General features: G+C 36.7%; 1 protein-coding gene, 1 long non-coding RNA gene and 1 other non-coding gene across 3 annotated transcripts; 1 reads left to right on the top strand and 2 right to left on the bottom strand.

Annotated features, from left to right (window-relative positions):
* Positions 1–28,392: 28,392 nt before the first annotated feature.
* Positions 28,393–28,465, bottom strand: Trnav-aac. Its single transcript has one exon. It is a non-coding gene; the product is annotated as a tRNA-Val (tRNA).
* Positions 28,466–42,461: 13,996 nt separating this feature from the next.
* On the top strand, positions 42,462–56,104 carry LOC123871322 (peptidylglycine alpha-hydroxylating monooxygenase). The gene is made up of 9 exons (XM_045915069.1): positions 42,462–42,844; positions 44,073–44,130; positions 44,482–44,569; positions 45,806–45,881; positions 46,048–46,174; positions 49,714–49,762; positions 50,248–50,393; positions 51,304–51,493; positions 54,635–56,104. The coding sequence occupies exons 1-9, from the start codon at positions 42,725–42,727 to the stop codon at positions 54,801–54,803; spliced, it is 1,023 nt and encodes a 340-aa protein (XP_045771025.1). The 5' UTR covers positions 42,462–42,724; the 3' UTR covers positions 54,804–56,104.
* Positions 46,237–58,531, bottom strand: LOC123871330. The gene is made up of 2 exons (XR_006797251.1): positions 57,130–58,531; positions 46,237–46,316 (listed from the first exon to the last, which is right to left on the bottom strand). It is a non-coding gene; the product is annotated as an uncharacterized LOC123871330 (long non-coding RNA).
* Positions 58,532–72,089: the final 13,558 nt, after the last annotated feature.

Below are 72,089 nucleotides of genomic sequence, written 5' to 3'. Positions count from 1 at the left end.
ATCTTACTAACTTAACATTTGAGATCGCAGTCAAGCGAATAAAATAATAATTCTGAAATTGAAAAAGTTTCGACTCGATTTTAGTAGGTAATGGAAGTAGAAATTTTAAAATCCATGTTCCGGTATCGTATCAGCTAGCGGTTACCTATTCATAAAACGCAAAGTTAAAACTCAGGGGAGTCCAGTTAGGAGCGCCTGAGCCGAGGAGATTTATGCATTTTAAATTACACCTGCAGCATTTCAAGTTGCTTCGATTCTGCGATACGATTTCGATACGATAAGATTACTAAAATACACGCCAGATTAGAATGTGTGCGAATTCGTTCGGGGATAGAAAGTATCCTATATCCATTTACAAGATGAGTGATAACTCTGGTCCAAATAGATGAGACCTACCCGCGATTTCTTTGGACCAAAACAAGTAGACGCTTCAGATTTTCAATTTACGTTTTTAATTTTCCTCTTTTACAGTGGGGGTGGAAACTCGAAAGCGATTGACAGACGCACCTATCCCCATTCGTCACACCATGTCAACAATCGTGTGAAACTGCCCCTATTTTACATTTAATTGCATTTCTTTGTCGATCTCCCCGTTAATCTGAATGCACCCTTGTCGCCTCGATCCAACCATTTCATGATGACCTGCCATTTCAGTTTACCCTACATAAATTTTCCCCAGAGAGGTGTCAATGTTTGAAGATACACGGGTCTTGGTTGACTGGTAGCGTCTAGACTTATTTGATATCGGAGGAAACTGTGTATTAAGGCAATATTTGCGGACCCACTTAGCTCGATAACGTGTGCTTAGTTTTTTTCTTGAATTAGATTGCGATCGATCGACGCCAGTAATCAGAGCTATGTAAATTGGATCTTGCTCTAACAACCTTTATTTCTTTTGCCTAAGAAAAGGTTTCTTTTTATTTCTAGACTAGATAGGTAGGTATTACTTTTTAGTGTTCGTAGGTAAAAACTAGTGTCGAAATACAAGCACATCTATTTGACTTCGTCCGCGTGGATTTAGGTTTTTAAAGATCCCGTGGGAACTGTTTGATTTTCCGGAATAAAAAGTTGCCTATGTCAATAACATGGACACAAGCTATAAGGTAATTTTCTTGGGCAATTTGAGCTTCAGCTTTTTAATACCTACTTAAGTAGTTAAGTAGAAGCAATATCTATACATATAATAAAATTGTAGAAAAGTGGTGTCTGTACAATGGAAATATATAAAAAAAAAGTAGCAGGGGTTGTTATTATATCGATGCCGAACCCGAAATTGTAATTAATTTTTTTTTTGTCTGTTTGTCTGTTTGTCTGTTTGTCTGTTTGTCTGTTTGTCTGTGTGTTTGTGCACGCTAATCTCAGAAACGGCTTATTCGATTTAGATACGGTTTTCACTAATATATTGTAGTAAGCTTCACTTAGGATTTAGTGTTTATTTCATGTCAATCGGTTCATAAATAAAAAAGTTATGTCAATTTAAAGAATCACGGCGCCTCGCGCCTGAGCGTCCGTGGCTATATAAAGCGCGAAAAGTCACTATTCCACGCGAACGAAGTTAAAACTAAACTAAATGGTTTCAGACTATCTGTACTTTCTTTATTTAAAAAAATCAGAGTAGGTAACTATATTGTTAATTGGATTCACTTCATTCAAATCAATTGCGATTACACATAAGTTAAGGACTTATTTTACTACGTCCTAAATGAACTACAATCCGTAATTATCTTTAAAAAAGCGTTTATAAAGGCTTGGTCAAACTGTGGCGATCCCACGTACAATGCAGTAACTACGGCATGCAGCAGCGTGAATTCTGAATGTAATGCGCAATTTAAAAACAAGCCTCTTTAGCGACTCGTTTCACGAATTCCGCGCGGGATTCGCCTCAGTTTGACCGAAGCTTTACAGTATATTTATTGTCTTTAATTGGTCGTTCACTGGCCGTTCTCAATAACGATTCATTTTCGCCGAGGTTCATTAATTCTCAGGCACTGTAACGTTCCATGCTATATCCAATGTAAGAGTAATTAAAGATACACAGAAACAATTGGTATACTTTATTTGCAATATTAACGATGCATAAAAGGGAAACATTTTGCAGTGATTTTTATGAGTTTTATTTTGGTCGTATAATTTTAACTAAGATATTATTGCAAGATTTATGTCAATTAATGGGAGACTGTAATTAGGGCTACATAAGGGCTATCTGCGTTAAATGTACTAACATTTGACGCCTGCCAGTGACCTCGAAGCCTCGATGTTTTGATAGAAGTTTCCTAACTGACTTGAACTGTGTATAAGTTTTGATATTCATAGTCCATCCGGTACCCAACGTTCCACAAAAAAAAAATGCTCAATTCTTTTCTAGCCACTCACACATTCTTATGTGACAATTACAACTCACATACTTACCTTCTACGTTTACACTTTAAATATTTGATCCAAATTACGGTGACACAATTCCTCCCTGTGACATAATAGCGGATAATAGGCCTCATTGTCTTTACTTTGAAGTCTAGATAATAGACGGTCTTCGTAGACAAAGACTATTAAGTGGTTCCATAATAGGATAACGTTAATAATTTCAAACGTTTTCTTGTTTTCAACTTAAAGATTGCTATGGTACATCTACACATACAAACATATATAATTAAACGACTGCCTAAAAATAGACGTGTAATGTTTTCAGGGTTCATGTATGTAGGTATTTATGTGAGTAGCTTTATTCCATCATAACTACTAAATGCCTCAAGAGATTTGCATGTATAGGTTATCGTTAGAATATTAGACATATCGAGTGGCACTTGCTTCTATAAAGATTTATAGGTATGTACCTACTTTATCCACGGAGAGAAGTTAGTATAGAGATGATGTAAAAAGTCGTGCAGAAAGAAGTAGCTATACCTATATTATATTCGCATGTATATACAAAGTCAAACAGAGTTTGATGAATATAACTGAAAAGGGGGGAGTGACAGACAAATTTGTGTCTATAGGCAACACCCGGCAAGCTTCAATGAGGGCAATCAACGGTCATTGACCCATGGGGGGTAATCAATATTTCGGCTTTTCATTTCAATTGACAGACCGTAACTTATGCTTCAGGTACGAGTGTGTTTATTGTTATGAATATTTTAGCGATGCGTTTAGTGTGGAATGGTTTTGGATTGGGGATTATTATTTATCAAATTGATTGACCCATGATTACGTAGTGGCTACAACGGATAGCAGACACGTCGTTTATTTTTCGAATTTTACATTACAAGAGAAATTTAAATTTTATTTTTCAATCGTCTGCAGCCTGTACACTGGAAAACTGTAAGACCTCTTCACTTAATTTTTTTTTTCAGATACAAATTAGCCCTTGACTAAAATCTCACCTGGTGGGAAGTGATGATAAGTTGTGTATTTTTATAAACCGATGAAGAATAATATAATAATTAAATAACAAGATTTTTTTTTGTTTTCAGTAAATAAAGAGATCAGTTGACCCTAGTTTTAAGGTTCGATTCAATAAGCTCAAGCACGCAAGCACGAGAAGTATCAGGTTTCGATTTTGTTATCCATACAATGCAGTGGCAATATCAATCTATGGATATTTAATACCTCATCACGGGCTTTATCGAACATTTCATTATTGCTCGAAGGAAAACTTCATAAGGAAATGAAAACAGAGAAAGCTCCTATATCATATTCGCTTAAATATTTGATATCCTTGAAGCAATTTGCAAGGACCCGAGCAGTGAGAGAGAGTAAAATCGAAATAGAAATGAAATATCCGAGCGCTGGCGGTCAAATACTCCAATCACGTGTACATTTCGGACAGGGCTGGGCCCTTTATAGAGGAAATTGCATTCTATACCGTGCCTCTTGAAACGGCCCCGGCTGAGAAAGCCTACTGAAACTACTTACCTGCTTACATTCTGACTTAATTTAGTTTTTTAACCCTCAACCCAAAAAGAGGGGTGTTATAAGTTTGACGTGTGTATCTGTCTGTGGCATCGTAGCGCCTAAACGAATGAACCGATTTTAATTTAGTTTTTTTTTTGTATGAAAGGTGGCTTGATCGAGAGTGTTCTTAGCTTAATCCAAGAAAATCGGTTCAGCCGCTTAAAAGTTATCAGCTCTTTTCTAGTTACTGTAAGCTTCACTTGTCGGGGGTGTTATAAATTTTTAATTTACACTTGTTGCTGTGTAAGATGCATACGAATTTCCAATAACCTGGAAAAGGAAGATAATAATACCTACATTTAGAGTAGAGCTGGGCCCTTTATTGAGGAAATTGCATTCTATATCTCCTGTACTTCTTTTCAAATGGCCCCGGCCGGGAACGCTTACTGGAACTACTTAGGAGCAAAAGTAGCCTATGTATAAGTAATAACTATAGTATCCTATACTACTACTACTACTTTTGCTCCCGGAAAATCCAAATTGCAGCAACTCAGAAGGAGTCAGTCTCAGTGGGCATACCTATATTTCGGAAAGAGCTGGACCCTGGACAGAGGAAATTATACTGCGCGTCTTGAAAATAGAATTACCAATTTTTTTATTTTCTATTTTAAACAGAGTTTCTTAAATTCCTAAGTTTGAATGCTTGTGCTTAACGTATATCTTAACGTATAGTAACCTAGCCCTACCCGAAGAGGTAAAAATATTGTACGTAAGAAAATAACCATTAAAAAGATTATATAGATAAATATGAAGTGTGTCACTCATATTTGACGCTTTCTACATAAGCCTCCCCGGAATATTTCTGAGCCATCTGATTAATTCAGAGAAATCACTATACCTACTATACATATGCAGTTAGCCATTTTATTAGAATTACATTAAAATTAGACCTATGTTCAAAATTCAGTAGCTGAACTTTGAGGAGGCTTCAGCTAAGTATGTTTTGGTTCGAGAATAAGCAAATCAGAGCGGAATTGTGTGTCGCGCGTAGCTAATTTTCTGTGTGTAGAAAGTTTATTTTGTGGCAGAACTTGTACCTTTGTGGATAACTGGGTAAATCAGAAAATTAGGTACCCGGAAAATCAAAGAACTTCCACGGCGAAATCCCTCCCTGATTAAACAAAAAACTAAGCCTTATGAGAATGAAGTCATCATCATCATCGAGATATAAATAAAGTTCTAAACTACTAGTAGGATCAAATCCCTTTCAAAATGAAAGACAATGTTGAGTAGTAACCATCAAATAGTAACATAAAGAGATTTTCAAGAAATATAACAAAATTGCAATCTCCTACCAACATCAACCGCTTTATATGTCAAGATTTAGTTTGAAGGCGACTCGAATAGAAGATACACTGCGAATTGAATTCACGGAGAATGTTATTTTCAAATTTATTGCCAAGAGAGTGGTTTTTAAGTGTACTTTAAAGTACTAAAATAACTATAATTCCTAGTACTTTACCAGCTTTAAAAAAGTATTAAGTTCTTGTTCCAGTATTGGTTTATTTTTCGGAAAAAATATTCATACGGTTTCAGGAATTAAATTTTCCGTTAGAAATAGAAATAGCGATAGAAAGTTTTATTTATTCAATAAACGTTTACAATTACCTTTGAATCTAAAATCTTATCTAATAAAAATTTCCTACGTCTGATTACGTTAAATATGTACATACCAAAAAGAAAAGCCCAAACGGTTGAAATATATTTTGAAACAAAACATATTGTAAATATCTCAAGAAATATTTATTATTTGTGAAATGCTTGCAAAGTGCAAGTTCCAAAAAAATAAAACGAAGTCCCCGTGTTATTTTATTTTTTATTTTTAACAAGATTTGTTCGCTATTTCGTCCGCGTGGACTCAAGTTTATTAAAAATCCCATGTGAACTCTTTGATTTTCTGGAATAAAACGCCTGTGTTGCTTTTCAGGCCTTTTACTATACCCATGCAAAAACTCAGCGTCGATCTTTTGCTCCATTTGCTTTGTGACGTGAATGAAGAAATTAAAGAAACCACAAAACAAACATAGGTACTTGTCAAATGAATCAAGTCCAATATTATAATTTTTATAATATTGAAGTAGCTACATTTTGTGTATTAAACATATTTACCAGTTTATTAAGATTTCCTAATAGGATTATATTATGCTGTAAAGATTTTCGCAAATCACTCAACTGGAAAAACATTGTAAGATACACAAAAAACCAACCCCCTAAAATCTGCTAAACTGGGGGATGTAACAGCACTTGAGTCCACTCGAATGGTTTGATGTTGATCGCTGGGGGTGTGAACATAATATACCTTACGGTTAAAAGAGGCTCGGGGGATGAAATAAATAACATCACCGTTGTTTGGTAAGTAAATTAACGACCAAGTTGAGACGGTGGCTTTACTGAAAGATACCATAAAGTAGTTAGTTACCTATGGACAAACCTTCACGCCTATACAAAAAAGTGAGCATGCCTACTGGAACATTGGAGCATAGACACTGCCTAATGTTGATTTCTTCGAGAAAGACTGGATGTTAGATAAATAGATATTTGTTTCCTGTCATTATCTGCAATCAGTCGGGGGACTATAAGCAGATTAAAATAAATAAATAGTAAATGAACTTTATTTTTAACACATACATTAAACATTAACTAATAACTTTTTGCAAACTTATTTACTTCATTTAAAATTATGATTTACAGTAACAAATGGGAACGATGATCCTGCAAAAGAATGAACTGTGTTGCAGTGATCAACGCCCTCCTCATACAATATGACAGTATCCCAAAAGACATACATCATCATGATAAACCCATTTCCGCCCCACTACTGAGTACGAGTCTCCTCTCAGAAAAAAAAGGGTTTAGGCCATAGTCTGCCACGCTGGCCCAATGCGGATTGGCAGACTTCACACACCTTTGAGAACATGGAGAATTTTCAGGCATGAGGTTTCCTCACGATATTTTCTTTCACCGTTAAAGCAAGTGATATTTTAATGGTGCGTGCCCGGGATCGAACCCCCGACCTGCGATTAGGAGGCGGACGTTCTAACCACTAGGCTATCACAGCTTAAAGCGTAAAGACATACATACCTGTAGTAAAAATTAGTTACAAAAACTTGAAGATTAATAATTTTATCCTTGCTAGATTAGGTACATTAAAATATCAATAGGTAGTACATCAATCAGATAATAATTAATCAGCTACAACGATTCTTTACTGAAATATACCTTAAAGCAGTAAATTTCAGCCCAATACAGCAATAATTCCTAGTATATAAGAAGAGCTAGAAGCGCGTGAAATCGCATCAACTACACCGGCAAGCGGCAACTAATAAAGTAACTTCATTAAATAACGCGCTACAAACTTGTCCACCCAGAGCTCAGCCAGAGCTACGAAGCTGAAAATGGATAGGTTCCTACTTGCTAATATTTCTTTACTAGCTAATGCCCGCGACTTCGTCCGCGTGGATTTAGGTTTTTCAAAATCCCGTGGGAACTCTTTGATTTTCCCGGATAAAAAGTAGTTTATGTGCTAATCTAGGATATCATCTATCTTCATTTCAAATTTCAGCCAAATCCGTTCAGTAGTTTTTGCGTGAAAGAGTAACAAACATACACACATACATACACACAAACTTTCGCCTTTATAATATAAGTGTGATAGTGTGATTTGTGTTGACCAACTTGGAAATATAGGCACACTTCTGGAACGCTGGTAACGCATTGGCAGTTCCTGGTGCTGCAAATGTTCATGGGCGGCTGTATCCACTTAACATCAGGTGATGCGCCTGCTCATTCGTTCATTATTTATATATAAAAAAAAAATATATATTTTCTGGCTGATTTAAAAAAGGCTGATACTAAATGTGGTATGTATTTAATACATACAATAAAGATAAACATTATCAGAACTCAATAATTCGTTATCGGTTTGGGATCACATCAGATTAGCGATATTGGGATTGACTCTACAAATGATTTTGGCTTTCTGCCATATTGTTAACGCGTTATATTTTATTTTATAATTTAACGCAATATTCGAAGGCATAGTATTATATTATCACTAGTTTATGCTTCGACTTCGTCCGCGTGGGCTATACAAATTTCAAACCCCTATTTTACCTCCTTAGGGGTCGAACCCATATAACTATCCTTTCTAAGCGGTGTCTACGTTATTTAAAAGCAATCTGCATGCCCAGCCCGATTCGTCTAGTTGAGTTATACGTTGATAGGTCAGTCAACATTCAGCTTTTCATTCTTTCTATATATTTTGATAAACTAGACGATAATTTAAACTTACACAGTTAAAAAAAATATAGAAATGAGTGGTGAATGAAACCTCTATAATTTCATGTCTATCGTGGAGTCTACAGTTTATCGAATCGAGTTTTTCTGATAAAGAAGAAAATATTGTTTTCTTTTCACATCGATTTCCCACCATATCCATGCTATCACACATCTTGGATGGTTTCAAGCAGCTAGTATGCGTATGTGCATAGTCATGTCACTATACAAGTGGGAACAATGTCACCTGGACTAGAGTTCCTGAACAGCATTAATATGGACAAACTTTGACGGGAAATTGAGTTTTGTGAATGTATAAGTAGATACATTGTTTGCATGATAAAAGCTATTCTCTTCATGTCGCTTTCAACGGTGCCCTAGCGACAAAATGCATTTTCATGTGACAAATCTTCAGTCTTTTTATAAAACGAGATATGCCTACTGAATTGCAATCCCTATTTAACCTCCTCAGGGCTTAAATTTTCAAAAATCCTTACTTAGTGGATGCAAGCAATTTGCATCCTTCAAGGAGATCCGCCCAGTAGGTTGAGCTGGGCGTTCATAGATTAGTCAGACACCTATTCCTTTTATATACCTATTTAAATATTTCCTTCTGGAGGTGAATTCAACAATGAAAACGCGTGAAGGCTAAAACAGGAGGCTCTTGACTCTTATAAGGGTTCCCACATGCCTAATTCGTAAATCAGTGGCTACTGGCTGTAATTTTCTTGTATTTACTTTTTTATTTAAAGGTTTACTAGCGATTTTAACATAGGCTATAAAATATAAGTAGAGTTCGCTATCACGCACAACTACTTACTAAACATTGCATACAATTTCTGTACAAATACTAAGGTTGCAAATGGGAATTATGTTGCATCTGAAACAAAAATAGCCAAAAAACTTGTTTTTTTATAAACGCACCTTCAGAATGTCCTTTTAATTATGTAAGTGCTATATAAAATTATGGTGATTATAACATTTACTGCCCGTACAACCGTAGTGGTGCATAATTTAAGGAAATACAGACGGACAAGTGTTTATTGTACAGCAGTAAACGAAACAGAAGCGGTCCACTAACTTTGGTAAACAAACTGCACTCGTAGGAAAACGTTTGTTTACCTAATCCTTGACTTCACTTAATTCTAAAATACATCCATACTATATATATCCATACTAATATTATAAATGCGAAAGTGTGTCTGTCTGCTACGTTTTCACGGCTCAACCGCTGAACCGATTTTGATGAAATTTGGTACAGAGTTAGCTTATATCCCGAGGACGGACATAGGCTACTTTTTATCCCAGAATATCAAAGAGTTCCCACGGGATTCCTAAAGACCCATCCGCTCAACCGATTTGTATGAAATTTGGTACCGAGGTAGCTTGCGTCCATGTTATTGACATAGACAATTTTTTATCCCGGAAAACCAAACAGTTCCCACGGGCCCTTCAAAAACCTACATCCACGCGGGCGAAGTCGCGGGCAATTCTAGTTTGAAATAAAATTATTTGAAAGCTTCATCGTCCATCACCAGCGTACTACAAGATCACGGGTCTCCTCTTAGAATGAAAAGATGTGATTGGCAGATTTCACACACTTTTTTTTTTTAAAGAATATTAGCCATTTTAATCATGACTAACATTCCCCTTTCCCCTCCAACTAAGCGTAAAGCTTGTGCTAGGTTGGGTACGACAATTTAGTGCAACGGCTGGGGTTTGAACCGCCGACCTTTCGGAATTCAGTCCATTCCTATAACCGTTGAGCTATTGAGGCTTGCCTTTGAGAGCATTATGGAGAACTCTTACACGTGCAGGTTGCTTCACGATGTTTTCCTTCGCCGTTAAAGCAAGTCATATTATGTCTGTGTCCTAGAAAACTGTTTTTCTTTGAAATAGCGGTAATAGCTCTTTTTATATGTACTAAATAAGCCAATGTATTCGAAATTAGTTAATTTTTAAACTTCGAATTATTTTTAACCCCCGACCCAAAAAGAGGGGTGTTATAAGTTTGACGTGTGTATCTGTGTATCTGTGTGTCTGTGTATCTGTGTATCTGTGTATCTGTCTGTGGCATCGTAGCGCCTAAACGAATGAACCGATTTTAATTTAGTTTTTTTTTGTTTGAAAGGTGGCTTGATCGAGAGTGTTCTTAGCTATATTCTAAAAAAATTGGTTCAGCCGTTTAAGAGTTATCAGCTCTTTTCTAGTTTTCTTGTAGAAAAGAAGGTTAGATAACCGTTAGGTTCATAATATTATGTCAATAGACAAATGTCAAGCTGTCAAGATGGACGTTGCCTAAATAGATAATTATTTATTTGAAAATGATGTTTTGGAAAACTCAAATACTTTGGATCGTCGGGGGTGTTATAAATTTTTAATTTACACTTGTGTTACATTAGCACGATTTAGATCAAATATTTGGTGCCTCAATTAGTATTTACTGAAGCTATCATATGTTTTTGACAAATTCATTGGTTTGTTTACACTTGCCGATTAATTAATAAATAATTATCGTATTTCACCTATTCCCGTTTGTTTAGGACGCCGCAAATCATTAATAGTTTTGTATATTAACAAGTTATACAAATATCAAACGTTAAAGTTTAAATACATTGTTTATATTGTTTTTTAATTAGCCAACTATGACAACATTTTATTTAAGTCAAAGTCAAAGTCATTTATGGTTACTATTTAAAAAGTTATTTAAAGTGGTTAAAAGTTATTTATTGGTTACTATTGTACACTTTCTGACTGTCAAACAATGATATAGTGGTGATAATTAATCACGTTAACTTGAAACTAAAGCTACGATGGTTCCAAACGCGCCCAAATCTGAGATGAGCTCACAACAAACTCAGCCGGGTAGGTGAATTACTGTCTAAGTATTATTATAATGTATTTGCTCAATAACAAGTTAGCCCTTGACTGCGATCTCATCTGGTATTTAATAGGTACACGATGATGCAGTCTAAGATAATAGTGGGACTTGAAGGTTTTATGGTATTTTAGATATAGGTACCTACCCATTGATACCACTAATTGATTTCTACGTTAAATCACTTGCCGGCACGTGTTATATCGATAGGATAGTAAGTAGTCGTAGCCTCTATACATACAACACTCTATTCATCCTAATACATATAATAATTCTTCTAAGGAGGTTCAGGCATGGTCAAATATAAAGCCACCTATCTATTAACCGAGACCCACAACTCTGAGACGAAGGAAGTAAAAATCCAAATTTATTGCCGTCAAATCCAATATTTACAGTGAGTACAACGTTCATTGATGGAAATAGATTTTATCAATAAAGTGTAAATGGAATTCGGTAATATCAAAGAAATACAATTTTCTATACAGTGAGAGCTCAACCGCTTTATATCGGAGGATTTGGTTTGACGGCGACTTTCAAATCGAAATAAAAGTATACTCCGAGTGGCAGTCACAAAGAATGTGATTTTCGAATTTATTACCTACTTGAGAATTGACTTCGGAATATTGGTGCTGTGTATTTTGTATTCTAAGAAGAATTGGAAAGCGCTAAATTTCAGACATATTATAGAGTTAGACGGTCTAACAACATTGCTTTTTTCCTTTTAAGTTACGGAACCCTAAAAAATTAGTCAGCCCTTCTTGTTTTTTTATTTCTTTCTTTGTCCTTTCCTTATAAAATTGGTGAGGAAAAGATAATAATATAATAATCATCTTTATTACAGATACTACATCCATTTTGTTAGTAATAAAATCAACTGCTTATGACTATGTTAGTAACAGTTAGTAAAGATGCGAATAGTCTAAAAGTTACGCACAGAATCAGTACCAATGTTCAGTTTATACCGATATTTTATTCGAATTTCAGTTGGATATCCTAAATCACTCGCTCAAAAAACCTTGTCGGTAAACAAACAGCCCTAAAATCACTAAACTGAGGGTTGTAACAGCACTCGAGCTCACTTGAACAGTTTCATACCGATCAGCGAGAGCCTGTGGGGCGAAAAAAATGAAATACATGAGTGAATATTGTGATGTTTTGAACGTGTAACGAAATTGAGCCTACCTACGAATTTGAAAACCTCCCTGGCGCAGTGTTGCACTGTAATTTTAGAAATGGGAGGTCCCGAGATCGATTCCCGACGGGGGCAATAATATAAAATTACTCATGACCTCAATTTCTGTTTAGTTTATTAGGGATATGAACTTAATTATACTACCAATGCCATACCATTTCCCAGGTAAATTTAAGTAAAGTTTTGCTAGTAAATGTTTGCTTAAATCTTTTAAATAACGCCTTTGAATTCTATATCGTAGACAACAACGTCACGACAACGTAAACCGTGTGCTACAATGGAAACACGCACTAACAAGTTTAATTGCGATCCGCGGGTGTGAAGGCTGTTTGTAATTTTGTCGCGAGTTTCAAACGAATCCTACAAAACGACCTTTAGTTTTTAACTAGATACAACTACAGAGCTTCCAGTCGTGTTTCAGGATTCTATTTTTTACTCAGCCTTTTGAAAAGTTAGAAGAGCGCAAATTGGACTGGAATTCAATGGTTTATCATCAAATATATATTTAGGTAAATACAGTAAGTATCTGTAAAAAATTTAACTTTCAGGTAAAGCAATAATTCGTAAGTCTCAGTGGCAAGCTGTAAACTATATTGGTCGCTGCTCCAGCTCCAGCCAGCAGAGATCTCTGTGCAGTGTGCACATTTCCGTGCAATGATGTGCACAGATTTCTCTGTGCACATCTCTGCATAGAGATGCTCGTAGCTTGCATCCTATAGGAAAGCTATAGGATGCAAGCTGCAAGCTATTATACTTTTATGCTTTTTAACCCGGATGTATTTTTATCTAAAGCACGATATCCGGTTAAAGTGTCGGACAATCGAAAGCTATCGTCCAACTCCGCAGACGGCGCGAGTCACAAAATGATGAAACTTTGTCAACGCCGTGTGCCGTGTGGTTTCTGCGTCGTGTTAAGAGGATCGTTGTCAACGATCCCCCGTCGATTTCCTACGTATGATATTATTGTTCTCATCTCTATCTGCCCTGGTTCGTGCATTCTCGGTTCCTAGATCGGTGCTTTTGTGATATCCAATTCTAATTGCTGTGATTGGCTGAATTTACCATGTTCTTGCTGCGACAGTGAGTTTGAGCCACTAGCGGAACAATGTTAGCCGGTCAGAAATGATTGCAATTAGTCAACCTGTATGACGTCCGTGTTCTGTTTTTGATAACAAAAAAGAAAAAATTGTTGTTGCAATCATCAATTTTAGCAAATAGTGAAAGAGAGTCGGCCAATCAGAGGTCACAACTACCGTCACGCTTTCTGTCAAACTATGGCAGTAGGCTTACCGAGTAATGAAAACAATTTTTCATTCTGTAATGTCATGTGGCAAGTAGGGTTGCCACCTGCCTCTTTTTGATTTACAGGCTACCACCATCAAAAATACGGGGTTTAGATTTGAAGAAATTTAAAAATTTGAAGTATTTGAAGAAATAGGCGGTGGTTCTCTCTGAAATGCATGGAAAGCCTATTTAGATATTTCAGTTTATTTGTAAGTTTTGTATTTTTTCTCTGTATGTTGCCGTGTCTTGATTGGTGAACTGTGTTTGCAATGTGATTTTAAATAAAAGATTTATTTATTTAAATAGCTTTTAAAAACTCTAGTTTTGTAAAGCAAAATGTTATACATTTCATGCATACAATCTTTGCATTTTAACTTAAATTTACATTTAACTTGTAATTCCACCTTCACAGTATCAATACTATGGCCGTAGCCAGGAATCGATTTCGGGAGAGGTTTTATCAGGGCCGGAACTGAATCCTGTCATGAGGAAAAAAACATTCGCTCAACTTTATGGGCTAATTACCTGGTTAGTGGAATTTCGCCTTTCAATTTGACAGTGAGATAAAATACAACAATAAAAAAGCGCGAGCGCAGTGAGCGTAAGTGTTTTTGGTTCAATACAGAAAGAATTAAAGTGAAAGGGAAACGAGTGTAGCCATAGCAAGATTTTATTTTTAAAGCTCCCTATCCATACTAATATTACAAATACGACAGTATATCTATTTGCCTATCTATTTGTTACCCTTTCACGGCCCATCTTCTTTACCAAAATTTTGGTACTTACTATTCAGAGGTAACTTGCATCCCAGACATAAACTTTTTAGCCCGGAAAATCCCCCACGGAATTTTTAAAACTCTAAATTCATGCAAACGAAATTGCGGGGCTTACACCAAGTAATACAAATTCAAAGCGCGAGTGAAGTGAGCGCGAAATGTTTGATATATTTCCAAAAAAAAATTGGTAAGCAAATGCAAGAAATAGTGTAAGTATTATTTTAGGCTTAGGTTTTTGACGGCTTCCCAGGCGCAGTCGCCATTTCTAAATTTCTGGTCTGGTGGGAGGCTTCGGTCATGGTTAGTTATATGGTTAGTAGGGCCCTAACGGCCAAGAAATTAGACTGCATCATCACTTACCACTAGAAAAGATTAAAGTCACGGGCTTACTTGTATAAAAAAAGGCTAACATCCTCAAACTAAGCCCCGCCGCCTTGGCTACGACCATGATCAATATCGAGTGGGTTTCGGCTACGCATTGCCGCAAAAGGAAAATATTCTTTCTACTGGACATAACGTCAGTGTTCGGTTTCACCAGCCAAGTGCGAGTCAGACCCACGCACCGAGGGTTCCGTATTCGGGTATTTTTTCCGACATTTTACTCGAGAAATCAAAAACTGTTATGCATTAAAAAAATATGCATAAAAATAAATAAAAATCTGTTTTAGAATGAACAGGTAAAGCCCTTTCATATGATAACCCACTTGATATATGTAGTTATCTTACTTTAAAAATTGAAAATACTAATATTTGTTCATGAACACATGACAGACGGATAGAAGGACAAATGGACAGACGGACAGACGGAAAGACTGACAGACTGACAGGCAACGAAGTGATCCTATAAGAGTTCTTTTTTGCTTTTGAGTTACGGAACCCTAAAAATATTTAGTTTTATTTGCCCCGTATTTTATTTTCATAATTACAGGTTTCTGTATCCTGAAATACGGGGTAACCAGTAAAATACGGGGCTTCTGGCAACCCTATTCGGAAAACACTGTCACATTCAAGTTAATGTCAAATATTTTGTTTTCAATTACAGAAAGCTGCATCAATCATTATTACAATATTTTCTTTGTTGTGATTGGCTGAATTTTTGAGTTTCAGCCAATAAACAGACTATTTGCCAATTAAACGTCATAACAATATAAATGCCAGAAAGTTTAACCAAATAAAACAAACTTAATGAGAACCTAGTGAGAATGCAAACGGCACACAATTTATAATACATATTATGTTAGTCGTATATAATAGATATTATAGTAGTCGTTCACTTTGGTAATAGTCAGATTGTCATCAGTAAAATTGATATTGGTCGATGTATCGTAAATTATTGTTTCGGTGACAAATATTTTTATTATCTATTTATCTTTGAACAGAATGGAATAGAATGAAATGGAATGGAATACAATGATAAATTTTTATTCCTGTAAACTTTTAGGTAAACTTCAAAGTGTTTTTGGATGGTCAGAAAAATTTACCACTGGTTCGGAATGCCGATCCTACGTTTTCTAGGGTTTCGTACCTCAAAATGAAAAACGGAACTCTTATAGGATCACTTTGTTGTCTATCTCTCTGTCTGTCGTGTGTGTCAAGAAAACCTCTAGGGTACTTCCCGTTGACTCAAAACCATGAAATTTGGCAGGTAACCTAACTGCGTAATTTTGGGTAGTTTTTTTAATCGATAAAAAAAGTTTGCGACATTGTTCAATAAAAAATTTGGATTCCAACTCCTCAACCCTGATGTTGCAGGGGACCTGACTACTAAAGCTAATGGGATTTAAAAAGTGTCGATTATTAATTGATATTGAAGGTATCTATACCAAGTAAACACTTTGTCGTTGACCTCAACCCTGATGCTGTAAGAAATTGCATTCCTAAATCCTGGTGATCTCTCGGGATTTGAAAAGGATCATCCGTTTAAATATTCTTACGTGATACAGAAACAAGTTGCATCCCGGGGACGGGCTATTACGGAGAGGCAACTTTTGTTCTGGGAAATGAAAGGATCGGGATTTTTAAAAACCTAAATCCACGCGAGCGAAGCTGCGGGCATTAGCTAGTTGTATATATATTTAGAAGCTACTATAAGATAATAGATAAGGTACTTATTTCCTTATATTTTTATTGTATGGCAGCGCGCGGTTTTAAATTATAAATTGCACGTCCTGTCCTTTTCTGTAATACATTTTTTTCTCAATATCTACCGCTTTATCTCATAGCAAGAGTCCGTAAGACATAATACAGTGAAAATAAGCAAAATATACAATTTTTGCAGTTTCCACGTCAGTACCTGTCGAATTTTTCTAACAGTGTAAGCAGCAGAGCTGAGTTTACCATCAAGTGTTGATATGTGGGTGTTCCATAGAAGCTTTGCATCTAACATTATACCGAGAAACACGGGGTTCTCCTTTATTTTCAACATATGATTATTTATCAATGAATTTATGTCATTTAAGGTCCTGGTATTGGGCAGTGTGAATTCAACACACTTAGATTTCTTTGCATTTGGAAGTAAATTGTTAGCAATAAATCAGAGAGTGACCTGTGATATGGCATTAATATAGTATACATTGTCAAAAATTATAATATTAAAGCTGTGCGTATTGCGTGAGGAATAGGTTGCAAGAGAGTTGCAACTTGCAGGGTTTGATGCATGCGCTATTGCCAGCAAACATGAGACATATTTTTATCTACAGGCAACGTCTGAGTAGGTAACGCATACGTCTAACGCAAGTTGAAATGTACCAGTGTATTTAGTTAGACCTATCGACAAGTTTGGAGTTGGGTGCAGTCTAAATGTGGCCCGTGTGTTTAGACTGTCAGTTTCTGTCAGTTTCACGTGTCGTCCCCCGCACTTCACCACCCCGCTTGCACAAATCGAGACAGCACGAAATTTTCAAGATTTCTGGGTGTAATTTCTGGTTTTCGTAGTTCCCACATAATTATAACAATATAAAATATATAACGATAATTTTTTTACTACATAATATTCATTAAATTTTCTAGGTCTGTGGTTTTTCCAAATTTCATTAAATTGCTTCGTTGTCTAGAAAAACGAGCACAAAGTTGGGCCTTTTTTTAAAGAAAAATACAAATCTTTGAGCCCCTGTAATTTTAAAACTACATATTTTTAGAAAAATCTAAAACACCACAGACACAGATATTAGTTTCTAGACTATGTCTGCAAAATTTCATGGACTTTGGTTGCTTAATATTCAAATGAAATGGGAACTACGATTGTATGGAGTAAGTGACGGAGAGAGCTCTGTTAAGGACTAGCACTATTTTTAAAAGCCTATTAAACATTTAAGCCTAGCTATAATATGACGATGGTAATCATCTCTGATTGGCTTACGCCCTATCATTATTGACTCAAATGTACAGCTTCAGAATGCCTACCAGAAATACCATAAAAGTTTATTTCAGAATACCATTTAAACCAATCATCATCGTCATCTAAAAACATCGCCGGCTCATTTCTTATCAGTTCTTATCGGTTTTCAGAGTTCATGTATGTAATATGTGAGTTTGTTTGTCTCACCATAATTTCTAAATGTCTGAAAACATTAATATGTATGGGGTATTGTTAGAATCCTTACATCATTCATGCAGTCATGCTTTTTATTTTTATTATAGAATAGGTACTGGTTTTGATACAGCTGAAGTGGCTGATGGCCGCTGGGGCAGACATGTTCTGGAGTGGAGACCGCGTATCAGCAAGCGCAGTGTGGGACGACCTCCAACCCGCTAAACTGACGACCTTAAGAAGATAGCACGAAGTGGGTAGATGAGGAAGGCGGAGGATCGTGTGTGGTGGCGCGCTCTTGGGAAGGCCTATGTCCAACAGTGGACGCCAAGAGGCTGATTGACTGGTTTTGGGTTCTCCTTTTAATATCTAGTCAGGTTAATTTATACAAAGTTAATTTAGCACCACTTCGCCTTAACACGACCGCCGTGTTTCTGTTGCCGACTGCCTAATTAAACTTTGTAACACACAGCGCTGTTTGCGTCGCTTCTACACCAATTCGGTGGTCGCCCGCCGCTGTCGACACAATAAACAATGCTGTAACTCGTTATTTGCAAATGTACCTACGTTAGTGCACCTTTCCAAAACATCAGGTGTGTAACTAGCCTAATCATAGATTTATAAGACGAATTATATACTGTATCCACTTAGTTCCGAGAGAAGTTTAGTATAGCGCTGTCTCTGTTACATAATCCCATACGAAAGATAGAGACAAAAATCTCAGTGGCACAGTTTTGAGACAGTAACCGATCAAAAACGAAACTGTTTTCTAATTGAATTTCGGTTTGGATTTCGAATGTTTTTAGAAAACGTGTTTGTCATTTTTCGGTGATTAAAAATGGTTAATATCCACTGAGATTTTTGTCTCTATCATAAGCCACACAATGTATTGTGTGTGGTTTGGTATGTGTGTGTGTGTGTGAGTTATTCTGTCACGCAAAAACTACTGGACGGATTTTGGTGTGGAATAGAGATAAGTAGATTTTACCCTGGGTTAACACATAGGCTAATTTGTATCCCGGAAAATCAAAGAGTTTCCACAGAATTTTCAAAAACCTAAATCCACACGGACGAAGTCGCGGGCATCGGCTAGTAGCTAATAATAGTAATAATTGTGCACGGCAGCTGAATTTCCAAGTTTCTTTACAATAATATTGCATAGTAAATAATTTGCTATTCAAGCATACACAAGCATAATATTGGAAGGGTAATTTGGGGCGAGTTGTGCTACCAAGGACCGAATGCGGATTATACGCATCTTGTTGTTTACTGATCATTTTGCTTGACTGACTTCTTATAGTTTAACGGGTTTAAGCATATTATTATTTAACTAAGTAGGCGTGTTCATTGTTCATGTTTGGTTAAGGTTTCTAAACCACACAAAATGATAGCTTATGAAAACATAGAAAATATTTATATACTAGCTGTGCCCGCGACTACGTTCGCGTGGAATAGTGACTTTTCGGGCAGCGTGATTCTTTAAATTGACATAACTTTTTTATTTATAAACCGATTGACATGAAATAAACACTAAATGTTAAGTGAAGCTTACTACAATATATTAGTGAAAACCGTACCTAATCGAATAAGCCGTTTCTGATATTAGCGTGCACAAACACACAGATAAACAGACAAACAGACAAAAAAAAATTAATTACAATTTCGGGTTCGGCATCGATACAATAACAACCCCTGCTACTTTTTTTTATATATTTCCATTGTACAGACACCACTTTTCTACAATTTTATTATAATGTATAGATAATTTTAACTTTAGGACAGACACGTCGGCAGAATATTATGTGCTAGCGCTAAAATACGTAAAGTTATCCGATAAGGGACCTCTACCACCTATTATAACATTTCCCTTTATAAACGCTCTTCCTTTCTCTACCTTAACACCTATCAGCAGCACACATCGGAAGCGTTAGTGCGACTAAAGGAATCACGCGGACCCTCGTTGCTGGGTACCTGCAAATGACACGAGCATTGGGGATGTTCCACCGAGAACTGTGTAGTAGGTATTACGTGATCAAGTTATTTGTACGAGTTTATTTATCGCTCGTAGATACAATAGGGATGTTGCCTATAAAAAAAATAATTAATAAGACCAGCTGATGCCCGCGATTTCGTCCTATAGATTCGTTAAATAGATTTTTAACTATTTTTTTAAAACTTTTCTCTGGAGACAGTTGTGGTTTGTGTGTTTTATGTGTGTGTTACCTGTTGTTTTGCTTTAATACTGTGTGTCTCCGAAATAAAACTTAAAATAAAAAAAAAACCGTGTGAACTCTGCTTTTCCGGAATGAAATGTTGGCTACATGAGGTCTTTAATTGTATCCATGCAAACAATCACGCAACGATTGCAACGTTGCGTTGTGGCGTAGATTACACAGGTAAAACTAACAAACTAACAAAAAACACTTTCGCATTTATAACATGGGGAGTGTTTATTAAATAGACGGTCTTCCAAGAAGCTATTGAAACTAATAAAAAATATTTAATAAGAATTAAATATTATGTTATCTGTTTAAGTATTACTATTGGTTGCTTCATCTCCATACCCAGTAATCGAGTCAGGGATGAGAAAATTAGGTCATTTCGAAAGGCTTGGTTTTTGAGTTGAAATGTTTGGTTTAGGAGTGTGAATTATTGGAACTATCATAAAGATAATCTAAAAAGCACAGAATGCTCAATATAAAGTACCATTACAGATAAAAGCCCGCTAGACACACTCCCGCCTTCGTAATCAGGTTACAATATGATCGAGTTTCGTCCCGTCCCGAGGTTGATCCGGGAAAAGGGGACCCTAACAAAAATCACGAAAATTACCTTCGTGATACTAGGTCTTTTAGCAGAGATTTGGGAATAATGTTGTAAATTAAAAATTTATAACACCCCCGACAACACTTTCGTACCTACTTAATATATTTTAATAAATAGGTAAATAGTGCAACAAATTGTAGTATTTCCGCCATTGAACGAAGACTTTGAAAGGCTTCAGGCAAAGAAGGTAACATTGCAATCAAAAAGTACCTAAAGTTGTACAAAGTTTACCAGTTGATTTACCTACCTACTTCCTTTATCTACTACCTCTTTTTTTTAAAGTTAGCTAAAAGTAGAGAAAACATAAGATACAAATCTTTGAGCCCCAGTAATTTTAAAACTACACATTTTTAGAAAAATCTAAAAGACCACAGGCACAGATATTAGTTTCTAGAATATGTCTGCAAAATTTCATGGACCTTGGTTGCTTAATATTCAAATGAAATTGGGACTACGATTGTATGGAGGAAGTGACGGAGAGAGCCATGTTAAGAGCTGGGCCACACCGAACGCGTATGCAGCACGTACACGTGACCACGCGCGTAGTGACGCGCGTGAATCCATAGACATGACAGCACGCATTACGTCTACGCGAACGTTCACGTCACGCAAGCGGTATGCCATATCTCATACAGTTCCATACATTACAACGTCATGGTACGCGCTACGTCTACGCTTACGTGCTGCATACGCGTTTGGTGTGTCCCAGCCTTAAGCGGTAGCCCTTCAGGCTGTCACGAACCAAAAAGCTGATCGCAGCCAAGCGATAAAAAATGCCGCCAAACTTTTGCAACTATTCCAAACCAATAGAAATCTAGGAATCAGCAGACGTATTCATTTCCTCCCCCTTTCGCCTGCACGCGGCACCAGACTGCCTTCCGGTTTCCACTTCCGCACCTCCCGACTCAAGGTTTTTTTAGTTTCACGTCAAGTCGCCTATTTTTGTTGTCCATGATTGGAAATATTTGTGCAATTCAGTGAAATTGTTCTTGAGAGTGGAAAGGCGATTGTGTCATTCACTGGCCAATAAATATGCCGGTTTCCTCATGATGTTTTCCTTCACAGTTAAAGCATGGCTTAAAATGTAGGTGCATAGCTCCGAACAGTTTTTTTTTTCTCGTCTGGCTTCACAAAGATTAGCCAATGTCAAGTTTGTAATTATTTGTAACAAGTTAGTACAAGTATGGACCCCGTCTGTGCCGGCGCTCGCCGACATACGCACGGCAACCCCTTAGAGCGCTTTCCAGTCATTTTTAACAAAAAAAAAACACTCCAAAAAGACAGAGCACGCCCGCCAGCTAACACCAACACAGACGAAGTCCTCCGAATAGTTAGAGGTACATGCATCCGGTCGAACACCCGACCTCCCGTCAGAACCAGTGGTGGACCCTTGACTTATATTATCAGAGCATACAAGGTGGCCTATATGACATGAATAATGAATATCCTACCTATGTGAAATTGAATTTGAAAAATTGACAAAGCCTGAGATACCTTTGGCATTGGAATTTTAATACAGTTCGAAACAAGCGTGAAAATGTAATTCGACTTATTTAAAGGTCTTCGCACATAAGGTAGGTACACAAACTCATCACTGACTTCACTCCGACCCAATTCACAGTAAAGTATAAAGATGTGAGCTTTATTTCCGTGGAGTTCACAATATTTAACTGAAAACACGGTGGTAGCGTGGTACACGTTATGACAATCTCTGGCCAGTTTGCTATTAATTGAATCTGCATTGCCCAACCAACATTATAACATCAACATTTAAAACTAGCACTTATAACTAGTGGAAATTGAAATTTGGAAAAGCGCTGGATACCTGATAATAATAATATATCCTACTTGTTGCCAATGCCCACGATGCAAAAGATAAAGTTGGAACGGTGTTAGATAGGTATGAGTCTGTTTAATGTGCGAAGACCTTTCTTTCGAGTCATCCTAGCATTGATGCCTTTGAATATAATACTGGCTTTGAAAATTGATATTTTCCTCGGAAGTCGTGCATATTGGTTTCACGTCTAGAGGTGCAACGTGACAGCTAAGGAATAATGGAGTTTATACTAAAGGAAAAATATCAGATCTTTTCACCTACTTGGTAAACTGAAAAGCGTGCAAAAATGGAGCTGCTTTTTGTATTAATTTTGACTTAAAATGGTTTCGTCGTGATTAATACAAATATCTAAAGCCGATTTTAAACATATCTAATAAAAGGAAAAAAAAAAATTATCAAGGTACCTATTGCTCAACCCACTGGATCTAGAAACTTGAGAGGAGGAGTTATAGATGATACTATTCTTCATGTTAAGGTGATTATACCTCTAAATCACAATACTGGTAGTTGATCTCTTCCACACCTAAAGAGCAATTATAATAGGCCAGAACTACGTTGCAACAGTTTATTAGAGGAAAAATCCATTCCATCTCAATTTCCTCTAAGATCTAAGATATGATATAAATCTAAAAAATTAGAAGGTAAAAAATAGGGTTGGCACATTTTAAAAAGAAAAACATTTGGATTACTAAAGAAATAATAAAACTACACAGCAAAAACCATCTGAAACTCATTATCACACTAATATTATAAAGGCGAAAGTTTGTATGTGTGTGTGTGTGTGTGTGTGTATGTTTGTTACTCCTTCACGCAAAAACTACTGGACGGATTGGGCTGAAATTTAGAATGGAGATAGATTACACCCTGGATTAGCACATAGGCTAATTTTTATCCCGGAAAATCAAAGAGTTCCCACGGGAATTTAAAAAACCTGCATCCACGCGAACGAAGTCGCGGGTATCAGCTAGTAATTTATAATAGTAGGCAGTAATCTATCACAGAGCATAGCAGTGAAGTTTCGCAATCAATTATTCCGCCCGTCACGTTCTCCAAATACCCCAAAAGCCTCCATGTAAATTAACACACATCGTCATTATTAACACACTGAAAATTGATTATAATCTTCAACTATAATTGACAGTCTCCCTGTAGGGTTGACACTATTAACATAAAATAAGTTAATTAGTTTCAATAGAATATTATACTAGTTCGCTAGGTTGATACTTAATGTTATTATGATTATGTATTATTAAATTTTTATGAAATAAAAGGTATAGGTAGGTAATTTTGATATTATTATTAGTTAAAAAATAGAGTAGTTAACTAAAATATTTAAGTTGCACCATCTGTCAAGACAAGAACCGCTTTGCTTTGGATACTTTTACTGATAGGGACTAATAAAAACGAAGTATTACAAATTAATAAAAATTGTAAGCTAGCTTGATCAAAGTTAGCATTGTTTTATTTACCTACTTATTATTATAAGTCTCTTGGTGCCAAGAATACGGTGTCTTAATCAGACTATGATGCCAACAATATTATTCCATCTTTGAATTAATAAAATGAATGTCACATCTAATTTTGATTGATAATAAGCGTTTTTATTACAAAACGCCAGCCCTACAAAATGATAAATTAACACGGATCAAAACCAAAGAGAGGTCAACTAAATAATCGCTCCTAACCGTTCCGGACTACCCTCGTCAATGTGGATGGTTTTGACAGCCCTACGTAAGTACTCGTGTTATTTAGAGTTTGAGGGATTATGTGGAATATTCAGACCCAAGCCTTCAGTTTTTATACCATAAAGAGCTAACAAACAAGCTGATTTACCTGACGAGTAAGGGATAAGGTGCCTATTATCGCCATGAACAGCACCATACAGCACCAGAAAAACCAAAATGCATTCCAAGCTTTGAGCGCTTTAAAGTATTTTTTACCCATCCCTTCAAAAACCCTTATTTTTCTTATTTGAACAACGTAGATTTCTAATTTTACTTATACTTATATTTATTAGGTTTAGATGATAAATAGGCATCAGAAAAATCTGCAGAAAAACAAAAAGAATAGCTTTTATCTACTATGAAAATAGTGTAACAACAATGTCACAATAAAAGAAAAAAGAAAATAGGTGAATGAGAAAAATATTTTATCAGAACAAGAAAGATAAGGTTTTCCCGATACTCAATCTGGGTGAAAACTTAAATCTTTCAGCTAATTTTTAACCCCCGACCCAAAAAGAGGGGTGTTATAAGTTTGACGTGTGTATCTGTGTATCTGTGTACCTGTCTGTGGCATCTTAGCTCCTAAACTAATGAACCGATTTTAATTTACTTTTTTTTGTTTGAAAGGTGGCTTGATCGACAGTGTTCTTAGCTATAATCCAAGAAAATCGGTTCAGCCGTTTGAAAGTTATCAGCTCTTTTCTAGTTACTGTAACCTTCACTTGTCGGGGGTGTTATAAATTTTTAATTTACACTTGTAAGACTATTATAGGCTTTTTTCCAACGTGACGGCTTTCGTTCAATTTCTACACACTAAAGTCATAATACAATTCTACAATACACAATCTCGATACGAATTCAACGTTTATTTACTAGCTATTTGTAATCCGAACGACCAATGCGTAAAATCCGTACACTGGAATTGTAAGCAGTTTCTTTGTTTGGGGAAGCTGAAAAGGATATGAGAGAATACCCAAAACCACGCTCACAGTACGCTCTCGTCATTCAATATCCACTGATATCTCATTTTGCCGCGCGAATCGCCGAGAACAGAATGGATACCGATTCTGGATCCATCGCGTTCGGTACAAGTGATAAGCAGATCGATTACAAGTGTAAATTAATAATTTATAACAACCCCGACAAGTGAAGATTACAGTAACTAGAAAAGAGCTAATAATTTTCACACGGTTTAACCGATTTTCTTGGATTATAGCTAAAAACACGCAAGATCAAGCCACCTTTCAAACAAAAAAATCTAAATTAAAATCGGTTCATTAGTTTAGGAGTTACGATGCCACATACAGATACACACGTTAAACTTATAACACCCCTCTTTTTGGGTCGGGGGTTAAGAAGTAAAAGACAAACTTTCAAACTTGATACACACGCGGACAGCTTTCTTTCCTCTTTGAAACCCACTAATATCGCTAAGAACAGAATGTGGACAGATTCTAAATCGTTCACACTTGGTGCAAATAACAAGTAGAATACGCATTTATTTGTAGTGCTAACATAGCATAGAAGTCTAGCTACTTTTAACTCAAGTAAAAAAAATATCAGCACAACCAAGCTCAATGTTGAACTATTAGCAACAACCAAAGATTATAACTTTTTTGTAAACAAAATTAACTAATGTCAGAACTAAAAACCAGGCAGAGGTTGATAAACATCTTTTTACAGTGACTCTACATTTAGTAACTTTAATTCTCTATTTATTTCAGCTAAATCTTATTACTTGTACTATACGTGATCTCCTCAGAAGGAGCGACTTATAGCCAGTGAACATTGAATTTTTCTCCGACACATTCAATGTGAAAACATAACCAATATTGTGATTAGGTATAGAATATAGATATTGCACGTACGCACATGTAGGCTTCTTTTTCATTGAGTTAACTGATTTTAATCTAGGTCTACTCACTATAATCATCTTTCAACATCTTAAATGAAAACCAACCTTACATTTTAGAATTTTCTGAAAATTGACACCTTTTTAAGCGACTTCAAAAAAGGAGCACTAGTAAGGAGAGTTGTAATCAGGCATAGCATATTTTAATACATGGCGCCACTAACAATATTGTGAAATAAAAAAAAAACAAAAAAAACCGACTTCACTAACCACAAACATTAAAAATAAAAAATAATTTAATTAATTACCGAATATAATTATGTATTATATTTTTCCCTCCCCTTTTTTCTTATCATTACGGCCCTTAGCATTTGGGCGTATCTTTGTAAGATACAGTGATAAAGTTTGTCACGTCATAGGTGACCCAAAAAGTTCCTACACAAAAGACAGTGTAAGTAAATCTACCCGCAAAAACTTTTTTCTTGTCGCGCCCATTAACTTTACGACTCACAATAAATCCTGGCGACTTTTGTTTCCTAGTCTACTGACACATTATTTAGGGAATAAAGAATCAAGAAAAATTATTCTTAATAATACCTGTAGTCACTATAATAGTAGATTAAGCAACATGGGGATAATGTAATGTCTTACGTCACGGGCACCTGGATAAATCCCAAGCGAACGAGGTATTTTAGAGTAACTCCCGAGCGTAGCGAGGGTGTTACATCTAGAATCCTGAGTGAAGCGCGGGATTTAGGGGTGCCCAAGACTAAGACAGCATTATCCCCGAGTTGCATACTCTGCTTTTCACACCTCGCAATCTTTCGGTTGATGGCACTGGCCCCTTCGACATCAATGTGTGACGGTGTTGATGATGATGATGAATATTGACAGCTATAACATTACAATATAATATGACGGAAAGTCAATCCCATATTTACTTTGATCACCTAGTAGTAGTATCTCTTTTGTCTGGTAAAGGCTTTGACCGTGGCTAGTTGCCACTCTTCCGACAAAGCCATGCCGCCAGGCGGTTTAGCGTACCCGCAAAGAATACGTAATAGTTCTTACAGACAGGTTGGTTCCGGTACGATGCCGTGTAGAAACCGATCAAGGGGCATGGGAAACCCTCTGCCATATCCCTTCTAAGTTAGCCCGCTTCCATCTTAGACTGCATCTCACTTACCATCAACTGAAATCGCAGACAAGGGCTAACTTGCTTCGGAATAAATAAAATAATTAAAAAAACCACACCCACACACACAGTTTTAATTTTTTAATGGAAGTGGATTTAGATACTTATTATATTCATCAGCACATTCAGTCATGCCTATAGGACCCAAGTTTTTTATCATCAAAATGTTTGCAGTGAATAAAGGAAATAAGTTCCCTAGGCACTTATTTATTTTAAACGGTGCATTTAACTTTAAATATCCGCCACGGATGGTTGGTCTGCGAGTTGTTGAAGCGAATGATTTTCACGATTTTCGAACGAGTTGCGAGACGGAAATAATGCGAATTAAGTTCATTCACAAGTGTATTATTATTTTGAGATAGGTGTCTATTTTTATTTTGCTTGAGTGAGTCTACTAGGACTCTGGTTGATAATAGCTGGCTTTGCCTATAGAAAGTTCCACAGAAGAAGTTTGTATTAGAAATCTACCTTTTTTACTTTAGGAGATGTCTCTCAACAAGTTCTTTTAAAAGTGATAATATTTAATGACTAGCGGCCCGCCCCGGCTTCGCACGGGTGGACACTACCACGAAAAATCCTATCTATTTTCCGGGATAAAATATAGCCTATACGGATTCGGAAGAATCCCTCTAAGTAATGGTAAAAGAAATTTTGAAATCGGCCCAGTAGTTTTTGAGCCTATTCAATACAAACATACAAAAATACAAAGGTTTCCTCTTTATAATATTAGTATAATAGACAAAAAGCTCGCTGACTGTGTTACTGTAATTGCTTTGATATTTCTAATAAGTTTTAAGTTTACTGATCATTATCATTGTGAATAAAATAGTGATAAATAATAATAAAAATTATGTTGTGGTCCGGCTGAGTTTGTTGTGAGCTTCTTCTCAGACCAGGGCGCGTTTGGAGCCGTCGTATTTGTAATCTTAAATTCACCTTATTGACTTTCAAAAAGCTTACATTATTATCATATTTTGAAATATAAAATGATTTTCTAATAATAATTTATTTTGAGAGATTTTATCATTTTAGGTATTTATCTGTTTAATTATATTAAAAAACTTTCAAAAAACATATGTTTCCGCCCGGGATCGAACCGGGGGCCTTCTGCGTGTTAGGCAGATGTGATAACCGCTACACCACGGAAACTTGATATGTGCACAGCTTATTTTTGAAAGACTTCAAGTATGTACCAGTAACTATGTACAAGTAGCCTTGAATATACATTATCTACGAATAATAATAAAATATCGCTACACAATTTTAAATAACACTCTCCCGCTGCACTGTCTTTGTTTAGCGATTTTCAGATTGTTAAGAGGGCTCTCTCCGTCACTAGCTTCATACAATCGTAGTTCCAATTTCATTTGAATATTAAGCAACCAAAGTCCATGAAATTTTGCAGACATATTCTAGATACTAATATCTATGTCTGTGGTTTTCCAGATTTCTGTTAAAATATTCGGTTTCAAAGTTACGCGGTCTTAAAAATTTTCATACAAATCTTTGAGCCCCTGTAATTTTAAAACTACATATTTTTAGAAAAATCTAAAACACCACAGACACAGATATTAGTTTCTGGAATATGTCTGCTTTCATGGACTTCGGTTGCTTAATATTCAAATGAAATTGGAACTACGATTGTATGAAACGACTGACGGAGAGAGCCCTGTTAAAGTCGATAGTTAATTAATGAACAATTTGTGGAAATTAACGACCAGTAGGTAGGTATGCTGAATGATAATAATTGTGAATTAAACCGGGAAAAATCGTTCCATCTGAGAGCTTCCGTGGCGTGCGCTGTGTGAGTAAATATTTAAATTTACACGAAAAAAAAAATAGTTCATCTCCCATACGAAGCCCGGGCGGGTCGTTAGTAGATATAATTGTTCAATGTTTATCATTTTAAAACGCACACTGAAATAATAATAAGTTTTTAATCAAATTTTTACAAAAAGCGGTGAAAAACCATCGTGAAATGTTGTTTAAAAATATCAAAGCCCTGTTAAATATCGCCTCATTCGCAGTGTAACACAATTAGACGGGTTGCCGGCTAGCTAAAAGCCCGTGTATAATAACATTATACTTTCGTTTTCGCCGAAGCGGACGGGTAAATCAATTATACAGCCTCTAACAGGGATCCCAGGCGGCTGTAAGATCCGCAAGAAAGCTATCAGAGCCGCAAAAGCCGCAACAAGCGTGTTTTCAGTAGGTTTTCGAACCTTGATTTACGCCAAAACAATGGAACAATAATTTAAAATTTAGCAAGCATCGTCAACCAAATATCGTACTTTCCAAACAACAAATATTCCAACTTTACAGCTGATGTCTTGGCATAAAAAAGACTTCCGCTTACTGCTGAAGACCGCCTAATTAATGATTCTTTTTGTAGTATGCCGCATTGTCGCATGTTGTTGCTCCGGCATGCACACGCATGCTGACGTCGGACACATATAGGTAATATTGTGTTAACAAGTGTAAATTAAAAATTTATAACACCCCCGACAAGACGTGAAGGTTATAGTAACTAGAAAAGAGCTGATAACTTTCAAACGGCTGATCCGATTTTCTTAGAGTATAGCTAAGAACACTCCCGATTAAGCCACCTTTCAAAGAAAAAAAACTAAATTAAAATCGGTTCATTAGTTTAGGAGCTACGACGCCACAGACAGATACACAGATACACACGTCAAACTTATAACACCCCTCTTTTTGGGTCGGGGGTTAAAAATATATTGAAACCTTTTCAATATGTTTCGTGCACTTTTTGCGGTTTGCGGCCCTTACGCTCCATGTGTGTTATCTCATGGCTTACGATCACCTTAAATCAATTATTATACAGCCTCTACCCACTATATATAGAGTCAGAGCTTATCGCGTTTCAAAGGCCCTTGTTTGGGTAAGGGTGTTCAGTTTCATACTTCCAAGTTTCTAAATATTAAAGAAGATTATTGGATTTAATTTTGTAAATATATCGAGATAAGGATAATAAATCTTAAATAGGTACTTACCTATCTAATACAAAATAGGTACGTAAAGATAAAAAAAATGTCTACATATAATATCTTTATTTTATATCAGGTTTATCTTAAAGTCAATAAATTGGTTGTATGCTTGGATGAATTTGTAAATAAAATAGTTAGTAGTGCTTGATACATCAGTTTCGACTTCTCTGGTGAATAGTTGTTTTCCCAAAGAGAGTGCGATTCATGGTTGAGCTAAGGATAGGTTTTATGGGTTTTATTGTCTTTTCAAAATATTTAGTATCTTAAGAGTTTAAGGGTGTCTGACTTTCCTCTTTATATATTTATATTTGATACATAAGAATAAATTAGTTGTAAGGTTTTTCGGTTTCCACTTGTCCCTACCAAGGTATCCCTTTTGATGGGTAAAAGTGAGGGCTTCTGGAGTGAGCTTGTTTGCCGGAGTGGGCATCAGTGGTGATTTTCCGCAGACCTACCGTCTTAGTGCGAAAATTCGTCCAGGGCCAGATAGATAGATAGATAGATAGATAAAACATGAAAGCCCAGGTGCGAAAAAAGCCTTTTTTTAAATGAATATTAGTTCAAATTCAAATTCAAATTCAAAATGTTTTTATTCAATTAGACTTTTACAAGTTCTTTCGAATCGTCAAAAGCATCTACCACTGGTTCGGAATGCCTTTCCTACCGAGAAGAACCAGCAAGAAACTCGGCGGTTGCTCTTTTCAATGATTTGATATACAATATTATGCCATGTATACAAGCAATTGAAGTCCTGCGCATTGCTGGAGCGAATCGAAGTTCAAATCCACGCTTTTTTATCATTTACATAATCTTCGATAGTATAATATGCTTTTCTCAGGAGCATATTTTTAATAGATTTTTTGAACCTGTGTAAAGGCAAGTCCAAAATTGACTGAGGAATTTTGTTATAGAAGATTATACCCATTCCCACAAATGACTTTTGGACCTTCCTGAGACGGAGCGCAGGAGTCGCAAGCCTGTTACGGTGTCTAGTCAGCCTGTTGTGTAGATCGCCAACCTTCTTGTAACTAAGAATATTTTGTCTTACAAAAATTATGTTGTTGTAAATATATTGAGAGGCTACGGTAAGGATACCTATTTCCTTAAATTTTTCTCGAAGTGAATCGCGTGGTTTTAAGTTATAAATTGCGCGTATTGCCCTTTTTTGTAATACAAAAATTCTCCCAATATCTGCCGCTCTACCCCATATTAAGATTCCATAAGACATAATACTATGAAAATAAGCAAAATATACTATCTTTGCGGTCTCCACGTCAGTTAATTGTCGAATCTTTCTAACCGCGTAAGCAGCAGAGCTTAGTTTGCCAGCAAGAGTTGATATATGGGTGCCCCATTGCAGCTTCGCATCTAAGGTTATCCCCAAAAATGTAGTAGTCTCTTCTATTTCCAAAATATCATTATTTATCATTAAATTAATGTTACTTGTGTTCTTAGTATTGGGCAGTGCGAATTCAATACACTTAGTTTTTTTTGCATTTAAAAGTAGATTATTTACAGTAAACCAGTGAGTTACCTGAGATATGGCTGAATTTTTAACGTGTCCCCCCCCCCCCCCCCCTAAGCGCAAAGCTTGTGTTAGGGGTGGGTACGACAATTGTAGTGCAATAGAAGGGGTTTGGACCAGCGACTTTCGAATTTCCGTCACTCCTTTAATTTTGTAATTGCGTTTTACGAATGCAACGTTCAGTAGGCAATATGAGGTTCATATTCAAGCGCGATTTCAATGACGTACACCCATAACCCATCGTACGTGGAATTGAAAGAACGCATTTCAATGGGAAACAATGCTATACAAAATTTCAGCGCAAACACTGCCTCGCAAAAAATCGAAAACCCGTTCTACGCTGTCACCTCCAATCCACTTTCAATTAACGCGTCCAGAGGAGCGTTAACGCCGCCTGCTGTATACGCCGTGTACAATTATAGGCTGAGGACACATTTGCGACATCCTTTAAAATCAAAGTGACAACTTAAAAGCTACAATTATTAGATTTGTCTGTCGTTTAATTTATCTGAAGTTATCTAAATGAAATAACTTATTGAATTTGAGAAAATAATGTTATGTTCAGATTGTAATTATTCTGTGTAATTAATCTAATATAATCATATTAGATTGTGAAATCTAATATGATTAGACTGACTTAATTACTATAGAGATACTAGAGGATGCCCGCGACTTCGTCTGCGTGGATATCGATTTTTAATTAATTATTTTATTAATGGGAATTAATGGGAACTATTTGATCTTCCGGGATAAAAAGTAACCTATGTCTATCCCCGGGATATAAGCTAACTCTGCACCTATCGTCGAAATCGGTTAAACGGTTGAGCCGTGAAAAGGTAGCAGACAGACAGACAGACACACTTTCGCATTTATAATATTAGTATGGATTGAGTCATTTAATTATTGTACTGTATGTTTCTATAAAATAAATAAATTAAATTAAATTAAATGACCCCCTCACTTGTACACCCAGCTTAACCGGTTCCTCCCTCGCGTTATTCAAATATCTTTCAGACAGGGTAGATCGCAGGGTGCTAATTACGCGGCCTAGGGTGTCTACAGCCTATTGAGAGCCTACTCGCTTAATAATGGCGGCGACACAACCATAACTAGCTTGTCTATCAAACTTCTTGTGAGGCATTAAATTATGGGTACAAGATACCTGCTATTATATTTATGTGTGTAAAAAAGTATTAACTAATACTCGTGTTAATATTTTATTTTATACCTATACCTAGTAATTGTAGTGTTTTAGGGTTCCGTAGGGTTCCGTACCTCAAAAGGAAAAAGCCGGCCAGACTCGCGCACTGAGGGTTCCGTACTCGGGTCTTTTTTCCAACATTTTGCACGATAAATCAAAAACTACTACTACTAAAATGGAATCTTTGTTGTCTGTATGTCTGTTTGTCTGTCCATCTGTCGTGTATGGCAAGAAATTTAGCAGGTAGGTAGGTCTTATAGCACAAGTAAACGAAAAAATCCAAAAACCGTGAATTAAGCTTTTGACTCCATATCATGGACTTCCGCAGAGTAACGCCTGCTTCTATTTCAACTACAACATTTAAATCTAATAATAATTAATAAATTAAAGCTTTATCAATGAAACAATAATCACTCATTTTAACACATTATCAAGGAATTGCCGCGTTCGTGGAAGCTTGTTAGTTAACCTAGTGACCTGTGGTAACCAGTTAAGCCTATGACAGATGTTTTCACGGCCCAAACTGCCATAAAACACGCCATTTTAACATAAATTGTCCTCAACGCATTTTAAAAAATCCACTCGACCACAGTATGAAGAAATCAGTAATTAACAACATAACAAAATAATGTTAGAGTTTCATTGGAGATGTAGAGTTATTTTACAATAAACGTATACCAAAAAAATAAACAAAAAAAAATTCTACTAGGAGACTTATTTAAGAAAACAAACTTTTCTATAAAAACCTATAAAAAGAGTATTTTATTCCTGTCATAAAACCAAGTTTATGTCAATGCGTTGTAAAGCTGCCCCAGCTTGGATAAACCTTGATAGTTTTTAAAGGCAGTGAGCTGGTAGGTAGAAGCTGGTTCCATGCGGGTATGAGGCAAATATATATGGGTATCTGTCCAAACGATTTGTAAGAATTTTACTCGTAGAATAAGTATTAGCCCAATTTTAGAGTTGACAGAACCTCAAAGAGAGATGATGATTTGGTGTTCTCAAGTACTCGAAAATGCAAAATACTTACAGTAGCAAAGCAAAAAATATTTTTTTTTTTATATCGGCAACAGCATTTGAATTTTAGCTATTCATAGTTTGAAAAGGTATTGCCGTTGATAAATAATTCACGTTAACTATACTGCGTAGAAGATTCTTTTCTAGGCTGTGACTTTTGCTTTTATCTATAGAATGACCTTGCGTGACAAATAATAATGCAGTATTGCGATAGGAAAAACTCCATACAATGGGGTCAGAGTAAGTTATTTATGTCATTTCAGTGTTATTTACGTGGGATAAAGAAAACCGCCGTAAATTCTAGTAGTCCCATTATTATGATTAGGTACCTATAGATTATAATAAATATAATAATTGTGGCGTGCAGCTCACTAATTTATATATCTGGAAAATAATTTCCAGGTATATAACTTAAAAGAAAAGCTTTCTAAACTTAATTCCCATAAAAATGGTTGAGCGAATTATTTGCGAACCATAATACACTTCTAAATTGGCTATCTGATTATTTTTGGCTAGCAAAGCACTGTACCTACAGACCAACTGGCATAATAGTCGTGAAGTAATATCGGAAGAAAAATAAAATAGGTAATTCAGTTGTGGTGGTACAAATAAAGACGTGTTTATTACGAGCTTATTACGAATATTATGATTATTTTCAATACCTATATTCCAACTTCATACAGTGAACATAGCATTTCCAACCAATATTTTACCGTTGATATTATAATATAATTCTTCGAGTAGTTCAATGTTTCATTGTAGCATTATAAATATCGAATTCTGAAAAATGTAGCTAAACCACAAAATAAGCCTTAAATCATTAGATAATTCTACTGATATAAGGTGAATTGCTATGATAGCCTTGTGGTTAGGACGTCTGCCTAATCGCAGGTCGGGGGTTCGATCCCGGGCACGCACCTGTAACTTTTCGAAGCTATGTGCGTTTTAAGCAATTAAATATTACTTGCTTTAACGGTGTTAAGGAAAACATCGTGAGGAAACCTGCATTCCCAAGAGTTCTCCATAATGTTCTCAAAGGAAAGTCTGCCATTCCGCACTTGGCCAGCGTGGTGGACTATGGCCAAAGCTCTTCTCACTCTAAGAAGAGACCCGTGCTCTATGGTGAGCCATCGATGGGTTGATCATGATAAAAGTGAACTTCCATGGCCACACCAAAAAGAAAGTAGGTACGTTACGTATTACACGAAGCATGGAAATAATCTCATAGGTAGAATAAAAATAATAAAAAGATTAAAATCCCAATCTATAAAAATGGACTTCGTCTGTGGTGGCGTTTGCTGGCGCGCGTGTTGTGCCTTTTCGGAGTGTTTTTTGTTAGAAGTGGCCGGTTTTTGTGTTCTGCTGGTGTTTATTGGTGGTGGAACTGACTGGGAAGCGCTCTAAAGGGGTGCCGCGTGTATGTCGGGGGGCGCCGGCACAGACAGAGTCCATACATTTAGTTTCCCTAACTTGTAAATAACTACAAACTTGACATTGGCTAATCAGTGTAAAGCAAGACGAGAGAGAAAAAAAAACTATAAAAATAACGTAAAATCTCCATAGACATTTTCAGAAAATTCAATTTATCGTCCCAGCATTTACGCGCTATCTATGAGAACAAGGCATATTATTCCCCTCGATTCCCCTTCATTGATAAAAAGGGATCGGTATTTGGCGTCGTGCCATCTGTAAGGGATGCAACACGATTGCAACTTGCGATTTTGTATCGGCATTCCGATTTTTTACGTCCGAATTGACCTAGGACAAGACATTGGTTTTTAAATTATAGGCGATGAGCGATTTTCTTTATATTTTCTTCCCCAAATGAGTTATTTTTGTAAGTAGATAGATACTTAATCAGTAATCTATTACAATTGTCTTCACCTAATATAAATAATACACCATTCGTTTGTGTCTATCGAATCGGTAGTTTTTTGAGGGAAAATACTCCTAACTATCGTAAAAATACCCGGAGTAGAAACAATTTTTTTGTCTTTCTGAAGTCTGCCTTCCCCAACCATACCCCATGCGTCCAAACCTTTTGAGCCATTTAGAAGTTATAGTGGAACTAGCCGATGCCCGCGACTTCGCCCGCGTGGATTTAGGTTTTTCAAAATCCCGTGGGAACTCTTTGATTTTCCGGGATAAAAAGTAGCCTATGTGCTAATCCAGGATATTATCTATCTCCATTCCAAATTTTAGCCAAATCCGTCCAGTAGTTTTTGCGTGAAGGAGTAACAAACATACACACACACACACACACACACACACACACACATACAAACTTTCGCTTTTATAATATTAGTGTGATAAAGAGACTCACAAAGAAACCCTGAAAACATTACAATTTTTAAGTACAATTTTGTTTGGAGAGTCGGGGAAATAGTAGGTACGTAGTAGTTTGAAAACCTTTGAATTTAATAGCATTACTAAGAACATGAAAATTCTTCCTCTATAATAGATCTCCTATCTTGTATATGTTTCCCTAGAAGAAGAGGAAGGATTTTTTTCAAAATCGCTACCGCTCATGTTTTATAAATCATGACATTGCAAAAGGGGGATTTTCATAGCCTTAGGGAAACGTCGAAAATTTTATGTTCTATTCGACAACCAATAAATATCTTGAACAGACCTTTTACTGTGGGGAATTACATCAATGAGAAAATGTAGGACTTTTCCTAGAAATAATGTTTATTAATTTTTATGTTTTTATTACAGTCATAACGCATAAGTAGGAGTACAATATACTCCAATATATTCAGTTATGTACTATACCCAATAATACCTACCAAATAGTAATATCAATTTGTAATAATATTAGTTAGTTATGGATTTCATCTACCTCACGTTCTTCATTTTAAAGGTGCTTTAAAAACAAAAAAAATTGTTATGTCTAAGTCGTTTGGCTTCAATTTTTTTTCTGTACTAAAATAAAAAGTTTGCGCTCGCGCTCGAGTTTACCTACTATTGAATATATTAGTTACGTAAAATTTTAATAAGCAGGTAGGTTATAGGTAGGTCCCGCTCGTCAGGCAAGAAAAAATTTATTGAATGGATTCGGTAAAAAAATTGATCTTGATAAAAACCCTCCGAAATCAATTCCTGGCTACGGCCTTGTCTAAAAGGTGTCGATTTCGAATATGTATAACTAGGACATAAAAATTCTTATCGTTCTTCGGAGGAAGTATTTTTAAAAGAGCGGCATCGGTTTTGTTTTGAGGCTTTTTTTTCAAACTGTTACACTGTTTGATTGTCAGTTGTTAAACTTGTAAGAGGTAATGGTGTGATAATAATAATTCAATTACGTAAACTTAAAACTAAAGCTACCTATTAAGTAGATAGGACGTGCCTACATGTTTTTGAGACAAAGAATGATTTCATGTAAAATATTAAATTCAAAATAGTTATATCCAAACTATTTCAAGCTAATTAAGCAATTCAAAACACATTAGCGCTGAAGCGAGTGAAACTCAAGCGTCAAGTAGTAATACTAACCCACACGTTACCACTCCGACCTATTACCATCTATTACCGTGGATTGCGCGGAATCTTAATTATTAAGTTGCATGAACCTAGGTCGTCTAGAATTACTCCGTTTTCAGTATTTAGTTAACGGCTCATAAAACGCTACAGCAAAGGTTTATTATTTAAGAATATAAAAATAGGTAAAATGTAGGTTTTGTATTTACTAAGTGTAAATAAGTGTAAATTGTATAATTAGTAACAAATAAATGAGAGTAATTATTAGTGTGTTGAGTGAAGTGATAAAATAAATTAGTGCGATTATACTGATTTGCTCTTTTTATTTAAGCACACTGTTTCAATTTTGAAAAGAATCATAGCTTCTTGTTTTTTCTCAGTAGATTTAGCTTTGCAAATACAGTCACATATCATAAACAGATAAACTCGCCCTTTTATATAAACAGTAAACACCTATAAAGTAGGCCTACATGAAATAAATGACTTCAGTTTGAGTTTGAGCATTATAGACCTCAGTATAAATTTTAAAAGAGGTAACTAATCGGGAATTGTACATCAAGCTTACAAAGCCAGGGAAGCTTTTTTATTTAATTTATAGACTAATGTTTGACTGCAGTTAAAATCTGTTGGCAAGTAATCAGGCAGCCTATGGTGGAGCAAGCTCATAGATATAAAATACTTTTGGATTTCTGTGAGCAAGCTTGTATAGAAGATGCATAATTCATCCACGATTTGAAGTTAGGTAGGCACCTGTATTAAAAGTAACCCAGCCAGGGCGCATCAGCGGTTGGAGTTAGAAGCGTGGAAGCTAATTGCTTCGTACCTTCGTGCTCATGGAATCTTCACTACTGCGTATAGGGATGCAGAGGCGTTGACGATACCTAACTTGTAAATTGCGATGCGAAGGTAGAAAGGTGAGGCAGGAAGTGGATACTCATTTTTATGGTGGAATAAGATAAAAAAAAAATCTCCTGCCAAAAGTAGGTACTTCTACCAGTGCGCTGTTCTATTCGATTTTTCTTATCTAAGTCGTAGGTAGGTATAAAAGCCATTTCGCATAGGTATATTTGGCAAATCTCATATATTACATTGACGGCGAATTGCCTCGGAGAGATTCTATCAATATCAATTTATGGTTATAACGATAAGGATATTGTATTATTGATTTATTTTATTGTTACATTATTTGGCTCTTCAGCTACGAAGAGAATTTACCTGCGCATCTGATATTTGTCACAGAATATGCTTTGAAAAATACTACAGAGTAGACAAGTAGGTAGGAATGCCTATACCTATAAGTATTTACAAAAGTTTTTGCAGTCAGGATTAGCAAGTTCTGTAATGTTGGCCAATGCAATGTTAGCGCAGAGCTATCTATCGCTTTAACATTTTTCGCAAGGTTTCGCGCTCAGTGTACGTTCAGATCCTGACTGCCTACCCAACTCACTTTTTTCCACACATTTTTCTAATGTACCTAATACCTATAACAGTTTAAATCTAGCGACAGTTAAATTTCATATCTAAACACGAACCTACAAATAGTTGAGTCTACAAAACTGACTGACCTGAATGAATACAAAACATAAATTACACACGAGGTACAGTGTAACAGACTAATTGATACCCGCGACTTCAAGCCCGTGGATTCGGATTTTTAAGAATCCCTTGGGAACTCTTAGTTTTTCCTGGATAAACCGTGATCTATATTATATTCCAAGTCTTTACCCTATATCCATGCAAAAATCACGTCGATCCTTTGCTCCCTTGCGGCGTGATTAAAGGACAAACATAAATCTGTCTTTTAAATGAAACTTAAGTCTGACCAAAGTCAAAGTAAGCTTTATAGATCTCAGCCTAAGAATCTCTTAGGATCGAGTCAGTGTCTAGTGGCAACCCTGACAGCTCTACAGCTAGTCATGGAGCTAATCTGTTCAGCCTGACAGATCTGTGAAAATATTCTTTGGCGCATTACCACACAGATCACGTACAGGGCCATATATCGGATGTTCAAAGGTGTAACACGTAGCGAATGTGACGTGGATTTACGCGTGACCTTATTGGTTTTGTGGGTGAGCGGGCCATGATGCTATTGGGATAGCGGATAGCTAAGCTAACAAGTAACAAAATGCTCGACAACGGATGTGCCGCATTAGCGCTTGAATAGATTGAGATTTGTAGAAGTATGTACCTAGGTATCTAAATAATATCTTTATGAGTCGTCATAATATAATTTAGGTTACAAAGTCGTCGATATTATTAGATACTTTTTTAGATTAGATAAGTATCTAAATATACGCATAACTGTCTAACGCGCAGCTCAAAGTAGTGGATGGATCGGGCTGAAATTTGGCATGCAGATAGAGTTATTATGACGATTTTTGAAAATTCAACCTCTGAATGGGTAAAATAGAGGTTTTGCACGCGGACAAGCTAATTATGTAATTAAATAGTCCTGCCGAGAGATGGATTTAATGCCCTGCTGATTCATTGAATGATTTTGTAAAAGATTCTTTCCTTCTCCAGCATAAAATGTTTTCAAACACGGGTCACGTAGAGGCCCGTGTATCGAGTGCTCCGAGGTGTGACAGCAAATGTGACGTGGCTTACACGTGACCCTATCCTGTTTGTAAGTGAATGGGACCCAATGTTGGGATAGGCAACACAACTTGTACCTATTTATTCACGTTACCCATTTAATCCAGCTTTGTGATATTACCTACGAACGCCTAGGATGTGGCCCTTCCGGCTTCAGTTTACCCCTCCAATTTTAATATGGGTACCTTCAAATCAAGAGTGAATAGGCATCTTCTAGGAAATAAGGCTGATTGCAGCCTATAAATAAATAAATAAAAAACCGGCCAAGTAGAGTCAGACTCGCGCGCTGAGGGTTCCGTACCTACTCAGGTATTTTTCCAACATTTTGCACGATAAATCAAAAACTATTTATACATAAACATAAATGAAAATCTGTTTTAGGATGTACCCCATTTATATGAAACCACATTTTTTTTTCAAATGATGTAACCACAAATTCGCAGTTTTCAAATTTATTCCTGTAGGTACTTGTGCTATAAGACCTACCTACCTACCAAATTTCATGATTCTAGGTCAACGGGAAGTACCCTATAGTTTTTCTTGACAGACACGACGGACGGACGGACGGACGGACAGACAGACAACAAAGTGATCCTATAAAACGGAACCCTTTTGAGGTACGGAACCCTAAAAAAAATACCTTTTGTAATATTGTGATTTGTGACCCAAAAGTACACAGTGTTTTGGTTCTGATATAAAAACTTTTTGATTTTCAGGGATAAACAGTAGCCCATAATAATATGAGGTCCGTCTGGGATGCAAACTATGATGCCTCTTTTTGTCAGTTGCTGCAGAATTGCAAGCTGCTGCTACCTAATAGGCACTTAATTTTACGCTAGGTAAGGGCTAGGTTGTGTATAGTAAGGACTTCTTCTAAAGAATAGATATTACCTAGGAATTCGATTTAGAACCCCATTGTGTTCACATTTTCCTTTCACCAGAAGCAACTTTTTCTCGAATTTTCTTGCGTCAATTTATATTGCTATAATAGAATTTCTCACTGAGGGCAAAAGCAACACTGTTAGTAGTTTTGCAAGTTGACAGATAACGTTATTACTACAAGATACTTCCATTTACTCGCCTGATGTACCTACCTATAGTTGGTAAGAAAGATAAATGTAAACAAAGTTACTTGCTTGTGCACTGCGCTTTTGAAGTGGTGAAGCATGTTGCCTTTTATGGTGTAATAATATACCTATACTTAGATAGGTCTACGTTTTTAGGGGTCCGTACCCGAAAAATGCCAACGCGACCCTATTAGTTATTACTAACTAAGCCTCAGCTGTCCGTCCGTCCGTTTGTCTGCGTGCTGCATCCCGTGAACCGTAATAGGTAGAGAATTGAAAATATTTTAAATAATCCATCCCCGCGAAATACCTATAAGATGCATGGATCCCAACTCCCAAACTCAAAAAAACAAAAATGGAAACTCCCAAGTAGATCACGTCTTATCAGACGGAAAAAAATAATCTAAAAGGCGTTATGGTGTTTTAGGTCTATAATAATTATTGAAATTTTCTGTTTGGATAATTGGGCAGTTTTCAAATAGTGCAAAATAGTTCTCTCTCTTCACTTGATTTGGCTTAATTAAAAAACAATAAACATTGACGGAGCAAGCGCCATCTATGGTCAACAATAGAAACTGTGTCGCTTACTGCGCCAACGGTTGGAACTACCAACTCAATTTATAAAAACTCGATACAAGATGTCACTGGTTTTATTCAACATTTTGTAAAATAATAAATTAATAACCAGTATAAATTTTTAATAACTAAATAGTCTTATTTATAATTTTAATAAATATGGATTTAAAGATTATCAGCTTAAATAATTTTTATTAAGATGGCTAAAAATAATATTTTACTTATGACATTTAGATTCATGAACGAAAGAGTATACCAGCTCACTTACCACTATTCTCCTTGTTTTGTGTGCAAAAAAAATGCAATTCGGCAATTTCCTGGTAATTTTTAATACCAATTTACCTAGGTACTCTAAACAAAGACCTTACCTATGAGTTACAAATATATAGCTCTACTTTCTAAAGAAAAACGGGGATTATTTATAAGAATGAATGCAATATAACTACATATAACTAGGTAAATTATTAAAGGCAACGCTAATTATTTAGTCTCTTTTAACAAATTCAGTGATAAAATATTAATGTAATATATAAACAATGCTGTAGTAAGTATCTACCTAGTATTTGTTACAAAATAATTGTTTTCTTTTCAATTTATTTAATTTTCACCTCTCAATATTTTGCCTGAAACTTGGAAACATTTTTTCTAGTATCAACCCACCTCAATGACGTTAGTGGAGTAAATTGGAAAATATTATCGATCCGTCATGCGTAGAGATAATCATGAAATAATATAAACACTTGTCGCTTCAGCCTTCGGCATTCAGCCGTTCGGGGACTGGAATATTGTCGTGAGTCAGATAATATAACCACACGCGGAGCTCGATCTTTTTAATTAAATAGCAGTTAGCACTATCAGTTATCACCAAGTGCTACGGGATTTACCGTACGTCGCTACTTTGTTGGCGGGATTTATACCATATTTTTATAAGAAAGTGTAATTATGGAGTCCTATAAATTCATATTTTCTCTACTTTTTACTATTTCAATTTTTGGCCGTGGTTTTTTCGCGTATGAAATTGATACATACGATTTTCTTATGCCCAACGTTTGGCCTAATCAGGTGAGTTATTTTTCTTTATAAAATTTAAATTTGGAACAAACAGTACCCACCAATAAACAATTAAACGCAGGTCTAATTTCACGCTATTAAATTATTTTTAAGTAACTTATCTCAATTTCAAATTAAGTTAAATATATTTTTAAGTTAGTATTCAAATACCTACATAGCTACATCATGCTGAGGCAAGCAAGTTAGAAACAAATTTATTATTCTAATAATAACAAAGTACCTCCTTACTTAGTTCAACAATAATAATTCGGTTTTCCCCATTTATCAAATAATAGCTGCCCAGCTTCACTCAGTTGAAGACTATAATTTTTGTTTGAAATTTTTTTATCAGCATCAGCAGTGCTAATTAAAAAAAAAATTGAATTTTCAGCATATCCTTATTGTTCTTAAGAAAAACAATTTTATGGTTTGCCCTAGTGCAAATTGATTTATGTTTCATGCCTTTCTCACACAGTCAATCTACAATCACTATTCTATTTTTAACCCCCAACCCAAAAACAGGGGTGTTATAAGTTTGATGTGTGTATCTGTGTATCTGTCTGTGGTATCATAGCTCCTAAACTAATGAACTGATTTTAATTTTTTTTTTGTTTGACAGGTGCCTTGATCAAGAGTGTTCTTAGCTATAATTCAAGAAAATGGGTTCAGCCATTTGAAATTTATCATCTCTTTTCTAGTTACTGTAACCTTCACTTGTCGGGGGTATTATAAATTTTTAATTTACACTTGTTCAATCTTAGAATCCTTATCTTGCATGGTATTCAATACAAAACTAAATAAATATAGCCATTCTAAATAACAACTTTGCAGTCTTGCCTAACAAATGACTAGGTATTATTCAAATAAATTTTTATATATTTTTTTCAAATAGTCAAGTAACTCTAGGCACCACTGATTTTAAATGCCCTAATGCCCATGTTACTAGATCTCTATTACATTTTATCATTTGATGACTTTGGCCGTTAAATAAACACTTGAATGTTATCTGGACATCAACTTATCGATTGATGTCATGCATAGGGGACACCCACATAGGCAATTTCACAACATGTGGGCGGAATACCGGAGTACTCTTTCAGTTTCAGTTTTATTAGCTAGTTTTATTGATTAACTTTGTTTACCTAATAAACAGCACTTTGAAATTAACTTCATAACAACAAATAGGCTTATAAATTATAATTAATGTTATTTTATAAAATTGTAATATCTTTTGTTCTAGGATGAACTGTATCTTTGCACTCCTATAAGAATCGCACCCCAGAAGAATTTCTATGTTGGTAAGTACTTACTTACTAAACTGAATTTGTGGTTACATCATAAAAAAAAATTAAAAAGTGTAATTTCTTGTATGATGGTATGAAAGTCAAGTGCAAGTCGAGTCCAACTTGCAATTGACCGGTTTTTTGTCAATACAAATCTGTCAAAATGTCTTTATTTGTTAAGTTTATCTGGTGGTTGTGAAGCAGGCACTTAGAAAAGTAAAAAGATTTGGACTTTGGATTTGGATAGAAGTTAGACTTGTAAAAAGATTTTGAACCTGTCATTTAAGTTATGTTTTACAGATTGTTTATAAGTTAATAAGTAAAAATGATTGTATATTTATAAATAAATAATGTTTTTGTTTTCAGTGGGATTCAAGCCAAATGCCTCAATGCACACAGCTCACCACATGTTAGTGTATGGCTGTTCACAACCTGGCTCCAATGAATCGGTGTGGTTAGTAGTAACTATTACTATATTTAGCTGATGCCCACAACTTTATCCAGGTTCACATGGGGTTGCCTGCCACAAGTACTAGCAGTAATACTAGTCACTTATTTAAAAAAAAAAAAGAATATTAGCCATGCTAATCATGACTAATACTCCCCTTTCCCCTCCAACTAAGCTTAAAGCTTGTGCCAGGAGTGGGTACGACAATAGTGCAACGGGTGGGGTTTGAACCGCCGACCTTTCGGAATTCAGTCCGCTTCTCAACCGTTGAGCTATCGAGGTTCTGGGTGGTTCCAATTTCTATGTTCTTTGTAATATTTTTTTATTTTACCATAAAGAGATGCTTGATTTTGAAAAGTCTGAAACGAAGTAATTCGCCAAAGAACTAAGTTAATGATAATATAGCTAGCATGTTTAAGTGGTAGTGCGCTAGTCAAGTTTGTTGAAGGATTGGATGATGTAGTTATAAGGTCCTCTAGTGGAGACCGCCATGTCTTCAGCTGGATGGAGGCTGGAATATTAAGGTACGACTGTCTGAGGTTGATTCTTACTACATTTTCAATACCCATAAGTACCATGCGTGTCCTTTGCTCTGGTGTAAATGATGCTTAAAGATTCAGTATGGTTAGAATAATATTATTATTTGTTTTCACAACAAATGTGGACATTACAAATAATACCATTTGTGTACTGAGCATTTATTCTGCGTTATAATGGGTGATGTAATGTTTTTACACCTATAACAATTCGTAAGCCTGAATGTGTGACGGTATACCTGCACGATATTACGTCACACTAAACGTGCGTTTATGCTGGTTTTCATTTATATCCCGACTAGCTTTTGCCTGCGACTTCGTCCGCGCAGACTACACAAACAAACAGCTATTTTATGAACAAAAGGATGTCATTTTCAAAAATTCTGTGTTTTAAAAAAAAGAAAGAATATTAGCCATTTTTAATTATGACTAACATTCCCCTTTCCCCTCCAACTAAGCGTTTAGCTTGTGCTAGGAGTGGGTACGACAATAGTGCAACGGGTGGGGTTTGAACCGGCGACCTTTCGGATTTCAGTCCGCTCCTATAACCGTTGAGCTATTGAGACTTAAAGCTATTAAGGCTTGTTTTAGCGGATGTCTATGTTATAATAGCTAATGCATGACCAATCTGATCCGTCCAGTTTGCGCGTTGATGGATCAAGTGTTTTTGTTATTTTAGATTTTATCTTATTATGTTTAATTACAGGAGTTGCGGTGAAATGCAAAGCAATGAAATAGATGATCGGTACAACACGGCCAGCCCTTGCAAATCTGGATCACAGGTTAGCATTAGATTAGCTGTGTTTATATAGATGTTAAAACAATTCTGGTGTCTTTTTTTACACCACTAACAAACATGTAAAGCCGCAATGAAGAGTTTATTCGCTTCGTGCTTATTTCGTTTTTCTAACACAATTTCGTATAATATAAAGCCTATGTTGTCAACAGATAGTATACGCGTGGGCTCGCGACGCGCCTCGCCTGGAGATGCCGCCTGAAGTAGGTTTCCTCATCGGCCACGATTCGCCCATCAAGTATCTAGTGCTGCAGGTGCACTACATGATGAAGTTCCCAGGTAATGCCACATTTGCCACATTTAGATGTGTTATCTAATGAATTGACTATCAAACGAGCCTCAATAGCTCAACCGGTAAAGGAGTGGACTGAAAACCGAAAGGTCGACGGTTCGAACCCCGCCCGTTGCACTATTGTCGTACCTACTAACAACACACACACACACGGCACAAGCTTGACGCTTAGTTTGAGCGGAAAGGGGAATATTAGTCATTTAACATGGCTAATATTCTTTAAAAAAAAAAAAACTATGTGCCCTACTCATTGCACTTCAGCTTCTCAACCCTTTGAGCTATGTGGTTTACTCTAGTTCTCCTACGGATCTCCTAATTGCTGAATTGATCACGTGGAGAAACTCCATGTACAGCACTCTCCATCGCGCGCTGCCAGCCTATGGATGGGCATGGCACATAGTGCGAAAAACCCATCCAAATTTCAAAATCAAATTTAACATATTTTTTTTCAATTAAACTTTTACAAGTACTTTTGAATCGTCAAAATAATCTACCACTGGTTCGGAATGTTAACGTTAACCCAATAATCGTTGGGATCCCAAGGTACTGGAATGGAGTGCTGTAGATGTATGGACAAACTTGAGCTTTAAAACAAGGACTTTTAAGTCTATTTTACTTTGACGCTAAAAGGTTTTGGCTCTCGAATTCTGTCAACGTTGAACTCTTGCGTTTTGTGGAAAGTCAATGTGAATGCTGCTTAATATAAAAGGTTTTTAGTGTAAGTAGAGTAATACCAGATGATAGGCTCGATTTTGTTTGTGTGGATTTAGTTTTTTCTAAACCTTTTGGGAACTCTTTGATTTTTCGTGATACAAAGCAGCTATATCTCTGGGATGCAGGCCCTCTCTCTGCACCTATCGGTTGGTTAAGCGGGTGGGCGTGAATAGTAACTGACACACTATCGCAATCAAAATACTAGTATGTTATATGATAATAATTTTCTTTTTTGTGCCTTCATTGTATCTTATCTGTTTTCTGTGATTTCTTTATTGCTTTCTAATTGTATGATATTAATGAGTTTTTATCCTGTGGTCTTCTTGATGAACGATTAATAGGTAAATGAATGTGTGTAGTAGATATCGAAATGTTCATTGAAATTACTGCTTTTTGATTGTATTTAAGTAATAAAATTAGTATTTAATTGCCCTGTGTTTCTTCTAATGAATGATTAATAGATAAATTAATTAACCCCCGACCCAAAAAGAGGGGTGTTATAAGTTTGACGTGTGTATCTGTGTATCTGTCTGTGGCATCGTAGCTCCTAAACTAATGAACCGATTTTAATTTAGTTTTCTTATTTTGAAAGGTGGCTTCATCGAGAGTGTTCTTAGCTATAATCCAAGAAAATCGGTTCAGCCGTTTGAAAGTTATCAGCTCTTTTCTAGTTACTGTAACCTTCACTTGCGGGGGTGTTATAAATATTTAATTTACACTTGTTTGTATAATAGTTATCGAACTGTAAATCGAAGTTCATTATTATCATGATCAACCCGTCGCCGGCTCACTACTGAGAACGGGTCTTCTCTCAGAATAAGAAGGGGGTTGGTCATAGTCTACCACGCTGGCAAAGTGCAAAATCGAAGTTACTATACACAATAATGAAGAAATCTAAGCCAGAAAACCTAGCGCTACGTTAGGCTATAATCTATAGACGGCACTTTATATCTCTACAAGTTATCATTATCATCATAATCTGTCCATAGATGATGATGAGAAATCTATCTCGTTCTAAATGTCTTAAGTTTCAGCCTTGTTAAAGTATGCTCTATAGATATAATAGGGTATTTTACTCCAATTTTTTTATTACTTTATTATAAACTAAGATAAAAATAATGACGTAAACTGAAAAAACTAATTAAATCGATCAAATAACAAAAAAGTTATAAGCATTTAAATATTTCAGATTAGACAGAGATAGCAATAATAGCATTATGACGTCACTCCGTGCTAATGCCATAGTAGCTTCGTGCGGTTTTATACAACTTTTCGTTTTGCGAGAAAGGGATAGAAGACCCTCCCACTCCAAAATTAAAATGCCTGTAACTTTGTAAATCTTTGTTGGATTTTAATATTTTTTTCAGCGTACGTCATTATTTTTATCCTAGTTTATCATCATCATCATCATCATCGCGTGCCTTCTTCGAAACGAAGTTTGGCGATCATCATCCGAAAAGCTTCTCTATTAAAAGCCGCCTCTTTCAACTTCGGGTAACTAAGCCCTGTCCACCCCCTTATATCGTCCAACCATTTACGTCTTTGGCGACCTTGAGCTCTTTTGCCTGCAATTCTCCCTTCCAAAACTAATCTTGGGAATGAGAATTGTCCTCCTCTCTGTAAATGCCCAAAGAAAGCGAGCTTCCTTCGCATGATGGTGGACATGAGTTCTCTCTCTTTGTGGACCAATTCCAGTACCTTAGTGTTCGGTGTAAAACTGTTCCAGGTTATCTTGAGCATTTTCCTGTAGATCCACATTTCGAAAGCTTGTAGGCGGTTAGTTGCTTCCTTTTTGAGAACCCAAGTTTCACAACCATACAAGAGGGTGGACCAGACATAGCACTTTACAAGGCGGCATCTCAGCTCAAGCTGTATTTTGTTGCTGCAGAGGATTTTGGACATCTTGTGGAACATGGTTTTGGCTTGGCTAATACGGCACTTTATTTCTTGTAGGTGATCCAGATCCGAAGTGAAATACCTACCCAGGTACTTCATTTTCGGGACCACATCCACGCTCTGGCCCCTCAATTTCAGACGGAAGGGACTTTCAGGCCTCTTCGAAATCAACATTGCCTTCGTTTTACTGACATTAATTGATAAGCCCTTAGCTTCTCCCGCTCTTGATACTTCGGTAAGCAGCTGTTGCAGTCCGGTGGCAGAATTAGCAATCAGTACTGTATCGTCAGCATATCGGATGTTGTTTACGCATACTCCGTTTATATTAATTCCTTGTTGGATAGAACTTAGTAAATCTGTTAAGATCTCTTCAGAGTACAGATTGAAGAGTAATGGAGATAGTATACAGCCCTGTCGGACACCTCTGGTTATTGGCCGCCAGTCCGAGAGTTTACCCTCTATTTTCACTGCTGCTTCCTGGTTCCAATAGAGGTTAGTCGGAGATCTTTATCTTCCAAACCCTTCTTTCTGAGGACATCCATAAGAATTTGATGTTTATAATAAAGTAATAATATTTATAATCCTAGTTTATAATAAAGTAATAATATTTATCAAATTCAAATATAGGAAAATACCCAATTGTTAGCATGCAGCATGCCGCAGCCAGCTACAAAAACGAATAGTAATTATTGACACCGATATTCCGATATGTTAAACTTAAAACTATGAGGTAGAAAAAACTAAAATAGTCTTGTTAGTCAAAGGGGCTACTAATTAATTATTATTTAATTAAAGGGGCTATTAATCGTTTTCTTAAATATTTGATGTACTCGTAGGATACAATATAATTTGGTTGAATCTCGATAAATCATTATCGTAATGTGTAAACTCTAAAATCGATTTATCACAATTTCAGAGGGCAAAACTGACAACTCAGGCGTCTTGTTGGAGTATACAACAGAAAGGTTAGTTCAAAATTCTCAGACTATATTTTATCCACGGAAAGAAGTTAATACAGGCCTCTCTCTGTTACGTAATCCCATACAAATCACAGAGCCAAAAAACTCTGTGAGTGTTTACCATTTTGAGTCAACAACCAATCACATACACGTTTTCAAAAACATTCGACGTTCAATTCCAAAAAATTTTCAAACAAAATTCAATTGAAAATATATGTAGTTTCGTTTGTGATTGGATGGTGACTCAAAAATAACCCAAGCAGTAAAGTAAGCACTAATACCTCAATAGCTCAACGGTTACAGGAGTGGAGTGAAATCCGAAAGGTCGGCGGTTCAAACCCCACCCGTTGCACTATTGTCGTACCCAATCCTAGCACAAGCTTTACGCTTGGTTGGAGGGGAAAGGGGAATGTTATTAATGGTTGAAATGGCTATATTCTTTTTTTTTTAAATTAAATTCTTTAAGGCCAATTACTATTTCTTCCATACAGGATGCCGCGACAAGCCGGCGTGTTTTTACTGGGAACCAGCGGAGTAATAGCTCCAAATAAAGTGGAGCATATGGAAACAGCCTGCACTATCAATGAGAACAAAGTCATCCATCCGTTCGCGTTCCGTCCCCACACTCATGCTCTTGGTAAGTCCAGATCATCCTTTAGATACATTTCGTACATTTTGTAAAAAGACTCTCAACACGTGAGATAATATGTTTTGAGCGTGTGCGGGACCATATTATGATGTATACTCAAACGTAATACTAGGAAGATCTTCCACCAGATTATTGTTAGCGGGCATCCAGCTTGTCTGACCATTGAATCTTAGAGCTGGTATAGATAGATAGATAAAAAATGATTTGTTGACGAACCTTTTAAAATAATAATTACGCCGACAGTAAGTATGGTGCTCCATAGTGAAAAATTTGTTTGCGCAATTCAGACTACATGGCGAGAGATTAAAGATATCTGTGACAATTGGCGACATACAGTGATTTGAACTAAAATAAAATACTTATTATAGTGTATAAATTACACTAACTTCATAATTATTATTATCTGTCTAAAAGAATCTGGCTTTCCGATTTCATATTGATACTTTCATAATAGTTCGTGATCAAATGAACGAGAAACGTCAAAATAGGCTTATTATTTTGCGGCAACTAATAGTAAACAGATTAGAAGAAGGACTTCGTCTGTGGTGGCGTTTGCTGGCGCGCGTGTTGTGACTTTTTGGAGTGTTTTTTTTTTTTTGTTAAAACTGACTGGAAAGTGCTCTAAGGGGGTGCCGTGCGTATGTCGGCGAGCGCCGGCACAGACGGGGTCCATACTTGTATAGTTTAGCTAACTTGTTACAAATAACTACAAACTTGACATTGGCTAATCATTGTAAAAGCCAGACGAGAGAGAGAAAAAAAAAACAGATTTCACACTCACCATTAACTCGCGTCGAACGTTTTGTGTACGTTTGTGTGAAATGAACGCACCCTAATGGTTGCTAACCTCTGATAAAAGATGGCTAGGTGAAGAAGATACCATGTCTGTCTGTTTCAGGTACGGAAGTATCCGGCTTCGTGGTCCGTCGCTCCCCCAAAGGTGACATGTGGCAACTGCTGGGATCGCAGAATCCACAGCGGCCACAGATGTTCTACCCGGTGGCGAACCAGGCGCCCATCGCGCAGGGTGACGTGCTCGCTGCCAGATGCGTCATGAACAACACCAACATGTATCCCGTTCAGATTGGGTGAGTGTTGTATCTGTATAAAATGATCCCAAAGGTGACATGTGGCAACTGCTGGGATCGCAGAATCCACAGCGGCCGCAGATGTTCTACCCGGTGGCGAACCAGGCGCCCATCGCGCAGGGCGACGTGCTCGCTGCCAGATGCGTCATGAACAACACCAACATGTATCCCGTTCAGATTGGGTGAGTGTTGTATCTGTATAAAATGATCCCAAAGGTGACATGTGGCAACTGCTGGGATCGCAGAATCCACAGCGGCCGCAGATGTTCTACCCGGTGGCGAACCAGGCGCCCATCGCGCAGGGCGACGTGCTCGCTGCCAGATGCGTCATGAACAACACCAACATGTATCCCGTTCAGATTGGGTGAGTGTTGTATCTGTATAAAATGATCCCAAAGGTGACATGTGGCAACTGCTGGGATCGCAGAATCCACAGCGGCCGCAGATGTTCTACCCGGTGGCGAACCAGGCGCCCATCGCGCAGGGCGACGTGCTCGCTGCCAGATGCGTCATGAACAACACCAACATGTATCCCGTTCAGATTGGGTGAGTGTTGTATCAGTATAAAATGATCCCAAAGGTGACATGTGGCAACTGCTGGGATCGCAGAATCCACAGCGGCCGCAGATGTTCTACCCGGTGGCGAACCAGGCGCCCATCGCGCAGGGCGACGTGCTCGCTGCCAGATGCGTCATGAACAACACCAACATGTATCCCGTTCAGATTGGGTGAGTGTTGTATCTGTATAAAATGATCCCAAAGGTGACATGTGGCAACTGCTGGGATCGCAGAATCCACAGCGGCCGCAGATGTTCTACCCGGTGGCGAACCAGGCGCCCATCGCGCAGGGCGACGTGCTCGCTGCCAGATGCGTCATGAACAACACCAACATGTATCCCGTTCAGATTGGGTGAGTGTTGTATCAGTATAAAATGATCCCAAAGGTGACATGTGGCAACTGCTGGGATCGCAGAATCCACAGCGGCCGCAGATGTTCTACCCGGTGGCGAACCAGGCGCCCATCGCGCAGGGCGACGTGCTCGCTGCCAGATGCGTCATGAACAACACCAACATGTATCCCGTTCAGATTGGGTGAGTGTTGTATCAGTATAAAATGATCCCAAAGGTGACATGTGGCAACTGCTGGGATCGCAGAATCCACAGCGGCCGCAGATGTTCTACCCGGTGGCGAACCAGGCGCCCATTGCGCAGGGCGACGTGCTCGCTGCCAGATGCGTCATGAACAACACCAACATGTATCCCGTTCAGATTGGGTGAGTGTTGTATCAGTATAAAATGATCCCAAAGGTGACATGTGGCAACTGCTGGGATCGCAGAATCCACAGCGGCCGCAGATGTTCTACCCGGTGGCGAACCAGGCGCCCATCGCGCAGGGCGACGTGCTCGCTGCCAGATGCGTCATGAACAACACCAACATGTATCCCGTTCAGATTGGGTGAGTGTTGTATCTGTATAAAATGATCCCAAAGGTGACATGTGGCAACTGCTGGGATCGCAGAATCCACAGCGGCCACAGATGTTCTACCCGGTGGCGAACCAGGCGCCCATCGCGCAGGGCGACGTGCTCGCTGCCAGATGCGTCATGAACAACACCAACATGTATCCCGTTCAGATTGGGTGAGTGTTGTATCTGTATAAAATGATCCCAAAGGTGACATGTGGCAACTGCTGGGATCGCAGAATCCACAGCGGCCGCAGATGTTCTACCCGGTGGCGAACCAGGCGCCCATCGCGCAGGGCGACGTGCTCGCTGCCAGATGCGTCATGAACAACACCAACATGTATCCCGTTCAGATTGGGTGAGTGTTGTATCTGTATAAAATGATCCCAAAGGTGACATGTGGCAACTGCTGGGATCGCAGAATCCACAGCGGCCGCAGATGTTCTACCCGGTGGCGAACCAGGCGCCCATCGCGCAGGGCGACGTGCTCGCTGCCAGATGCGTCATGAACAACACCAACATGTATCCCGTTCAGATTGGGTGAGTGTTGTATCTGTATAAAATGATCCCAAAGGTGACATGTGGCAACTGCTGGGATCGCAGAATCCACAGCGGCCACAGATGTTCTACCCGGTGGCGAACCAGGCGCCCATCGCGCAGGGCGACGTGCTCGCTGCCAGATGCGTCATGAACAACACCAACATGTATCCCGTTCAGATTGGGTGAGTGTTGTATCTGTATAAAATGATCCCAAAGGTGACATGTGGCAACTGCTGGGATCGCAGAATCCACAGCGGCCACAGATGTTCTACCCGGTGGCGAACCAGGCGCCCATCGCGCAGGGCGACGTGCTCGCTGCCAGATGAGTCATGAACAACACCAACATGTATCCCGTTCAGATTGGGTGAGTCATAGGATGAACCCAAAGGTGACTCTGGCCGCAAATATTCTATCCGGTGGTGAGCTAGGCGCAAATCCCGTTCGGAATGGGTGGCTGTTGTATCAGAACAGGATAACTCCAAAGGCGACATGGGGCTCTCGGCGGCTCGGCTTGCCGAAACCACAGCAGCCGCAGATGTTCTCAGTCGGAGAATAAATCTGGCCTCAATCGCACTAGTATTCACCCTACTCGCCTTACTGTACAGCTCCACACTTCCCGATAACCAATTTTTTCCAGAATTCAAATAATTCTACTTGTTTCGTTGATTTCTGTAAAGCCTTTGACACTGTTAAGTGGTGCAAGTTGTGGCCAGTACTGCTAGAAATAGACGTTATTGAACACCTCATATACCTAATAAGGGAACTAGTACAATATATTATTATAATGAAGATGGAACGGCAACTTTTTTGGCAAGACGGAATGTATTCGACAATTTTAAAGACGTAAGCTGGAGTTCGACAAGGTTGTATTCTGTCACCACTACTTTTTAACATGTATGCTGAATATTTAGCTAATGCGAATTGTGCTCGACGATTGATTAAAAGTGTTTCAATAGGGCGAAAACTCTTACAAACCTTCGATACGCTGATGATACCATTCTTCTATATCATCTGTGCATGATATAGGGGAATTTCTCAAACGTCTTGAGGATATTAGCATTGAATTGCCTGTTAACACTTAAATAGGATAAGTATACTCCGTCTGACCTGTTAAATAACAGTAAAATTTCTTATTCCAGGGCAACTAACAAGGACGAAATGTGCAACTTCTACCTTATGTACTGGGTTCAAGATGACACCCCCCTTGCTCAAAAGTATTGCTTCTCTCCCGGTCCTCCCTACTACTACTGGAGCCGCGCGCCTCAAAACTTTGACCGCATTCCGGATAGGGACTTTAACGTTATTTAAGAAACTGACACTTCCCGGTAGGTTCCTTTTACGTTATAGCATTCAAAAAACATTCCAATTGGCAAGGTTAAGACCAAGACAGCGTCTCTATAGCGCTCCAAGCGTAGCCATTCTTCGAGTTTGAATCTCAAAACAAATTGGATACTTTTATGTTGAAAACGACATACAAGTAAAATCGAAGATCGAAATTGGCGTTTCGATCTTAGCGAAATCTTGTCAAGATGTGCAAACTCATACTAAGCTTGCTGCATAATTTTGTAAAAAACATTTTGTGCCCAAAGTTACAATGAATACTCCAGTCGGGGTACTACGGGGTTTTTGAACTTGCTTTGTCAAATTTTCCAAGAACTTGTTCGCTATTGATTTATTGGCTGTTTGAGCCTTGCCAAAAAAATAGTCTTAGTAGTTTCCCATTATTGCATTTTGAAGGTTGTATTGTAAACAATCCATAGACCGTTTCCCGCCGACAAATCTCATACCGTTTTAATTTGTTGAGAATGAGTTTAGTTTAGGATTAAAAGGAATAAATCGAGCGGAAAATCGTGGACGGAAATTCGCATGTGGAAACTGTCTACGACTATAACTAGCGTGCCGAAATCCGCGTCCGGAAATTCTCTTCGACGTTTTTTTTTGCGCAGATGTAATTATTACTACATACTTTAAATAGAGTTAAAAATTACGTGAGCAAAATTCCGCCGCCTCATTTTGCCGCTTTATTTATCCCTGATCTTAGAGTCGGAATCTAACCTTTGACCTTTTGTCGATCTTTTTAAGTTAAAAATATCTGAATAGTATTAAATATTATTTTAACCATATTTTATAACAGTAATAAATACCTTCAAACCATAGATACTCTTTTATAGATAAACATGTACAAATAGTGTTTTAGTTAATACTCAAAAACTATTATACTGGCTTTCTTTTGTACACAATTTCTAAACTAAAATGACAGGTTTAAGTTTATTGCTATCCCTTTCATAATGCTCACTGTGGCAAATAGATTACGTTTTCCATTGAAAATTTAGTTTAGAGACTGTGTACAATAGAATTAACCACTACTGAACATGGCAGCTAAAATGGTACTCTTTAATAGTTAATACCCTAGTACTTAAAATATAATACAATAGAATAAAAAGTCAAATAGCAAAAAAAATATGCAAGTAAATTTTGAATTTTTGGAACTTGAAATAAAAAAATTAACATAATCTTCAAAACTTCGGTTCGTAGTGTGTAGATAGATGGTTTAGAAAGAAAAAATACATCCAATAACCGAAAGTAATAATCTAGCTTATGTGTAAAAATATAAAATAAAATGAGGATGGTAAAATACAAGATATTTGTTATTGTACCTTTTATGTTTATATACCTACAGGCATTTAAATTGAGACTTCAGTACCTAAATAATTCTATGAAAAATATAAAATTCATACTTATTTATGTTTCCTTATTAAAATAAAATAGGTGAGATATCGTATTATTCACTAGTTTTAAATATCATATTTTACGTTTCTAGTACATTATTTTCGCTCGATTTTAATTTTTAGGTTTACTAACGTTCGATTAACGAATTTTATTTTATTTTTAGGTTAGCTTGATAAGAAGTGAAACAGATACTAAAATAAGGGCAGATAACATTCCAACGCGTAATATAAATAAACACATACTTAATAAAAAAATATATAATAATATTTTTTTACTCAATTTTTTTAGTCCAATTTTTTTACTCCTAATTTTTTTTGTTCCACTTTGGTGCGATTTTAATATTAATAAAAAACATAAGATTCCCTACAGATATTTTTGTGTAGTCTTTCTGTATTGTTTCTTAATAATAATTTAAGTTACTGCAAATAAATAATATTGAATTTAAAAGAAATCTTATTACGAGGTTTGTTAATGGACAGAATTAGATGTATTGCCCAACTGAATTTAGATTGAGATTTATAAAATGATTCCGGTATTACTTAGTTGTATTCTTATGCTCACTGTAGTTCTTGGTGTAATTTTATTTGTATACCGTAGAATAGATATAGATGTGTTATATTGTGTGATAATTTATCAAGGCATCATATAAAATGTATAAAAAAATAAATATTTGTCTTATTCTATGTAATGTATATGTCTTACTAACTAGTCACAACTGTGAAAGACTTGACATGATCTTTTATATGATTACACATATATATTTAAAAACTATATTTTGTACTGGTAAATTTTAAATTAATTTTCAATTAAAAAATTAGAGCCTCAATAGCTCAACGGTTATAGAAGTGGACTAAATTCCGAAAGGTCGGCGGTTCAAACCCCAGTCGTTGCACTATTGTCGTACCCACTCCTAGCACAAGCTTTACGCTTAGTTGGAGGGGAAAGAGGAATGTTAGTCATGATTAAAAATGGCTAGTATTCTTTAAAAAAAAACCTATGAATGTAAAAAAATATTTTGTGTTTTTTGTTTGATTGATAAATTGTTTACATCAGCTAATAGTAGATTAGTTTTATTAAGATAACATACAAAGATCTTATTTTAAAAACACAAAAAAGCATTTTATTTCATATTTTGTTTACAACATTTTTAATGAATCTAGTAGCATTTAATACATGGTTTGGGCTTATCAATTATGCTTTCAATTTATCAAAAAACATTTCTCGTTGAAATGCACATAGTATTTCTCTGAAATATAGGTATTAATTTAAAATAAATAACGTGGCTAAAAAATCTGTGTACATAATCGCTATACTTAACGAAATTGACAGACCTAAATCTAGTGCTATCCTTTTCGGCAGTGAGCATAATGAAAGGGATAGCGATACATAAAGATCTGTCATTTTGGTTTATTCTAGAAATTGTGTACAATTATTAGCCACAATATATATCTAGGTAATAAAATAAATCTTATCTTTTAATACAAAGTAATATAATATTTTATATGATTATATGTACCTAAACTCTTATTATAAAATGACTATGGCTCGTTGCACGGATTCTTGATGTTCTGTAAATATTATAAAATAAAATAGGAATAAGAATACTATTTTTATGAATAGTTACTTAAAATAATGAGTAGACGTCGAAACAAATATCAAAATATATGAATTAAAAATTCACATGAATTACAGGAAAAAAATAACGTTTTGGCAACACACATTTATCAATAATGTATATTTTAATTTATGTGTGTAATATTCTTGATTAAAAATATTTTGTGAAAAGCTATTGTTAACACAAAATAATAACAGTTAGATATTCCTTGTTCGACAATATTTAAAAATGGCTAATGCTATCTGAAAGTTACATTGGCAACTTACAGACAAACAGATAGATATTAATTTTGATCGAAGAATGTTAAAATCTGTTTTATTTTTTTATGATACCCTTTGTAACGTCTTATGTATATTCGTCGTCAATTTATTCAATTCTCTTACCTTAAAAAATAATGTCAATTTATGATAAATGCAAATGAATATTCAGTTAAAATCATTTCAGAAAATGCTAAGAACCATTATTATTTTTATTTGCAATATCTTAAATGCTTTAAAAAAGCATATGTTTGGGTGACTGCGAAAGCCTTTATTTTACTTTCGGTAAATGTATTAAGTGTATAGAAATTTTAAAAATATAATATTATGATAATTATTCTACAAAATTTTAAAAGTGACTTGTGGAATGAATATATTTAAAAAAAAAATCATATTTCCAAAATCCAAATATCAACAAAAAATAAGAGTATTATCAAAGAAAATATCAATTACTATAATATATTGCGGCTTTAAAACTTTAGTGTCAAAAAGAACTGACCTTATTATATGAAAAAAAAAATATTTATAAAATCTATTTTACCTAAAAACTAGAATATTATACTTGTCTTTGACCATTATCGCTTCACATAATTATATTGAAGAGTATGAAATGGATATAATGTGGTTATACTTAACTATGTATAAAATGTATGTGTCTATCTGTCCAATTTAAAGCTTAAACCGCAGTGTAGCAAATATACAATACAGAAATACTATTAAAATAACCACAACTTTTTAAAATAATATATCTTGTAACACTTTAAATTGTCGTCACCGACCCTTACTGTACCTTCCGATAGGTTTTACGATGTTGTTTGCGAGACAAGAACAAACGTGTCCTAGAATGCATATTTTATATATGTTGTATAATTCTATATGTTTTATGCGTGTCGTGTTGTATCGCGACGCGTCAGAAGCATATTGGTTTCATAAAAATATTGTAAAAGAGATACGACATAATAATTAAGGCGTCATGTAACGCCACTCTGGGGACTTAATCTAAAATCTATACTGTTGATTGCGAGGTCTTGTCAAATATCGAGATACTTAGTTTGTAGAACACTGCTCTAAGGTTGAAATATGTTAGGATATGAAACAGGCTTAGGACACTGTTAAAATGAGACAGCGCTATATCGCTGGCATTTTGTCTCGTTTTAACTGAAACTTAAGTATGTCGACGCAAAATCAATGTGTGCTCTATAGACTAAGCAGCCTGTTGCTTTGTGTTACCTTCGTTTCTGAACTGTATACTTGCTAAGCTGTGTATAAACTGTGACATTCCTAATGTATGAACCTCATGTTATGTAATTGTAGATCTGATTATATTGATGATGTGCAAAAATATATAAATTGTATTTTAAATGGCAATCTTTTATTTTTGTAACTCCGATATTGGTGCTAATTTGAAAAACATCTTCCTATGCAGCTGTGGTTTCCGGTTTTCTGACCCCAACGTTTGTGCATTTTTCGAACCATAAGGCTTAACCAGTACCTATGTCTATGTCGGTAATTGTGGTCCTCCTACGGATCTCCTCTTTTCTGATTTTATCACTTAGAGAAACTACAAGCATAGATTTCTCCATCGCCTGAGTTACTAAGCATTCTTATGCGACCATATTTTAACAATACCTATTACTTATCTACTTTAATTATATTCTTAGTAAGTATAAATAAGTGGATTTCTGACTATCCGTTTAAAATTTGCATCAAGTATTCATGAGGCATTTCAAATCTCGCTATTAAGCTCACTTCATAAGCTACAAGCTTTATTCACTGTATCTTAAAGATGGCGAGAGTTGATGATACCTATTCCGATTTTACGGTCGTTTTTGTGTGCTTTATGTCGGACCGGCTAGTATCGTATGGCTTTATTATGTTCTAAGAGTACCTATAGGTTCTAAGAGTCCTATAGGTTCGAAAAGTACCTATAGGTTCTAAGAGTACCTATAGGTTCGAAAAGTACCTATAGGTTCTAAGAGTACCTATAGGTTCTAAGAGTACCTATAGGTTCTAAGATTATCTATAGGTTCTAAGAGTACCTATAGGCTCTAAGAGTACCTATAGGTTCTAAGAGTAGGTACATATAGGTTCTAAGAATACCTATAGGTTCTAAGAATAAATAAGTAGATTCTCTGAGAAGGTAGGTATTGCACAATGACTATTTATGAGGCATGACATTTCAAACCGCCCTACAAAGTCGCCTCGCAAGCTCCTACGTACATGTAGGTGAAAGCTTTATATTCACCGCACGTAATGTTATAATACGGAGTCTTAATCTAATCACCGCAAGCCCGATTGAGTAGGAAACAATTTTCCGCCCGTGAATTTCCATAAGCTTATTTGTTGCGCGGACAGCCGTTTCATGTTCATGGCCGTACCACGTACCTCGTCTGTTAGGCCCGATGTCTATTTATAGCTAAGCTAAGGGACGCTATATCTATTAAAATTGACTTCAGAGTAATTCAATTGAATATCTTAGGTACTTACAGTAGTACCTACAACTTTTGTAAGTTGCGCCGATGTACCTGCGCAGAAACCTTATTTTTGAATGGCGTGAAAATACTCGTATCTTAGCGAATCATAGCTCCCGTTCGTCCGCTATTGGTTGTTGCCTACGTACCAGATTTTGTACGCGCGAATAGCCTGCGCTTTTGTTGTTTTTGTGTTTATAATCTCAACGTCAAGCAATAAGGTCTGTATTTCATTGGTGTTCATTCTGGTTGCGCTTTTCTGCGCAAACGAATTTTGCCGATGCGACTTATAAAAGTGGTGATACCTTCCTAGTTTGAGCAAGATATTTTAGGCCTTGTAGTTGTACAGAATATAATATGACTATTCTCAAGACAAATTGAAAGTTGAAACTGTATGAAAATCAATTTTTAACCGACTTCAAAAAAGGAGGAAGTCCTCAATTCGTCGGAATCTTTTTTTTGTTTTTTTTTTTTTTAATGTATATTATGCAAGACGCTTGAACCGATTTGGATTTTTTTTTTTAGCGGGGACACTAAAAATTGTGAAATAAAAAACAACCGACTTCAATAACCACAAACACTAAAAAGTATCTAATGAAAAAATGGTTTTTTTTAAAGATAGGTACATAGTAGGTATGCCTAAGATACGGTGCGCGAGTCAAGCGTTTGGTTTCGGTGGTCCTATAGTTCTAATAACTGTGTATTATTTTTAACCGGAGTAAGATACAAGTTCGGCACTTAGGTATTTCGTGGTCAGTTGGTTGGCTAATAAAAGCGATGGTTTTCTTATAGCATAGCTGTGCAGCTGTAGCGCAAGGTTAATTGGCGAGGGGTAGACGTAGAGGAGGATAGCAAGTTGCACCCCCCGCTGCGTCGTGCGTTGGCTCGCAGGTGTGGAAGCGTTTTGTAGCTTGAACTACAATATGTATACCTATTGTATAGTCAAGTTATTGCACAATAATGTAAATATAGTTAGCTACCCTAACTCTGTGGATATACTTACCTACTATATCTGCTTAGCCGTAGCACTGTTCACGACAGGAAACTTGTCATAGGGCACCCTTAAACTTTAAGGGTCTCTAGCTGGCAGGGCCAATTGCCAGTGGCAATTATGATAAGATTTTTTACACCTTTGTTAACTGTTTCTCCCAAAGCATACCTATGCAGAGAATCTTTCAGCTTCCGTTGTTCCGAAGACACGAAGGAAAGTAAAAGCTCATATTATAATATAATATGCGGATCTCTGAAGTCGGCTTACAATCCAGTTACTGACCTGGGTCAACGTTGCAACAAACGCAATTCACTGATTTTATAGCTCTCTTGCTAGGTAATCAGCCTTGATGTGGGCCGTGTTCGTGGGCGATCGAAGACGAAGAAATCCAGTAGTTCAAATATAACACCTAAGACTAAAGAAATAGAGTCTATTTTTTAAAAGCTTTTGTTGATGAGCACAAAAGAATGTGACGTCGTTTTGAGGAAACTCATCCTAAATTTACAATTCGGTAAACGAGACTCGTTAGCTCAGTAGGTTAGAGCGCCGATATATAAATTTACTTGACCATCGGAGGGCGGAGGTTCAAATCCTTCACGAGTCAGACTTTTTGATTTTCTTTTTTTTTTTTGGTAACAAAATTATTGTCTGTAGTATTTTTCCAAAAATCTTCTCTATTTTAGAATAATTGGCCCTGTTCTTTTCGGGTGTTTACGTTTATAATGGCAAGAGGCTTCTGTGGCTGTAAAATACCAGTCGACGATCCTTCATTGAAATTTACGCTTTAAGAATTCAGTACCTCAAAAGGAAAAAAGGAACTCTTATAATAGGATCACTTCGTTGTCTGTCTGTCTGTCTGTCAAGAAACCTATAGGGTACTTCCCGTTGACCTAGAATCAAGCAGGTCTTTAGAGGTCACTTTTATAAATTATCTAAAACTAGCGACCCGTCCGACTTCGCACGCAGCGCACGCCCCTGAAGTCTCAGGCGGTACGATATATTCTGAATTAATTCACAATTATCATCATACTGGTAGCTTATTTTCGCAAAACGTTCATAAGTTTTGCCTATTACATTCTTAGATAATCCCTCTTCCTACTGGTGAAAACTGAAAACCGTATATGAAAATCCGTACAATAGTTTCTGAGATTAGCCCGAACAAACATAAACTTAGCGCAGCGAGAGACTTGGGGATTTAGATCTTCAAAAATCCCGTGGGACTGTGTGATTTTCCGGGATATAAGTAGCCTATGTCACTCACCAGGTCTTGAACTATTAACTATATCCATGGGAAAAATCGCATCTATCCGTTGCTCCGTCATGATTGAAGGACAAACTAATAAACTAACAAACAAACACACTTTCGCATTTATAATATGGGTAGTGATAACTGATAGGTAGGTATGTAGTGAAAATAATGTATACCTAATACTTAGTATCCATTTCAAACAGATAATAAGTACAGATAGACATACAATCATGCCTGTGATTCCGTGCTGTCAGTTATTTTACTAAGCTGTAATTAAAGTTTGAAGTAAGAAATAATTCAGGTGACAGCGTACCTACTTTGCAAGTGATTTGAGGATAAATCAATATTTCCGCGGTAACACTAGACTTAGTTCTTTGGTTAAGGGCTTCACTCCTTTGTCTGTTGTATGTTAGTCTGTCTATCTCTATGGCATAGTAAGTAATATATCTGTCGTCCAAATGGACAGGATAGAGAACCACGTTCAAACTTGGATGAAGGTTCAAAGATCCAAAGATTTCACATGTTGGGTAATTTTTTAAATTGAGCTACACAAAAGAAAAAAAAAGTTGATTTATTTAGGTTTATAGGTTCACGCCATGAACTCTAGAATATTTTAATGTTTGAACTATCGTGATTGATTTCTAATATTAAATGTAACGGCTTTAGTCGACGATGTAAGTCTGAAACTAGTCGGGCTTACATTGACTAAATACGTGAGTGTAGCCGATACATTCAATACTTATAGCTCTAGAATAATTTGTGTTGAGCGCTCACGAGATGTTGGGTTCCTAGAGTGCTGGGAACAAGGTAGTATTGCAATGATAGACGTCCACTGCTGGTTTTACGGCTTATAGGTATGTTCAGCAATGGACGTGTATGCGTTAAAATGAGGACGACAACAACACTGAACGCTAAACTTCGAACATTGCGTTGGCATGTGAGATGGACGCGGCCAAGAATGTTCCTAACAGGCGCAGTTAGCTGCCTAGAGTTCGCTCTGTAAAAAATTCGTCCTGTAGGTCCTCTCTCTCTCTTTCCTCCTCCACACAAAAAAAAAGGTATAATCTGACCACCACGTGCTTTTCTACGTCAACGTAAATTAACGAAAAGTAGGTACTTACGAAGTTAAGAAACTCAAAAATTACAAAAGTCTCTTAACTTAAGTTCTAACGCCGCGATTGCGATATTTTTAACGCAAATCGCAGAAAGTACCTAGCCTGATCTAAAATTAGTCGACAAGTTTCAACTTGCAAATGAAATTGCAAAGGAACTTTGTGACTTTACGTAAACTTAACCACCGAAAGTTTGTAAGACTTCTTCCACTGACGCGGCTTTGTGATGAAAATGTTTTATGAAAAATTACGGCAAGTTCCCATTATGCTGGAACGGACGGGTATTTTCCCGGACCGTCAAAATGCAAATAATGGCAGTGATAGTATAATTTTATATGAAGCTGTACTTACAGTAAGAAACAGCCCTCATTTTTCAGCCAAGATATTTCTGGCTTTAAAGTTAAAAAAAACATCAGTCGAATTTAGAACCTCCTCCTTTTTTTGAAGTCGGTAAAAAGTGAACGAAACGCTCGATGACAGCGTGGCGCAGGGACGTGTCGTAAACGTTTCCAACGTTATAACTAAAAGAGTTCACACTGCGATGGGCGCCGTTTCTTTTAGATCCTTCTGGGGTTTAGTGTGGGGTACGCAAAAGCGTATCGAAGTCATGTTATAAGAATTGTGACTAAGTGAAAAGAGTATCTACCTAACTACTGTATTTCTTACTGGCTCTCCTCAGAAGAATCGTTTTCCTATGGTGGTGGCGACACAGCGCACTTAGATGGCACAAGATATACATTAAAATAAATGTAAACTAATAAGTAGGTACTTACATCTCAATTCTCATTTCATTTTGTGCGTCATTGATATCACGTGCTGCAGATTAGGAAGTTTCAATAATTATGTTCCCTGTAACATCATAAATTGTCACTTGTATGGTGTCGGTCTGTGTGTCGGTCTTAGGTGTTGTGTTTATTGATTTATTGATGCAGAATACTCGGTATGCTTACAGTCAAACACCGAATCGCATACCGAGTTAAAGGTTACATACATATACCTACTTAGCTTCTTAAATTCGTTAATGCTAATATAAAAAACATCAAATTCCTGATGCTGAGCAATTAGATTGTCGAGCAAGGTAAGTGCTCGCAAAGTTGGCGCATTTTCGGCAAAAATTGTACGTTATGTGTTATGAACATCGAACATCCGATTCCCGTGTCCGTTTAAACACACGCTCCGGAGTAATGGGAACGTGCAGTAAAGCTTGCAACAGATCATCCAATTGACTAACACTTCCCATTGTTTTGCCAGTTCATCAACCCTGGGTGACGATATTATGTTTTCAGAAGAGACGCGATTGCCTAACAGAATACCTACCTGTAATTTAGACAAGGTAAATTCATTATTAACCGAAAGATGTCCACACTTGGACATAAGCCACTCGTAGGGACTTCCACACGCAAGGTCTTGTACCGCATGAATCCATTGCAGCGGCTGATGGTGCCTACTGCCTTTCCACTTAGTGAGGGGTCTTCCAAGTTCCAATACTCAATACTGCGCTTTCCGAAGCGAAGTCGCTATTCTAAAATATACTTATCGTTATTTGACTAAAAAAATACCTTTATTTGATATAAAAAAAAACCGGCCAAGTGCGAGTCGGACTCGCGCACGGAGGGTTTCGTACTCGGCTATTTTTTCCAACATTTTGCACGTTAAATTAAAAACTACTATACATAAAAATAAATAAATATCTGTTTTAGATAAGCAGGTAAAGTTCTTTCATATGATACCCCACTTGGTATAGTTATCTTACTTTGAAAATTGAAACACATTTTAATTATCTTTTAAGTGATGTAACTACAAATTTATGGTTTTCAGATTTATTCCTGTACTTATGCTATAAGACCTACCTACCTACCAAACTTCATGATTCTAGGTCAACGGGAAGTACCCTATAGGTTTCTCGACAGACAGACAACAAAGTGATCCTATAAGGGTTCCATTTTTCCTTTTGAGGTACGGAACCCTAAAAAAGAAAAAGATTTAAAGGATGGTCGTTACTAAACAGTTTGTTAGACTCGTTTAGGTAGGTGCAGCATCGAACACGAGTCTTTATAAAATGTAAGGATAGTGGGAGAAATCTGGCGTATTGAAGGCCTTTACAATAAGAACCTTTTTGTGAAAGGAAATAAAAAAGTATGCCCATAAAAGGTTCAGATCCCACAAAGATTCAAAATCTTGAAGGTTTTCCCATTATTTACCTCGAATGTCTATTACGTAGATATTTGATTCCTTATCCCTACGAAATATAATCCAAACCAATCCAATCCATCAGTCTGTAAGCGTCCACTGCTGGACATAGACCTTTCCAAGAGCGCGCCACCAAACACGGTCCTCCGCCTTCCTCATCCACCCGCTCCTCGCTACCTTCTTCAGGTCATCGGTCCAGCGGGCTGGAGGTCGTCCCACACTGCGCTTCCCGGTACGCGGTGTCCACTCCAGAACACGTCTGCCCCAATGGCCGTCGGTTCTGCGACAGACATGGCGAAATATAAATAAATAAAAAATACTTAAATAAGTAAATTTATTCAAATATTTATTTTTTCACTCACTGTAAAAAAAATGAATAGCGACAACAGAAAGAATATCAGTAAAAAGTCTGTAAAGCTTTTTACAAGAGTGAAACTTTTCATTTACTTAATCATTTGTATTAATAAACTGTGCATTTTTCCGCGTGGATCCTGGATGAATTAGGCGAGGATCTACATTAGTTTCACATCAATGATTTAGATATCTTGAAGAACCCATTGATATTTTTCAAAATCCTTTTTATTGGTCGTCTACGAGGCAGGTGTAGTTACGTTGAAGAATAGGGCGTGATTTGAGCTGTATGTGTATGGTTTTAACCCCCGACCCAAAAAGAGGGGTGTTATAAGTTTGACGTGTGTATCTGTGTGTCTGTGTATCTGTCTGTGGCATCGTAGCTCCTAAACTAAGGAACCGATTTTGATTTTTTTTTTTTTGTTTGAAAGGTGGCTTGAGTGTTCTTAGCTCTAATGCAAGAAAATCGGTTCAGCCGTTTGAAAGTTACCAGCTTTTGTCTAGTTACTGTAACCTTCACTTGTTGGGGGTGTTATAAATTTTTAATTTACACTTGTACCTTATCTACTACGGATTACCTAAGGTTTAGTCAATTATACTATTTTGTAGGTGAGCTTGAGTCATTATACAAGATGTTACGTAACTCCTAGGTACTCTTTCACGGCGGATGTATTCATGTATCCGTGTGTTAGGGCGGGCGGGCGTCACGCGTCTGTCAGCTGTGAAGCCTGAAGGGTCAAGGTCTCCCGGGTCAATGCTGGGAGGAGGTACGCGAGGGGAAAGGTTGAGGAGGGGGGGAGCGCGTGGGCGTCGCCATGGCAACCGGCCCACGCCACCTACGCGCAAAGCAGGTAGTCAATCAATTACCTGAGCTTTCCTCACCAGTAATGAGATGTAATTTAATAAATACTGCATTTATATTATCAAAGGTCCCGCTTGTTAAAATTGTTGTTTAGGCTGGTATTTGTTTTCGTTTCTCGTTTTAATTAATATTTCTTTTGGACATCCGCCCGTGAAATTATTTATCTGTCGGTCTAATTTCAGATTTTAGCTGTAAAATGGCTGTAAAGGAAAAAGGTAAATTTTCCACGATGAATGTATCCAATGCCCGTCTCCGCGATGCAAGCTACCTCTGTACTTTATTTCGTCAAAATCGATTCTGTGGTTGAGACGTAGGTAAAGAGGTGACAGACAGACACACTTTTGGATTATAAATTATTGTAATGAAGTTTCTAGAAACTAGAGTATAGTCAGAAGCATAGTTGGCAACTCACACTTAAAAAATCTTGAATTTTTCGTCAACTCGAAAGCAATAAATATACCTAGCTACCTACAATCTTTTCAGGGTTCCGTATTCAATGGATGGCAACGGGATCTAAGCCTCCGCTGTCCGTCTATCTAGCCGTCCGTCTGTCAGAGGCCTGTATCTCACGAACCGTAATAGGTAGAGTTGAAATTTTCACAGACATTGGATTTCTATAACAACAAATAATAATAAGTGAAGATGGTGAATTTCCAAAGGGCCGCCATGTAAATAAAAAAGATTTATGAAGTACATAACGTATACGGGTTACCTCGAACGACAGAGCCCTTCATGATCGACTCCGGCTACTTTTAAATCACCATTTTTTTAATTAGATACTTAATTCTGCGAAGTTCGCATATTTTTTCCTTACATTAACGTTCAGTAATCCGTTATGTAAAGATTTTCTGTTGAATAATATCTGGAAGTTTTAAAAGTGTTTACATCTCGTTGTTTACACGAGCCCCTTTGTCCTCGACGTTCGATTTGCATTAGAACAGGGAAATCAATACGGAATTCGTAATTTGTCTTCAGGCGGAAAATGAGTGGGCATTTATCGTGTTTATCGTAGGTATAATGGTCGAAGATAAGATAGTACTTAGTATACTTAGGTATTGGGTATACTTATTTAAATGACGCACTTAACATTTAATCATACCGTAATAAATAAGAAATGCACTATTAAAATTAAATTTTTAGTTGAAAATCTATACCTATAATTAGGTAATTGATGATTAATGTTCATTTATTAAAATATATTCTTTTGCAAACAGAGGAAATATTATTATCGCAGACAGATAGACAAATATTTGTCTGTCTGTCTGTGCATGCTTCACGCTACGCCTACTGAATGGATTTGAACGTAACTGTGCATATTTATAGCTTAATATATACCTACTTCGTGTTAAAATATAAGATATTTTATACCGAAAAACTTCAGGGTTTCTTTTGGATACGGGATCAAAAATTTTACCGACTTTACTCCACATATATTGAAGGACAAACAAACAAACCAGCAAACAAACACTTTCGTAGTGAGGTAGTGATTTCAGATAGATAGGTATAGAAAAACTGTAAAGGCATACAAAGTCAGCCCGCTGAAGTGCGAGCTTTATCCCATTGAGCATCTGCCCGTAGGTGGTGGTCAACTAGTCATGTAGATACGCAATGACCCATGAAACCTTTTCACGGTGCGATCGCTTCTGACCACTCACTATGAAAGGTGCTATATATATAGACAATAGGTTAATGGGGCTGAACTGAATTAATATGAAAAGGAGGGTATTTCTCTAATCAATGTGGTAGAAAACTCCACCAGTTTCTGCCTTCCCTCGTTTAGCACACAGATAGAATTTAAAATATAAAATATACATAAAATCTTAATTTTCTAAACCCAGCTCTCTGATGAGCTGACCTGAAAAAACCTGGATCTATGAATTTAAGCTTTTGATAGATACTTGATAGGCAGGTAGGTACTACTTACCATCAGCGGGGTGATTCGCTAATAACTCTGTGTTCATCACTGAATGAAAGCCATCAATTGCTTTGACATTTATTTTAAAACCATTGAAAGTGTTCAACGAAAAAATACCTTTATGTTGCTCAGTGGAGCAGCAATGTAGCACCAACCAAGGACTAACGTGTTTTGGAATAAAAATCCTACTTACATCGAGCATTCTTTAACTATTCGGAAATTCAGAATATTATTGTTATTAGATTGGGTATATTATAGAGGTATATATGATTGAGCTACTCAAAGCCACTGTACCGACTTGCGTAGGCGATATATTATAGCTTATGAAGCCATTAGCGCAGAGTGGCAATGGAAATTGTATCATTAAATTTCACTTAATTTGCGTTATATCAAGGAAAATTTGGTAAGAAGGCTACGCGTCATTATACCGCCAAACATTAGCATGCTTAAATAAGCTAGATTTAAGCGTTTCACAGCCTGTTACGTCTTGTGAACTAGGTAGGCACTAACAAAACTAACGCTAACCGTTGTTTAATATCACACAACTTTTAAATCTGTTGCTGTCACTCCCTAGAAATTTTGAAAGAAAAGGTGACAACAACAGGTTTAAGAGGGGTCTCTCCGTCACTCGCTCCATACAAACGTTGTTCCAATTTCATTTGAATATTAAGCAACCAAAGTCAATGAAATTTTGCAGACATATTTATAGAAACGTAACCTCCACAGAACCACAGGCATAGATATCTATGCCTGTGGTTTTCCAGATTTCTGTTAAAATATTTGGTTTCAAAGTTACGCGGTCTTAAAAATTCACATACAAATCTTTGATCTCCTGTAATTTTGAAACTACACATTTTTAGAAAAATCTAAAACACCACAGACACAGATATTAGTTTCTAGAATATTGCAAAATTTCATGGACTTTGGTTGCTTAATATTCAAATGAAATTGGAACTATACTATTGTATGGAGTAAGTGACGGAGAGAGCCCTGTTTTAAGCACTGCATCGTTTCATGGTAATACTGCAAACTGTACTACAGCCCTCACCAATCTTTACGGCCGCTCTGAAATTAAATGCGTTTCGATGCGCAGAATGTTTTAGGTATGGCTTTTCTCCTACAGATTTGCAATTTGAGTACCTTGGAACCTTAAAATGTATCACTCTCAGAAGAAAGCTCAAGGTCACTCGAGAGAGCAATACGTGGAACTGCAGTATGACTACGAGAGGAGATCCACAAGAGAACCAACGCAACCTACATAGCTCATCAAGTTGTGATGCTGAAGTGGTATTGAATGGGCGCATAACTCGAAGATTAAGAAATGTACCTAAATGAATTTAACTTCCGACTGTAACTATGAGTGTAGTTGATAACAGAATCCCGTTCACATCTCAATGATAAATGTGGAGTGCAGCCGAGAGGCCTGGAGGTGCGCCGGCGCCATCCTCGCCACCCGCGCGTCTTTGTCGGAAGATCTACTTGAGATTATGAGAGTACCGCCATGGGATAATACTTAGGTGTGCCTTCTAAGTAGATTAAACCATTACTAGGCACATAAATAATTATATAATGTGTAATTATATAGTTAGATTATGTTTACATATTATAGTGTAATATATAGGTCATAAGCCACTAGATTATGGATGTATGTTTTAATGCTAAAAAAAAAATAAAAAAAAAAAATAGAATAACAAACATTAAAAAAAAAACAGATAAAAAAAAACAAAACAAAAAAAAAAAAAACAAATATCAGAGTATCAGAATCCTAGACAATAATTAATAATAATTAAGATGTAGCTAGTTACAGTTTAAAAATCCCCAACGAACTGCACATAGGTGCAGCAAGTAAAATTAAAAACCACAGCAAAACAAAAATGGCAGAAAAAAAAAAAAACGCCATCATAGTACCGACCTACAACAGTCTCCGACCGCCATGTTGGAGGAAAAAAGGAAGGAACACATTAAAAAAAAAACCATTACTAGGTAAGTACTCTCCTAACCGCGTCGAATCGCTGGTTTCAAGCGCCGCAAGAACGAGGTGTGCGGAGACTCGAAATCCCTACAAGAGACCTTGTGTATAGGTATCTAGCAGTGGGCGTCTATCGGTTAACTGTGATGTTGATGATAATGAATCACAAGTGAATCGAAGAATTGAAGGATTTGACTGCCGCTTATCCGGAAGGCTGTTTCAATTCTGTTTCAGTTATAATACATTACTTACCTAACTTATGGCACGATATCGCTATGCTGTATCGATCATGAAGCAATTATATATTACGCTGAACGGCGAAGGAAAACTTCGAGAGGAAATTGGCACGCCTGAGAGATGAAATAATTAATAATACTAATGGAAATATAAACTGACAGCCTTTCTGATATTTAATTTGCCCTGTAAATTAAAACTGTTAGTAAATTAATTAGAAGTTGATTAAAAGTCTGCCAGCTTTCTAACGCATATCAAATATCACGAACATATTAAAATTGCTGTAAAATTTTCACATTATCTAGTTACACTAAATTTTTAATTAAACGAAGCAATATTTTAATTTTTGTCTTTATTAATTAGTAGGTATTTGCCTACTACAGTACGAGTAGGTCCGCGACTTTGTTCGTGTGGATTAAGGTATTTTGAAAAATCCATTCGTTAAAATCAGTTAAACGGGTGAGCCTTCAACAGATAACAGACAGACAGACACAGACGCATTTTAATATATAAGTTTGGCTCTACTTCCAATAGCAGTTGAACTTAAAGCAATAAATACAAGTAGCCGTGTTAAACAAGGTATAAAACCACAAGTGTTTGGATAAGGGTCGGACCAAGTATGATGGGTCGCCCACGTGCTGGTCAAGT

This window comes from Maniola jurtina, chromosome 2 (genome assembly GCF_905333055.1).
Source record: "Maniola jurtina chromosome 2, ilManJurt1.1, whole genome shotgun sequence".
Taxonomy (NCBI): Eukaryota; Metazoa; Arthropoda; class Insecta; order Lepidoptera; family Nymphalidae; genus Maniola; species Maniola jurtina.
This window is presented reverse-complemented; position numbering and strand designations above follow the sequence as displayed.

Excerpts from the sequence above, each read along its gene's own strand:
- LOC123871322 (XM_045915069.1), top strand. The coding sequence starts at position 42,725 with ATGGAGTCCTATAAATTCATATTTTCTCTACTTTTTACTATTTCAATT. Across the intron at positions 44,570-45,805 it reads GGCTCCAATGAATCGGTGTG|GAGTTGCGGTGAAATGCAAA; the intron begins GTTAGTAGTAAC and ends GTTTAATTACAG. Across the intron at positions 50,394-51,303 it reads TCCCCACACTCATGCTCTTG|GTACGGAAGTATCCGGCTTC; the intron begins GTAAGTCCAGAT and ends TGTCTGTTTCAG.